At 40.6% G+C, this 51,609-nt stretch overlaps 1 protein-coding gene across 2 annotated transcripts; it reads right to left on the bottom strand.

The window, feature by feature from the left end:
* Positions 1-5,480: 5,480 nt before the first annotated feature.
* On the bottom strand, positions 5,481-42,514 carry ATP2A1 (ATPase sarcoplasmic/endoplasmic reticulum Ca2+ transporting 1). 2 transcript variants are annotated; one of them, XM_026712173.2, is made up of 23 exons: positions 42,177-42,514; positions 40,956-40,973; positions 40,110-40,192; positions 36,902-37,006; positions 35,745-35,883; positions 28,358-28,438; positions 27,782-27,867; positions 26,085-26,382; positions 24,419-24,585; positions 24,182-24,270; positions 22,791-22,893; positions 21,572-21,703; positions 20,171-20,296; positions 18,947-19,165; positions 16,904-17,239; positions 15,353-15,573; positions 14,929-15,131; positions 13,880-13,965; positions 13,051-13,184; positions 12,007-12,124; positions 10,759-10,876; positions 9,895-9,938; positions 5,481-6,076 (listed from the first exon to the last, which is right to left on the bottom strand). In XM_026712173.2, exons 1-22 carry the CDS (start codon positions 42,292-42,294, stop codon positions 9,934-9,936), a joined length of 2,985 nt encoding a protein of 994 aa, XP_026567958.1. In that variant the 5' UTR covers positions 42,295-42,514; the 3' UTR covers positions 5,481-6,076; positions 9,895-9,933. The 2 variants fall into 2 exon arrangements, with proteins under 2 accessions (XP_026567958.1, XP_026567957.1); XM_026712172.2 differs by lacking the exon at positions 9,895-9,938.
* Between the last annotated feature and the right edge of the window lie 9,095 nt (positions 42,515-51,609).

The following is a 51,609-nucleotide window of genomic DNA, read 5'->3' as shown; positions in this document are numbered from 1 at the left end:
AACAGAAATCTTTATTAAGGTTGTATACCATTACTGTATTTGGTGGGATAATTATTAATTATAGCATGTACTAATTTTTATTCTGAATGTTTGTCTTTTCAAATTGTCCATCCCCAAAATATTAGTTTCTCTGTTTTTAATAATGATAGTCATTGCTGCAATAGGAATTTTAGGGACATTCTAGGACAATATATACAAAAGGTAAATTACCAAGTTCAGAAAACACTTTTAAGACCAGGTAGAATCCATTTGATGTTATTTACCCTTCAAGGAAATCAGATACAGATGTGATAGATAGATGATAGATAGATAGATAGATAGATAGATAGATAGATAGATAGATAGATAGATAGATAGATAGACAGACAGACAGATAGATAGATAGGATGAGAGAGAGGGAGAGGGAGAGGGAAACAGGGAGAGAGAGAAAGAGAGAGAGAGGAGAGTGCAGTGATATGAGGGAATTGTGCAGAAATCCTTGTTACTGGTACGCATGAATATATGTGTGTTGTTGACTCATGTGGTATGGGTTGAATATTAAAAAGAGGAATATTAGGAAAACACCAGGATACTCCTAATTAATAACAATTTGTTAAAATGGACCCTAAACTTAACAGTATAAGATGATTGAGGTTTCCTCTGGCCCAGGGATTCCCAAGCGCTTTACCTCAGAGATCTCCATGAAGTTTCAGATTGTTCCTCAACCCCCAAACATTTACTATCTGAAATTAATGTAATAAATACTAGTTTAATTAATGGTACTATACATAATAATAACAACAACAATGGCTAGCCCCATCAGTCTGAGGGAGGGGGCAGCAGAGGTTGATATTGACCACTTTGGAGAATCTTGCTTTAGCCAATCATTTTGGGGAAGCCTGTAGAGATTCTCAGTCATCATTCATGGTTGTCCTGAAGATGCTTTTTTAGGAGGCAACTGGACTTTCTTTTCTTTTTTTTTCTTTTCACTGAGAAGACATTTCACTTCTCAGCCAAGAAGCTTCTTCCACTCTGACTAGATGGTGGGGAATGGAAGGATTTATACTCCTTGCAGACAGCTGGTCATTTGCATTCTTTTAGCAAGTCATTAAGGTCACCTGGAGGTTTATCTGTGTCATCAGGGTCGCCTGAATGGTGCAAATGGGTGTGGAGCCTTCTTGGAACTGTTGAAAGGACTGTATTGTAGATTGGAGATAGAATTTGAAGAAGGCTGCACACCCATTTGCACCACCCAGGTGACCCTGATGACACAGATAAACCTCCAAGTGACCTTAATGACTGGCTAAAAGAATGCAAATGACCAGCTATCTGTAAGGAATATAAATCCTTCCATTCCCCACCATCCAGTCAGAGCTGAAGAAGCTTCTTGGATGAGAAGTGAAACGTCTTCAAAGGAAAAACAATCAGTACAGTTGAAAAAGCACCTTTGGGATATGCAGATATTGGTAGGTGTTTCAGCCAATGGAAAAATAGCTTCCAGCATCCCAATTTGTAAAACAGCATTTTTGTCATTTTCTTTGAATTGTAGGATTTGCATTGCAACCAAAGACTCATGCCCAGAATCTCTTATTTCAGCCAACAGGCATGAATGGCTCCTCTGGCCCAGGAGATTCAGTGCATTTTTGCAGGCATGTTGCTAATGTTAAGCAGTCATCCCAGGATGATGGTTTGGGGAGGGGCTGCTGTGGTTTTCAAAAATGTTTTGCAGCTGGAGCCTATGATGTATGTGTGGGCAGAGCTCTAACAGCCAGCAACTGATGCTGAAATTAACCGTGACACAGGTCGTTTCAACCCAAGGTTTAGCTGAGCTGCAAAACAGACAGCCACATCAGGATGCTGCCAAGTAGGAAAACTAACAATCCTTTCCACATATAGGTATCATTCCTAACCATCATGTCACCCAAAAATGCTTTCTGATGTCACACACCAGCACCCCCATTTTATATTGTGTGAGATAGATGGCAAAACAAATATACTGTAAACAAACAAACATACTTGCATCATGTACTGCATATGTATACTGTGGAAGAATAAGTTTGCGTTGCAAGGTATGTTTCATCACAAGGCCTTCTACACACACACACACACACACACACACACACACAACTGATGCCTATGATTCCATAGGATGAACCTGCTTTCCTAAATCTCCCATCCTTATTTTAGCTGAGGCATAACAGAATAACAGATTTGAAAGAGACCTTGGAGGTTGTCTAGTCCAGCCCCTTGATCAAGCAGTAGATCCTGTATCATTTCACACAAATGTTTGCCTGATCTCTTCTTAAAAGCTTCCAGTGAGAGAGCATCCACAACTTCTAAAGGCAAACTATTCCACTAAGTGTTCTGCAGGAAATTTCTCCTTAGTTTCCATCCATTGAAGCACTCTCATCATGGTTCTGAGTAATGCTCCCAATCAATTCAAGATTCTGAGGCTTAGCTTCCTCAAAAATCCTGTTTATTGGGCACATCATATCAGCCTGATGTCAGGTCCCATAGATCCCTATCAGGACACTGCCACTCTTGTGGGGAGGGCCTGGATGAATTCCTCACATTATAACCTTTTTTTCCCCTATAGTATGCCTATCCTGGAAACGTAAGCGGGGAGGGAATGGATAGAGAGCCATCTGTTTTGTCTCAGCACCAGAGCCTCCAGCAAGCCAGCCCGGAACAACTTCTTATCATCTTCTCAGCCCTCAGTTCTCAAAACAACTTTGCACCTATGGATTGGCTTGCCCTGCTCCGGGCTGAGGGGAGGGCTTTCTATCTCTTATGCGATGGAATCCTCAGATTCTTCCATCTTTGTCTTGCTATCACTTTCTTTCAATAAAAGTTTCCTTTTGAAATAATGCCCATTTCAACAATTCTGCTTTCCTGAGTAGCAGAGGAGAGGCAAGTCCTTATGCATGGTCAGATGTGAAACCAACACTGAATAATTCCTGCATTTTTGGTATAATTAAAGAATAGATACTGCCCATCCCCCTTGTGTCACAGTTCACTGTTAGTCAAACAAGCCTTTGATAAACTTCTTAGCACTCCCTCCTGCTGTTGCTAGGGCACGTTGATCTGGCCTTGGTTCTCAGGAGCGTTATCATTGTTATGTCTAGCGCATTCTACATTCCATGTCTCACTCCTCCACCCCTATACGTATGGCAACTAAGAAACGAAGCAAAAAAATATGGCTTTAGCAAGAATTGTTTCAAGAGTTGACACTCTTTAGTATTGGAACAGTACCATCATGTCACTCCTAGTCCTTCTTTTCATTAGACATATCAAATTCCTGCAACCATTCTTCATATGTTTTAGCCTCTAATCCTCTTTGTTACTCTGAACTCTTTTCAGAGTCTTGACATCTTTTTTATATTGTGGAGACCAAAATTGGACACAATATTTTGAGTGTGGTCTTACCAAGAGTCGCTCCAGTCTTGTGCTTTTTAGACGAATTACAATCTGTGCTCAAGGATTACTTGGTTGATTTTGCAATTGTGTTGTCTATACTGCAGTGGCCCACCATAAGTATTCTGCATTATTATTATTCCAACTGTGATTCCATATGGCCTGCTTCCAAATGAGGCATGTATTGCATCTGTTCTTATTTGTACTTGAAAAACCTGTCACTATGACTTCCTGTTTTTGGAAGTCTTTCTTGAGTGATAATGCTAAGAATCTTGTATCTGAAATACCCATTTTGCTGCTGGCAGAGCAGATTTATTTTTGCCCGTACAGTGTGATTTGCATTTTCTAACTGAATATGATAGTTTCAATCTGTCTCATAAAAAAATAAGCAATTAACAGCTTTTTTTTTTTTCATGGGAGACCAATTTGGCAATGCCATCAGTTTCATTGCTCCAGAGAAATCTCTCTCTGCCTGGTCTAGTCAGGAGGAGGAATTATAAAGTGGCAACTTCTTTTCTCGTTATTTTCAAGATGTTTAATCAATTGTGGAGTGGTGGTTAAATGTTAAATTCCTTTCAAAATGAGAGTCAAACAAACCATAGTGAAAACAAGCACTTTCCTGACAACTGTGGCTGCAAATAAGGAAAATTCAGTACCTTTGTATATGAAGAAAACATTAAATTTCTGCACACTGTGCAATAAAAAAAAATGCAAATTGTTGTATGGAGGGAAAAATATACACTGCTTACTGTACTATAGTGCTGTGGGCTAATTCACCCAATATACTTTGTTATAACGTTGGGTTTTGATTATGATTTATGGCTTAGTGCTGCTATCTTCCCTGGGGACCATCTAGTTCAGAATTTTTCAACTAGTTCCTTATATTTGGACTTTAGTTTCAAGAATTTTCCATCCTGGATGGAACTTTGCCAATTAGACCATAATGGCTGTGTTTAACTAGAGAATTTATGAAATTGAGATACTTGGAGGGTTCTAAAGGGTGTGTGTGTGTTTGTCTGTGTGTCTGTGGGTGTGGGTGTGAGCGGGTGTGTCTGATAGAGTGCCACACAAGCCCATCCAATTATGATATATCCCATAGGTCATGTTAAATAAATTATTATTTACTTGAAATGTCATCCCAGCCCGTTTCAGATTAGTAGTTTCATATACAGGTAGTTCCTAGACTTACAATCATTTGTTATAAGTGACTTATGACCAGGGGTGGGATTCTGCAGGTTCACACCTATTCATTAGAACCAGTTGTTAACATTCTAAGCAGTTCAGAGAACTGGTTGTTAGAATAAATTGCTGGCCTAATCCTGTAAGGAAGGCAGGAAGGAAACATTCTGGTGTTGCTTACAGAAACTGCCTCTCCATTAACCCTTATTACATTCTTGGCAGGACTAGACTTCCTGTCTCAGGAAGAGTTTTTTCCCCTCCTTTGCTGGTACTTTGCTTGTGTGGAGTGACCATTTAAAGTTACAATGGCACTGAAAAAAGTGACTTATGACCATTTTTCACACTTACAACTGTTGCAGCATCCCCACAGTCATGAGAGGCCAGGCAAGGAGATGCGTGCCTCGATGTGAGTGATGTTGAGTTGGCTACACCCAGCCAATCACATTACCACCAAGACAAACCCACCAACTAAGCCACGCCCACAGAACCAGTTGTTTAAAAAAATTGAATCCCACCCCTGCTTATGACCATTTTTCACATTTACAACCGTTACATCATCCCTTGGTCATGTGATCAAAATTACAGAGGCTTGGCAACCAACTCATATTTATGACGGTCATAGTGTCCCAGGGTCATGTGACCCCTTTTTGCAACCTTCTGACAAGCAAAGTCAGTTGGGAAGCCAGATTCACTTAATAATCATGTTACTAATAGCTGCAGTGATTTACTTAACAACTGTGTCAAGAACGGTTGTCAAATGGGGCAAAATTCACTTAACAACTGTCTTACTTAGCAACAGAAATTTTGTGGTCATAAGTTGAGGACTACCTATGCATTGCATTAGAAGAATATCAGTCTCTCTGTCCATTCCCCTGTGAGGCACAACAATAAGAGAATAGTTCAAAATCTTTAATACAGTTAAGAGTTTATTCTTTAATATCAATAAATAAGCAGCTAGAAGAATCTCTTCATTTCCTCCAAGTTGAGGAGTTTCATTTGTTTGTTTTTCCTAACAAAATGTTTCCTTCTTTTTATGTGTGCATTAAAAAATCCAGTCCTGGGCTTGAGGTGGGTTCTAGTCATGAGAAGAAGGTGGGGACGGGGAAACAAACATAGTGTGGTCACTAATGCGGAAAGCACTTGGGACGGTATGTGTGCATATGTGCGTGTGTGAGCTTGCGTGTGCGAAGGCAAGGACAGGCAGGTGGTTCAAAATGTACAGAAACCGAGTCGCTGGTGAGGTTCGTGGGTTGGGTAGAGAAGCAGCTGGCAGGGAACATGGCATGGCAAATGCCAGCACTGTGGCCCACACTAGCAATCCCACTAGCAGAGAGGATAAAGAGGAAGAGTGACACTATTAAATAACAGAGGGACAGAGAAGCAGAGGCAGGGCTGAAGACAAGACATTGGGGTTTGGGAAATGGGCAGATCTTGACGATTGGGGGGAAACGATGTGGTTATTTCCATGACGACTCAAAGGTTCACTTCTTTCCTTCTAAATTCTCTGTAAAAAGGGAGGAAGAAAATAAAGAATAAAGTGCAGGGAATGAAGAACCCAAGACCCCCACCCCTCCTCACATCCATTGAAAGCAAGATAAATAACCTAGAACTACTTCCTGCAAAATTTGGTCTGTGATTGGGTTGGAGGCCTAATGGGATTCTCCTCACTTTTCCATTAGCAAGTGGCAGTCTAGCAAATAGCTATTATTGTTTCTGCTGCCTTTTTCTATCTCTATAAACCTTTGTGCCTTCAGCTGATTATCAGAGATATAATCTCATAATCTAATAGCCACATATTGGGGAAAGCCACTCTTTCTAATTGGAGAAGGCATGCCAAATCCCATGGGCCCATACTCCATTACTTGAGTATTACTTCCAATCATCACAATAAACCCTAGTAAGAATGTGTACTCCTTGCAATTTGTTGAGGGTAGTTTTTAAAGTGCATTGTCTCACTTTATGAATTTCTTTCTTCAAGTACTTTCTTTCCCTCCCAATCTTTTTGAGAAATGTTTATGCCTACTGTATATTTTTAATTCTCATTTCCTATATAATTTTTAAATGGTTCTTGGTATACTTAACATCTTCCATTTCTGATGATTGCTGTCATGGAATTTAGTGAATGGTTTAAATAAATATGTTGAAATACTACGGACATCTCACTAAGTTGGAGAAAACTGCCCCTTGTGTTTTCTTAATATGGGAATAAAATAAAATCTCTAATGCTGCGCCCAGTGTTATGCTTAGAAAATGAGACAAACTATAAAATAGCTTTCCCCTAGAGATGGACACTTCTCCTGACATAAATTATGTTTCAGATGTTAACAAAAATGAAGCTTTTCTGGGGATTTTTTTTACAGTTTAAAGGGGGTGCTGTTATCATGTGGATTAATATTTTTGTATGTTGTTCCAGCAGTAATGTTGATTTACTGTAAATTTTGCTAATTATTTATATAATGTTCTGGTATTTTATTACGGACTATGCTGGATATTGGTGAGCTCTTCTAATGATGGAGGTATGTGAGTGGATGAATGCATGGATGCATGAATGGAGTTAGATGGATGGATAGGTGGATGGATGGATGGATGGATGGATGGATGGATAGATAGATAGATAGATAGATAGATAGATAGATAGATAGATAGATAGATAGATAGATAGATAGATAGAATATATTACATTATAGACAGATAGAATATATTACATTATAATTAAGCCCCAAATAATTCTACCGACTAAGAACTAATTTTACACACTGAGTGGAACTTGCTTCCTATGAAGCATTTGTGGCCTTGGAGCTTTAGGGAGAAATCAACAGACCTGGGAATGTTCATTGCCCTAGTTTCATGCATGCTAACCCCAGCACAGAAAAGCTTACCCAACCCAGAACATCATTTTCTCCAAAGCTTTGCCCAAGCATCCTCACCCATTTCTTAAGAAGAAACTGACAACACCAAAAGCAGCAGGCCCACAGAAGGAGCATCATCCCCTATGCTGTCCAGCAAATGTATGGCCAAGCAATGACATTTGCCTAAGCATGACACAAGGGCAATAAAGGCACAGCTAGGCACTGGAAGGCTGTGGAAAGCAGAAAAGACTTTTGTGCGAACAAAGGTCAGTCTAAGACTATCCTCTCATTGAACCAAACACAATGAAGTCAGAAGCATCTTTAAAAGGGCGCCAAGGCCAAGAATGGCCAGGAAAGGTGGAATGTACGAAAAAGTCCGACTAACAGAAGTACAGTTTGGAATGTGGCAGTTAGAGTTCATAGAATCCAACAAATTAACATGTAAAATGGTTTGCACTGAAATTTATCCTGTCTTTTTCTTTTAAAAGATCCTATGAAATTATTCAGTGGTTTCAAAACTGAACTCTAAACTACCCTAGGATTTTTTAGAAATTTCTAAGATGTTCCTCAAAGGAAGGATCAATAAATCAGGCAAGTTTTCCTAAGAAGTAATTTGTTTCCCCGACTGAGCTTCCTCTGCAACACAGGAACTGCAGAAGTCATAAGAGGTGTTGATGACCATTCATATAGGAGTCAGTTTTAATGTAAAAATGTTCCAATTTCTCTTGCAGTGTTGTTATAGAAAGTAGGGAAAATAACATTGACAGAGATATGAATGATCCATTACTGGGGCAGAAAAGGATGAAACATATTTTAAGTTTACAAAAGACATAATATTCAGAATCAGACCCTCTCTAATTTATCGGTCTGTCATATAATAACTGTAGAGAGTATGGAAAATGTCCTTGATAGAAATACACAGGTTCCATCATCTGGATGATTGGGATGTGTGTGAAAAAGGTTTTAAGTTCACAACAGAAAAATACTGGAAAGGGTTCAGACACATTCTGTGTTTATAGCCAAACTTAGTAAAGGTATTCCACCCCCCACCCCAACCCCGCACTTTCTGTGGAGTTGACTTCTTGGATGGACTCTACCTTGTGGTGCTGATGTCAATCCTGCAAATCTGATTGTGTTGTATCTTCTTTTCTTACAGTTCAGTGAATTAAAGAAGGGTCTGTCTAGGCTGCTTCTGAATATTATGTCTTTGGTGAACATAAAATATGTTTCATCCCTTTTTGCCCTAATATATCTTTAGGGCTAATTTAACCCTAATTTATCTTTATTTTGCCATAATATACCTTGTATATCTCTGTCAAGGTTATTTTCCCTACTTTCTGTACCAACATTACAGATACACTGGTTCAGCAGTCTTCTAAGAAATGCTTGGCATTGTAATTTTGCTGATTTGAGTATCTTGGCACATGAACCAAACTACCATTTACATTTCAGTAGACTGAAATAGGAACCAATCAGCAAAACAGATTATTATTGTGCCTTTCCTCCTCCTTCTCTCTTTGTCACTAATTCCTTTATATTCAATATTATGTACATAGGCTTCACTGGGGATGAAGCAGAAGGTGAAGGAAGAGAAGGATGAGGATAAACTTTCTGGTTTTCCTATGTTCACATTACCTACGTCTACTCTAAGGTAGAGTCACTGAGGTTGGCTAGATCAGGCTCCAACCTATTTTGTGAAGATTAGTGGATTAGACATGGTGCTATATTCTCTGAAATATTTGGAGCTTTTAAAGTGGATATACAAAGATTCCTTGGCAGTCGTGTTAATCCCACCATCTTAAAAATGCTAAATTTGAACCCTACTTGGAAATTCAGCTTGCTCTGTGGGCATTCAAAACATAATATGTATAGTTGATGTTTGTTGAAGTTGCCATGACCGTTCCTGCATCCCAACAAGAAGTTGAATTTGTGCAACATGGAGATTACCACCATTAAAACATTTCATGAAGAAATGGTAATCTTAGAATAATTCTCTTTCAGGGAGAATTTAAGAGCTGTGGTGGCTCAGTGGTTAGAATGCAGTACTGCAGGCTACTTCTGCTGCCTGCTGGCTGCCTGCAATTTGGCAGTTCGAATCCCACCAGGCTCAAGGTTGACTCAGCCTTCCCTCTTTCTGAGGTGGGTAAAATGAGGACCCAAATTGTTGGAGGCAATAGGCTGACTCTGTAAACTGCTTAGAGAGGGCCGTAAAAGCACTGTGAAGTGCTATATAAGTGCTATTGTTATTTTCTCTCTCTTGTCCTATGAAGCAGGCTCTCTCCCCCTATGTAGCTGGGCCCTGATTTCCTGGACAATGTCAGTTGAAGCAAACAGACTGTCCAAGCAAAAAAGAAACATTTTTCCCAGCTCCGCACAGATATTGCCTATTTTTTTTGCATAGATCAACAGACAGATATAAAAGAATTGCCAGAGAACAAACAAGGCATGCAATTATGGTTGTACAGTAAGATACCTGGGAGGCAGGACACAGGAGAATAGAGGGGGAAGGAGCTTATGCTATAGGATGGAAAGGATAAAAGAAGCCAGAGTTAATAGAGATTAGGAAGGACATTCAGAAGAGGAGGAGAATATTATTAGTCTGGTGGAATGAATAAGTAAAACGAATGAATGAATGAATGATTAGCAACCCATAAATGAGGGAGAACTCTTTAGAATAAAAGATAGGCAAACAACTGTTTCTTCTCTCTTTTGTTATATCTTATTACGCAGAACTCCCAGAGGTGCTTTTTCAAAAGGTCCTGGACTTTATTTCTCATTGAAGACATTTTTCTTCCCACCCAAGAAGCTTCTTCGACATCGCCTTTGAAAAAGCACTTTTGGGACAACCATGACCTGGATAATTGAGAATCTCCACAGACAAACAGACAGTTTGCATCTATGTCAATGCTTCCCCTGGTCCACCAGACCTACATTATCTTCAGATCTAAAAAAGTGAAACCAAGGATCCAAAGGCAACTCCACAGCTTTATAAAAGGGACTTTGCCATTGCCTTTATCAGAACTGATACCAGATGCATCTGGATGTGCTCCATGGAGTTCCCTAGGAAGAAGCCCAAGGGACCAAGGACCAAATCCTATATTTAAAGGTGTGTTGTTGCACTGAATGACTGAAGATGGGAATTCTAGACTAATGAGGAAATATCAGAGGAAGGCAGGAAATAATTACAAAGAGAAAGATCAGAAGGGAGGGGACATCCCATTTCTTATCTTCTCCAACTTGATGATTTTGCTTTCATGGATTCCATCTGGGAAATCCACTTCCAGTAAGGAGGAAAAGGCAAAGGACTGGGAAGATAAGGTATGTTAGGGAGGCTTACGCTCCAGATAGTTCCGGGCAATGAATTTGAGACATTCATCCAGAAAGATGACGGGCAAGGATATCTTGAACACCATGAGCCAATGATGCAACTCCAAGTGTGTCAGTTTGAAGATCATCTGGAAAACACAAGAACAACAATGGAGAAATCAATAGAGAAATATGTATTTTCTTCTACCTTTCCACTCATAGTCAGGCTATGTACTAAAATGATAGGCTACATTAAATATAATTGTGGTGGAAACTAATCAAGGAGAGAAGCAACTCAGAACTAAGAAGAAATTTCTTGGCAGTTAGAACAATTAATCAGTGGACCAACTTGCCTCCAGAAATTGTAAATGCTCCAACACTGGAAGTTTTTAGAAAGATGTTGGATAACCATTTGTCTGAAGTGGTGTAGGATTTCCTGCCTAAACAGGGGGTTGGACTAGAGGACCTCCAAGGACCCTTCCGTTATTCTATTCTATTCTAATTGGCTGAATCCTGATTAAAAATTGGATTTAATATATGGGATTTATTATTCCAAGCAAGTAGGACTGTATAAATCCTTTGATGAAGGAATTCTGGAATGAATGGGAGAACACTTGAAGCATCTCTTTTCAAGCCATGAAAGAAGCTGTTTCTTCTAGATTGAGCGTGCTGCTTTCAGAAGCTACTCTTAGATGTTTCCATGTGAGTATACCTGCCTGCACAGCTGCTTCACTTGTTATTTTTCCCAGCAAGCAGAGGTGGCTGTGCATATTCACACATGAAGAAGCAGCCAGAAACAGTTTCTGGAACAGCTGTAGAAGCCTGGAAAAGACTTCTCCAGTTAGAAGCACAGTAGAACAACTATTTGAATGATTTGGGGTGGGTGGGAGGATTTTGCACACACTGCTGTGCATTCTGAAGTATTTTTTTTCGAAAGGATTTACATAATCTTGTTCTTGATTTCTATAGAATTCTGTAGAATTCAGCAAGAAGTGGGAGTGCAGCCTTCTAGCCATTTGGGTTATGCCATGCCTCAGATTTGAAGGCAAAATTTTGATATGCACCCATCTGCTATTCCCTAAAACAACTGGGTATGTTGGTCATGTAGCTGTCCTCTTTGCCACATGATCCTGGAAATGATACAGTGGCTTTAAAGAGCTGAAGAAAAGTCTTGCTTTATTTGTGTCTCTGCAGACTTCGTAGCCTCTTTTTACTTTTGAATCCTAAAGTAAAATCCCCCCAGCTCTCACTGATCAAAAATGTGGGCACCATTACTTACAGGCAGGGGGTCAATGTAAAGGATGACAAAATGCAGAGACATGGAGAGGCAGATAGATCCCAGAAGCCAGATGTTCACCCAGGGAGGCATCCGTACCAAGGACTGGTTCTCTGAAAGGCTATGTAGGAGAGAGAAACAGGAAATTGAATCAAAGTTATGATTTCCATCCTGTTTTTGAAACGAGAGCTTCCAGTCTTAAATAACCAGTCGGTGCAAATGTATAGCAACAAGTCCTCTAAAACAAAATTGAGATATATGAGAAATGAGCAACTTTCCTTTGAGCAAAAGGGTAAATAGATAGATCTCTTAACTCTGCTTGCAAGGTCCCAGCCCTGAGAATTAACAAATGGGTTCATTTGAGGATTGTGACAAATTAGAACACGGTATTGCAATTTGGATGCAAAATTCAATTAATCTCAGACTTCATTTTAAATCAATACTTTATGACTTTAAAACATTTGGTCAGAATGGGAAAGCTAGTGATTGGAGGCACTTGTTCTTTGCCCTCCCTCCTGAACAATAAAACATGAATTCATTATGCAAATAAGTAGATGTTTTAAATTAAGGGTACTTGTCTTTGGAGCATGGCAGTAGTTCTGCCGCAATAACTGGGAAAGCATGCTTTTGTGCTAATTAACCTTGGCATGCTTCAGCAGGCTGCCTTTCTTCCATGATAGATGAGATATAGGTGATTTACAATGTTATTTTTCAGATATTCTTTAGTTCCCTATATTGCTGCAAAAGTTATTTTGCCTTACATATTTGCAGCGGCTGGTGTTTTGCATGAAATGTAAGTTAACTTGTAATATACATTTTTGCACATTGTTAAAAAAGCTAAATTAAAACTAAATCTCCAATATTCATTTTTTGTTGGCATGACCTTTGAATTATCTTCACAGAGTTAATTTGTCCTTCCCCATCATCTTGCACAATTTGGAAAGCTGGAGAAAGCATAAGATTTACACAAAGTGGAAACAATGCATGGAGAAATATTAGTGAAAATGTGCAAGACAGTACCATGGCTTTCATCCTCCTCCACTTTACCTGTTGAGCGCATTGCACATCTCAATGGTGACCAAGACGGACAAAGCCATAGTCATGGGGACAGAGGACTCAAAGATGTCACAGTCCAAGCCATCAAAGGAAGGGTGGTCTTCTGTACATTGCATGAAATGGGACTAGGAGAGGAAAAGAAGAATGCGGGAAAGTGAGATTAAAACTGAACAGGGCTTTTCCGAATTAAGAAAATCCTCATTCAATACTTGTCTCCCATAACTTAGAACAGGGGTGTCAAACTCAAGGCCCAGGGGCAGGATCTGCCCCACAGGGTGCTTAAATCGGGCCCGCAGGGCCAACCTGGAAACTTCAAGGCTTGCCTGTGGTGCCTCTAGCAGCTAAAACGGGCCATGGGGGGGGGGGCTCGTTTTCACCCTCCATGGCCTCCTGCAGCATATTGCTGGTTGGAACTGGGCTGAAAGCCAGGCCAAAATGGGGCAAAAACGGCTGGAAAATGGGGCAAAAATGGGTCCAAAACAAGCCAAAAAACAGGCCAAAAATGCCCCCCAAATGGGCCAAAAATGGTTGAAAAACATGGCGAAAATGGGCCACGTTGCCCATTTTTGGCCAGCAGAGTGCTACAGGAGGCCATGAAGGGTAAAAATGAGGCACTTGGGGGCCATGTGCTGACCCTCGCACCCCATTTTGGCTGTCAGGGTGCCTCAGGAGGCATCTATCCTGCCCCCCCCTCCATCATCCCCCATGCCGCACCGTGCCTCACGCTGCCCCCCACGCCGCCAGCCTCAGAGGAGAATGCTGATCCAGGCCTCGTAGAAATCCAGTTGGACACCCCTGACTTAGAGCAATCAAAACTCACCAACTGATGGTAAGACACTCCAGGTCCATCCTCAGCATATAGGAACCACCAGGCAGCAGCCCCAACAGTGGCTGCTCCAACATACACTGTAGGCAAAACAAAAATGAAAAACTATTGTGAGCAAAGAAAAGGCCAGTGATAGCAGAAGGGGGTATCTCCTCAAGGATGATTGCTGAGAAACTGGGGTGAAAGGGTTTGGTTGGTTTCTTCCTTGAGCCATGATGGCATAGTAGTTAGAATGCAGTACTGAGGCTAATTCAGCTCACTGCCAGCAGTTCGATCCTCAATGATTCAAGGTTGATTCAGCCTTCCAAGGTTGGTAAAATGAGGAGCCAGATTGCTGTGGGCAATACGCTGATTCTATAAACCACTTAGAGAGGGTTGCAAAGCCCTGTGAAGCAGTATATGAATCTGCTATTGCTATTATTTATCTGGTGAATGCATATTTTGCCCTACAGTATCCTAACATTTGCAAACATATAATAATAAGTACAAATAACATGCAACTGACTGAAGAATAAACCAAAGATTGCCTAATTGTACCAGGTTGGGTCATGCAGAAGATTTGTACTTGCCTGGGGTTTTGGAGATGATACAGATTGCTGATCTGAGGTCGCATAAGACAAGGATGAAGGTACAGACTTGAATTCACAGTTATAATATAGGGCCAAAATCAGGGGTGGGATTCTGCCGGTTTGGACTGGTTCAGGTGAACCTCTGGCTCCAAAGATCAGCTAGGACAGAACTGGTTCGCTCCGGTGATCATGTGGGCCCGCCCACCCGCCTGCCCCTGTGCTGAACTGACCTTTATCATCCCAGCTGATCAGTGCGGAAAAGCGGGTTGCTGCCCCTCAGTTGTGTTACTTCCCCGAAGTAACATAGCAGGTAAGGATTTTTCTTTGCTGTTCATGCACATACAGCGCATGTCAGGTGTGTGCGCGCGATCACCGAACTGGTTGTTACACCAGCAGCATCCCACCCCTGGCCCAAATATATGATATAGGTCCAAAGCTAGACTAAGGCATCAGCTATGGGAGGAAAGCACTTACTTCCAATAGCCATGTAGCGGAAGAAGAGCCAACCGCTAATCAGGGGCTCCTTGGGGCTGCGGGGCGGCTTGTTCATGATGTCCAAATCAGGGGGGTTAAAACCCAAGGCGGTGGCTGGAAGCCCATCAGTCACCAGGTTCACCCACAGCAGCTGTACAGGGATCAAGGCTTCAGGGAGACCGAGGGCGGCTGTAAGGAAGATACTGGAATGGGGAGATACAGAAAAGAAAGACAAGCATGAGATCAAAGAAATCTCTGGAAGGCAGGAACATGTGATGTCATCATCATCATCATTTGGGGGGACAGATCTCCCCCACCATAGTTACTTGGGGTTGATTTGTTCCTCTGCAAAAGTGTTTTCCGGACAACCTGGTTTAGCTTTGAAGCTAAACCAGGCCAGATGACGGCATGCAAAGCCCCTTACCAGACAACCTCACCCACGTTAGAGGAGATGAGGTAGCGAATGAATTGTTTCATGTTGTTATAGATGGCCCGGCCTTCTTCTACTGCAGCCACAATAGTGGAGAAGTTATCATCAGCCAACACCATTTCAGAGGCAGTTTTGGCCACTGCAGTGCCAGAGCCCATGGCAATTCCAATTTCGGCTTTCTTCAGAGCTGGGGCATCATTGACACCATCACCAGTCTATCAGGAGACAAAAGGAGGCAGGAGGGGAGGAAGGAGATAGAGAGTTAACTGAGATATAAAGAAGTAAATATTGGAAAACCTCCAGGTTCCAAAACTGAACAACCCTCCTTGATGAGGGGCGTGAGGTGGTCCACCATTTCAGAAAAGAATGGAAAAGAAGCCGTTAAAAATATCCTAAATGATTAACTCCTAAAGTGAGTTCCTGAAATGTTCCCTAATGCTTCCTAATTACATCATGTCCCTTCAGAGCTCTGGTTCAAAGAAACAGGGTTCGGTTATCTTTATTATTTTAGCATTTATTTTAAATTTTATTTTAATTAAGTTTGATTTGATTCCTAATTCTTTGGAGTGTCCAGTGGTTTGCCTCTGTCTTTTAAAAGTTTGGTATAGGAATAAGACATGGTTCTCTTTTGTTAATTAATCCTCAGATCAAACGAGTGAAAAGGGAGAAACATAGAAAGGTCTCTTTCCTAATAGCTTAAATGAAAAGAGATGCTCCCTTGTTCACCAAACAGTAATAAATTTCTGCAGCATCCAATCTGAACAGCACACACTCTGCTAGAGAGAAGTTGCCTGAAGATGGGCTTTTATTCTTTTTAATGAACATCAAGCTACAAAAATGTAAACAATCCTATAACTTTTACAGGTTGTCCTCAATGTATAGCCAGTCTTTGGGCAACTATTTGAAGAAGCAACAGCACTGAAACTAGTGATTTACAACTGGTCTTCATACTTATGACCGTTGCAGCCTCCCATGGTCACATGCTCACAATTTGGGCATATATTTACAGTTGTGGCATTCTGCGGTCATACGATCACCATTTGCAACTTCCAACAAGCAAAATCAATGGGGGAAGCAGGATTTGCTTGATGACTATGTGATTCATTGAACAACCACAGAAATTCGCTTAACGACTACAGCAATAAAGGTTGTAAAATCAGGCGAAACTCACTTAACAACCACCTTAACAACATAAGTTTTGGACCCAATTGTGGTTTTAAGTCAAGGAAGTACCTCTATTGAATTTCTCCAGCGCCCATTCAGTCATCCAGAGCTAATGGTGGGGGTAGTTCCCTGCCCACATATCATCTTTTAACAACCCCATAGTCCATTGTGTAGTGGAATGGGAGTTAGTAGAGTATTTAATGGCCGGATGCCCTTCCTGTCACCAATGCAGAGTTTTGTTCAGCAGATACAGTCTGCTGAATATAGTCTCATTGTGCCCAGAGAGAGAAATATCTGCCTCCACTTGGGATCAGCCTCCTGATTGTGAGCTGGGCCACTGAACCACTCCTTCCCTGCCCACATATATTCCCATCTATTCACCATAGCAGTGATCTCATCGAAGCTCTGCAGGAACTCCACGATCTTTGATTTGTGCGTGGGCTCAACCCGTGCAAAGCAGCAAGCTCTTCGGCAGGCTTCTCGTTGCTCAGCAGAGGGCAAATCGTCAAACTCCCGGCCAGTGTAGGCCTTGCCAGACACTTCTTCATTTTCGCTGAAGATGCCGATGCGGCGACAGATGGCAATAGCGGTACCTTTGTTGTCACCGGTGATCATGATGACACGGATGCCAGCTTCACGGCACAGTTCAATGGATCCTGAAACTTCTTTGCGGGGAGGATCCAACATTCCTACGCAGCCCACAAAGGTCAGGTCAGTCTGCAAAGGTCAGAAAAAAGATTATGAGCTGCCTGTGGAATCTACTAACCAACCAATGGAACAGCTTTCCCTCAGAAGTTGTGGGAGCATCATCACTTGAGACTTTCAAGAAGAGATTGGACTGCCATTTGTCAGAAATGGTGTAGGGTCTCCTGCTTAGGCGGGGGGTTGGATTAGATGACCTACAAGGTCCCTTCCAACTCTGATTATCTGTTATCTGTTTACTAAATAACTCCCATCTGGTCTTTATATCGAGTTTTTACCATGCCAAAGGTGGGAATGTTTGCAATTAAGATAAATAAAGGCTCAAGCTGAATTCTCTGACCACCTTTTCAAAGAGCTATGAAAATGTGGCTTTTCAAAGAGGGGTCTGGGAATGCTTGAAGATTTTGTAACCCAACTGGTGACACATCATGACTTTGTTGTTTGTGTTACTGGGTTTTTTAATAATATAATTTATACTGTCATTTGTAAGCTATTGAGTTTCTTTGAATACGGAACAATTTAGAAGCTAAAGTAATGAATAAATAAAACTTTTCATTGAATAGATCTATTATAATATGGTGGCTTGAGGGGAGAATTGGATCAAAATCTCCACAGAGACAAAGTTCGCGATGATTAGAAGCTTCTCCCAGACTAACTAACTTAGAGCTCACTTATGCATATAGGAAGGAGAAATGTTTTATATGCTAACTCAAATTTCTTGAGAAGAAATAAATAAAATAAAATAGAGAAGAATTAATAGGAGATAAACTAAGAACAGAGAAAATTAAAAAGTGGCCGGTTCCCGCTTTATAACCCTAACTCTAACCCACTTTATTGTTCATATAATGTACTGAACCAAAATGTCAATGCCAATTTTTATTTTGGTGCCTTATATCACCTACTGTGACTTTAAAAACAGGATGTTCAGTGGCTTGCATGAACTAGGTAATAGTGATTTATTCAGTAATCCATGGTTAAACATACAGTGGATGAGCACATTGCTTTTATGTCCAATACCTGGCTTGTCTGTTGTCCTTCAGAGTTCTCAAGAAAGCAGAGATTGAGACGAAGGAATTGCTCTTATGTGACTAAACATAAAGCAATTGCCTTCCATTTTTGCCACCAGGACTTCAGTGTAACTTTAAAGATCATGGACACAGGCCATTCCCACACTCCATAATCAAGCTATATAGTATCTAAAGTCAATCAAGGGTGTTTCCCCCGCACCAGCCGCAAAGCATGTGTTTCCCTTTATACTTGCACATGTTAAAAATGTAATGATAATCCATACATTTGCTATATTGTCTTAACATGTATTTAATAAGCTTTATACTGTTGAATTCAGTTTCATCATTTCTTTCATGAGAGATCCCTGCCCCTAGAAGCTGACCTGGGAGTTTTTGCTATCTTTTGAAAACTCTCAGATCAACTTTCCAGGGCAGGGGTCTCTTACAAAAGAAAATAAATTAAACAGCATTTGAAATATAAAGCTCAGTAAATATATTTTAAGACAATATACTAATATAGGCTAAAATGCGTACATAATCTTCAAAATAAACTCTATTTAGAAAATCATAAAAATATCGTATACAACCTTGGTAACTTTAAAACTTGTGGACTTCAATTCTGGGAACTGAAATCCACAAGTCTTAAAGTTACCAAGGTTGGATAACCCAGCTCTATAGCTTTCAGTAATGATCTACCATTACTAGTAAGCTTTACCTCATAATCAGCAAATCTGGTGGAATCTTCTAAATTCATGTCTTCTCTTTTTGGTGGGGTGTCACGAGTGGCCAATGCCAAGCAACGGAGAGTATCCCGTCCTGTGCCCCACTCTTTGATGATTCCCAATATGTGGTCCTTAACCACGGCAGTGAGGGGAACACGTGTGGTACCCACACGGACATAGTTACAACGATCAATCACACCCTCAGGGGCACCCTACAAAGAAACAACAAATATAACAAGTATTGTCACTTGAGGAGAAAGTGGTTAGAATAGCGAGCAATGTGGCTACATAACTGTCTGAATCAGGTCCAGAGGTGGTATTCAGCAGGTTCTGACCAGTTCTGGAGAACTGGTAGAGGAAATTTTGAGTAGTTCAGAGAACTGGCAAATACCACCTTTGACTGGAGGTTTTACAGTATCCTTCCCTTGCCACACCCACCAAGCCATGTCCACAGAACCGGTAGTAAAAAAAATTGAATCCCATCACTGATCAGGTCATAAAACTTCAGCTTAAAAAGAATCTTTCCTTTATGTTGAAAAGTAAGTGGTAGATATAGTAATCTGAATGTCCATCACTGAACTGTATGACAGCTAAAGGAGGTTCAGATAATTGAAAGTCTATCCATTATTTTTTTCCAATAGGAGAAAATTTACAAATAAGAACAAAACTCCATATGTATAAAACTAACTACAAAAAAAGAAGAGAGAACCTGGTCTTCCCTCTGATATGATGGTCCATGGAAAGATTCCAGGTTAATTTGGATGCCAAGGTAGGTCCCACCTGAACAGTTACCATTTGTATATATCAGGTAGTCCTCAACAATTGAGTGCAAAATTTCTGTTGCTAAGCAAGACAGTTATTAAATAGGTTTTGCCCCTTTTTACAACCTTTCTTGACACCATTGTTCACCAAATGTCTGCAATCATTAAGTTAGTAACATGGTTAAGTGAATCTGGCTTCCCCATTGACTTTGCTTGTCAGAAGGTCGTAAAATGTGATCACACGACTGTGGGACACTGCAACTGTCATAAATATGAACCAGTTAAGTTCTGATCACATGACCAAGGACATACTGCAACAGTCAAAAGTATGACAACATTTGTAAGTCACTTTTTTCAGTGCCATTGTACCTTTGTCACTAAACTAATGATTGTAAGTCGAGGGCTACCTTTAGAAAAGTCAAACTGAGATGGGCCACACACAAGCATAATACCAACCTTGACAAACATCTTGTTACCAACAGCAGCCCTGGAAGCTTTGGCTGGAGAGCAATAGGCAGACATGGACTTCCTGTCACGGGAGAACTCCAGGGTGAATTCCTTCTTCATGAGTTGTTTGATTACCTGAACAAATGCAAAGCAGAGGGAGAAAAAGAGGGTTAAACCTTAACTTTGCTTCACAAAGAACCACAGCAAATGAATGAGATGAATCCAAACAATATACTAGGCTTGGTTTCCAATATTAGCCCAATGCAGAGGACATGGCCACCTCTGGAAAGTATGTAATGTGAGAATAATCATATTTGCTGAACCTCAGAAGAGACCCAAATATACCTGGAGAAGGCCATCAGAGGATGGCTCTTAAGACTGTAAGAAAACAAATAGATTTTTCAATACCACACAAGCAAAATAGATTATTTTAATTAAGTATCAGCTTTCAGGTGATGCTATGTAAGTTTACAGCAGCTAAAATAGCAAAAGGCTGTGGTAATAGTTAAGCCACCAATGATTTGGAATAATTTGGAATTTTAAGCCACCCAGAATTAACAGTTGAGGTGGATGGCTGTAGAACAGGGGTGTCCAACCTTGGCAATTTTAAGACTTGTGGACTTCAACTCCCAGAGTACCTCAGCCAGCAAAGCTGGCTGAGGAACCCTGGGAGTTGAAGTCCACAAGTCTTAAAGTTGCCAAGGTTGGACACCCCTGCTGTAGAGAATCAATCAATCAATAAAAAAACAAATAGATTTATTATAACATCATCTTTCATAAATTATAATTTAGTTCATCAAACCCACTCCTGTGATGTCTGTTATAAGGCAGAATTGGTAAATTACAAAAAAAAAAGTGTGTGGGGGGAGAGAAATGGTACTTGGATGAGTTATATCTCCAGAGAATCAACTCCCTTTTTCGCCCCACAACAAGCCCCTAACACAAACACATTTCTACTGTTGTGTTCCTCCTGTGCTCCACTAAACAGTGCCTCTGCATTCCAAGCCTGTTGCACAGCAGACCATGGGGGAAACTTGAGAACTTCAACATAAACAATGAACGTTGTGGCCTTGAAACACGTTGCATGCTCTTTACGGTGGAGGTGGACATGGCACAACTCAGTGACCGAGCAATATAGGACTTTATATGGTGGAATCTGGCACTAAATTTCAGGAGGAAGGAGTGAAGTCTATTGAATCATTGGTATGAAGAAAGAGATCAGAGAAGGGACCTTCCCTAAATCTTCACAGTATTTATCTGATAGTAATACGGAGTGTGCTTTAATCTGGCAAGATTCTACCTATACGTAAACAACAGCGAAACTACTTTGAGAAATTAATCATGGCAGTCTTGGTTCCCTGTGCCTGGCACTCTAATGAGAGTCGGTTCCTGGAAAAAGCAGGTACTTACTGAGTTGCAGGCATTGGCGCGGTCCACCTTGCTGAGATTTCGTACATCTGTGTTGAAGACATTCATCTTTTCAACCAAGCAGGTAAGGGCAGTTTCAGTGGCCTCACCAACCTTCTCATATACACCTTTGGACTGGGAAAATAAAGAATCAGAGTGATGGTTTTGGTGTGCCAAACTGTGATCATGAAATGCTTGGGGTGTATTACCGGTATCAAGATTCAACCTTGAAGAAGGGCAGTATGGTTGGAAGCAAGAATGATTAATTTAATGTAATTTGAAAAAACATCTCAGACTTGACCCAAATTCTCACACAGAAAAAGAGAGCATTGGGGAGAGAGTATTCAGACTTGCAATATTCTATTACTGTAACTATATAATAACAGAAATTAGCATTCATAACTTTGGTTTTCTAGTCTGGTCTACCTCAGAATACTAATTCTTATAATTCTCAGGGCTGTTCTGCTAGCTTATAACTACTCTCTAGTATTGTTGCTGTTGTTTGTGCCTTCAAATTAGTCTTTACCCCTGGCAATTATACAAATAAGTCCAGGCAGATATTTGAGGACTTTTTCAGAAGTGATTTCCTGTTGTTTTCTTCCTAAGGCAAAGCCTGGCCCCAAGTCACCCAGGTGACTTTGTATCTAAGGTTGGACTAGAATTCCTGGTTTCCTGGTTTTTAGGCCACTGCCTTTAAGCAATACACCAAACTGGTGCTCTGTCTCCAGTCTTAACTGCCTAAAATAATGATCACTAGTGCGTGTAGCACAATTTTATCAACCCTGTGAGAAAAGAAACTAGCAGTAATGAATTTTGTAAGTCCTTTGCCCTCAACACCTGACATATCTCCAGAAATACAAAAGGGAGGAGGATATTTGAACCTCCTTTTATTCCAGGCTTCCCTTCATCTAAGGTTTAACAGTCATTTTCTCAGCTCCAACAAACCTGCCAGTTCTAACTTAGAGAAGGAAATTAGAGGATTTTGGAATCTATTCCCGCTAGAATATTGTCCAGGACTATGTACGATTCCTCTGGATGCCAGGTTAAAATCTGTATATTGCTTTTTAAGAGTTTTTAGACTCCAAAGAATTTTTTTAAATCTCTTCATCTTTTTTGCCTCTGGCTTTAGTTTTATTTTGAGGTTTTGGTGAAAGGGGCCACAGATATCTCTTAATGAACAATTGCTGAGAAGTAGATGATGAAGCCAAAGAGAAGCATTCACCTCGTTATAATCCAGCGAAGAATCATTGCAAAGGGCACAAATTGTGGCCAGTTCAACGAGACCATCATATTGTCCAGTTTTGATTGGTTTGTCATTCTTAAATCTGCATGTGCAAAAAAGTTTTAAAATATCTTTGTTTTATTTATACAGCCCATGTATATGCCCCCCCCCATCTCACAAAAAAGTGACACTGGCAGTGTACAACAAAGAGATAAAGCAATAAACATGTTAGAAATGGTCATTATTTAAAAGTTTTTAAAGCATGAGGCACACAAGTTATTAAATTAGTAAAGGGATCCCCTGCAGAGAAAATGACCATAGCCAGGCCTTAAGAGACTTCTAAATTCAGTTCAGGGGTGAGAATGTTCTAGAAGATGGGTACCAAAGCAGAGAAGGCTTGGCTCCTCTTGTCCACCAACTATACCAGATGGGACTTACAGCATGCCTCTTCTGCCAGATCTTATGGGATGGGCGGATGTAATTGGGAAGTGGTGGTCCTTCAAATAACCCAGCTCTATGCAATGAAGGGCTTTAAAGGTCAAAAGCAGGACCTTGAATCAGACCCAGAAGCAAATTGGCAGCCTGTGAAGGACATCCTGTCCTAGAAACATATATCACTGCTGATGGAAAACCCATTTTAGTTAGCCAGTGCAACAGTACTACAGAAACCATGTTTCAAGTAATACAAAGTCCATCCTATGTGGCCCTCACTGCCCACATCGCTGCGTTTTGCACCAGTGGAAGCTTCTGGATAGTCTTCAAGGGCAGCCCCACTTAGAGTGCATTACAATACTCCAATTCGAAGGTGACTAGGGCATGAGTGACAGTGAGCAGTGCCCCACATAACCAGAAACAGACTCAAATGGCACATAGCACAAACCTGTGGAAATGCCTTCCTAGCCATGAATGCTACCTACTTTTTAAGCATAGGGTCTATCCAGGACAGTACATCATATCTAGCACCAAGGATGGCAAAGTCCTGGAACTGACAGGGCCCCAAACTCAAAGCTACTCGATCTTGCCAGAATTCAGCTGAACTTGTTGCTTCCCACCCTATCGCCTCCAGGTACTGGAATAGAATGGCCATGGCATTGCTTAATTCAGCAGGGGCTGAGATATATAATTGAAAGGGGCATAGATTGTTTCTGTGAATTATGGGAGAAGCAAAACAACATCTCAAAAATCAAAGCATCTGGAATTTCTGGAAGAATAAATACCACACTAAGGCAGAATAGGATTTATTTAGTTTTGAGTCAGTATTTTGTGTGAAACTAGCCATTATAATTTCAAACCATAATAACCAATAAATTATATTATTTAGCATAATGTAATTAAAAATTAGTGTATATATAAAATGTTTGGCTTTGTTTAGAGTTCACATTTGTACTTACACTTCTCCTTCAGGGGCGTAGGTGGAACCAGTGATACTGAATTCATTTAAGGCACAAAAATCTCCCTCTATTTTATCCACAATAAACATCTAGAGAAAGAGAGGAAGGAAGAAAGGAAGGAGGGAGGGAGGGAAGGAAGGAAGGAAGGAAGGAAGGAAAGAGATTTCAATAAGAATGAAGATGAGATGCCCAAAAGACTCTAGATGAGAAAAATGCTGGCATCCACCTTCAGCTCACCTTGCAAACCGACATTTGGTTGGTAGTCAGGGTGCCAGTTTTGTCGGAACAGATGACGGAGGTGCAACCCAAGGTCTCCACTGAGGGCAGGCTTCTGACAATGGCATTTTTCTTGGCCATACGGCGAGTCCCCAGGGCTAGACAGGTCGTGATGACAGCGGGAAGGCCTGAGGAGAAAGAAAAGGAAGGAGCAAAAAGATAAGCTTGGAGAATTCATGTCATGTTCAAACAAATCCACTTGGATGTCTCCTTTGAGCCTTATTGCCCATAATTATACTTCTTTTTCAGATATGATTGAGGAACTTGTATTATTAGATTCTAATTTGCAACAAAGAATACTAAGGCTTTAATGAGAAATGTAACAGTGTGTCATAGCCAAACAGTACAGAAAATACTGATCTGAACAGTCTCTAAAATCTCAGAGTGACAACATTATAGTAGAAGGACTGGAAAAAATGACCACCACACCCAAGACACTGCAACCATCATAAATTTGAATCAGTTGCCAAGCATCTGAATGTTGATCACATGACTATGGGGATGTTGCAATGGTTGTGTGAAAAGCAGTCATAAAACATTCTTTTCAGTGCTGTTGTAACTTTGAACAGTCATTAAACAAACTGTTGTAAGTTGAGAACTGCCTATATTAGACAGGTGGGCATCCTTCCAGACCTTGCATTGAGCTGTACTCGCTCCCTTCTTTATTGCCTCAAAAATGCCCCTTTGCTCTGTGCAATTCACAGGGCTTTCCTGGCATGAAAGAGGGTGCTATAGGATGCTACTTTTTTTGCAATCTGCTTGCTATTTTTCAGTTTAAAAAAAGATTAAATAAAATCAGGTGGGTCATAGGACATATGTAGCAGTGCAAAAAGTGACACATTTGGACCTGATGTTTTGAGCTCTTTTTGGTTTTGACTTAATGGGATTACAGGTAATCCTCATTTTACGACCACAATTGAGCCCAGCGTTTCTGTTGCTAAGTAAGACATTGGTTAAGTGAGTTTTGCCCCATTTTGCCACCATGCTTGTCACCGTTGTTGAGTGAATCATTGCAGACGTGAAGATAGTAACATGCTTAAGTGAATCTGGCTTCCCCATTGACTTTTCTGGTTGCCAAAGGTAATCACTTGACCCAGTGACATTGCAACCGTCGTAACTTAAGTATGAGTCAGTTGCCAAGCATCTGAATTTTGATCACGTGACCTTGGGGGTGCTTCATGAAAAATGGTCATAAGTCTCTTTTTTCAGTCCCGTTGTAACTTTGAACGATCATTAAGTAAACTGTTGTAAGTCAAGGACTACCTGTATATTATAAATTCAACCACCTAAACCAGTGTTTATAGCTTAGTATTATGTATAACTAGACTACAGCAGGGTTGGTTTTTTTTCAACAAACCAACATGCAACCATGAGAGTTTGCACAAAGTGTAAATCCGGTCATGGATCACTTAAGGCTTTGTGAGAATATGGGTTAATATCTAAAGGGCTGGGTTCCAACACCTTCAGACCCTTTCCAGAGTTCAGCACACCATATGTTCAGTGCAGAAGAAATTGAAAGCACAAAAACACGATGGCAGCAAAAGCTATTTAAAAAAAGAAAGAAATTTGCCGGCATTCATTAAGCCAGGACAGGTGCTTATGGGAACCTGGAATGGCCTCAGCTGACCTTCTGGGATGGCAGCCACAGCGAGGGCAACAGCAATCTTGAAGTAGTAGATGGCGCCGCGGATCCAGGAGCCGCCATGTATGGGGTCGTTGAAATGCCCAATGTTGATGAGCCAGACAGCCACACAGATGAGGGAAATGACTTTGGACAGCTGCTCGCCAAACTCATCCAGTTTCTGCTGTAATGGCGTCTTCTCTTGCTCTGTGGCTGCCATTTCATCGCGGATCTTACCGATTTCAGTGCTCACACCTGTGGCGATGACGATACCAACAGCTTTGCCGGCACCAATGTTGGTACCCTGGAATGGGTTTGAAGACGAAGAGGAATAGGAACAAGATGGATTAAAATCAACAAAGGAAAGTGGCACTCAATATATAATGGGTGGGCAAAGCTAACTATTTTAGATAAAGAAAACTATAAATACAGCTAAGTACAATCTTGCATAAGTACATTGTTTCCTTTCTTAAAAATCTAAGCTTTCTAGTTCTCATGGCAGTAAAGAACATGTCTGTGCTACATCTATAGCATGTTCATTCCCTATCTGCAAAAAAAATATACGGCTGGAATTATTGTTTAGGACGAGGATCCCCAACCCCCAGTCTATGGACCAGAACTGGGCCACATAAATAAGTGAAGCCCCATCTGCTGGATGCAAGCAGCACACAAAATCACTTTCCCTCTGGTCCACAGAAAAAACTCTCTCCACAGAACCGGTCCCTGGTGCCCGAAAGGTTGTGGGCCATTGGTTTTTGAAATTGCTGAAATTACTTTTGCTAGGGATCATGGCAGCCACAAAACTCCAATCTCATCACCCATTCCAAGAACCATGTGTATACCTTCTGGCGTGAGGTTTTAGCATGCTGCTAAATTCTTAATGAGAAAGCAAGAATAAGCAAATAACAGCACATTTGTTAACTTGCAGAATTAACTGTAGTTAAAGGATGACCAGCAGATTCAGGTACAGCAGAGATTACTGAATCGTTGGAGGACCTGAAGGACCAGTATGAGGACAGATCATCTTGGATAAAATCTTTTTGTGTGGTCAAAGTCAAAACTGATTGATGGCATATGGTCAATAATTTGATTATGTTACACTTTCCATGTCCCCCTAGTTGTGTCTGACTTGCAATCATATTCAGATTTTTGGCTGAATCGTATGCACTTTCTGACAGTCATATGCTGTTAATAGGAAGCCTACAATTATGGAAATGACAAGCTTGTCTTTTTGCCCCATCTCCCCAGTTACCTATAGATGAAATAAAAGTACAATGTAATATTAGCCAATTTGCATTGTTGCTTGAGCAGGGGAAAGCAAATAAAATGATGTCACCTGATTGCTCTAAAAATATTTTTTCAAAAGTCAATTGGATTTTGCTTTTTCCTTGAAGACGTTTTGCTTCTCATCCAAGAAACTTCTTCAGCTCTGAGCTGAATAAGCTTCTTGGGTGAGAAGCAAAACGTCTTCAGGGAGAAAATAAAGTCCAGTTATCTTTTTGAAAAAGCACTTTTGGGACAGCCATGAATTGGATGACTGAGAATCTCCATAGTCATGTCATCTGATTCTTTATCCCACTGTGTTACCAAATAAAGACAATTGGAATATGGTATTTAATGTCCCATTAGTATCCCTACCAAGTACTATTTGGATCAGGGACAAATAGATGCTTTATATCTTCAGCCCTGACTGTAATACTCACAGAAAACAACATGTTCTTCTTGTCCTGATTTACAGCCCGTGGATCTGGGACAGGTTCAGTGTGTTTGATCACAGAGACAGATTCACCTGGGTGGAGATATAAAGGGTCAGACCACTTGCTTCATACGAAACAGGATTAGTATGGCCTGGCTGAATGCAAGCATTATATATTGTACTCATTGCTGATTCAAGTGATGTAGACTTCAGTTCCAGGATTCCTCAGCCAGCAAGCTGGCTAGTGAATTCTGGGAGTTGAAGTCAATATATCTTTAATTAGCCAAGGTTGAATAACTCTGGCATAGATCATACCCAAATCTGCCTATACTAATGATTTTCCAAGGCATGTTTTCCCAACCACAGATTTATCCATAGAGTTTAGGATCTCTATATAGTCCCATACTTTCATTTTACAAAGTAGTTTAAAATATAGGTTCTTCTCAGGTCTTTGCTGATTGGCTGAGATTTAAAAACATAGCTTTTGTTGTTATTCCCTCCTTCTCCCTTTCATGTTACTTTTTTCCCCATTATCTTATGGGCAGAATTTATTTATTGCTAATATTGTGTATGAGTTCCTTACCTGTCAGAATAGACTGGTCCACACGCAGAGTGGTAGATTTGATGGAAATGATACGGATATCAGCTGGGACTTTGTCACCAACTGGGGAACAAAAAAAGAATAACCTCCAGTTTTAGCCATAGAACAGTCACTGTTTGATACAAAACAAAACAAAACACCTGCTACTGACTATATGCTAAAAGCCATGGCTAAGTAAACCACAGTTTTCTGAATTAATCCAATTTTCTGGGCTAGCTTAACTTAACCAGGTCAAATAAAAATCTAATGCCAACATAGACACAATATACTAAGCTTGGGTGATTTTTAGGTTGTTTCTTCAGATTTAGCATGTTGTGAAAAACCCAATCCATTCATTAATGTATAGAGTAAATATGCAGTATACTATGCAAACTCAAAAAATTAATTCTCTAATCAGATTTTGTATATAGTATATGTCCAATCACTGGGTCACAAAGTAACCCTACAGAGTTTGCACAATGAATTGATTTGTCTGTTTATGTGTTTTGTGAACCCAGCCACAACAAAAAACATTACCTGGACTCATATGTGTCCAATAGATGCTGCTATAATATCACTCACTTCATGATGTTATTGCACAAATGCCATATTTTGTGTCAGTCATATTATTGTGCAAAAGGTCTATAGTTTCTAAAGCTTGACAATTGTATGGTAATATCATGAAGTATGTGGTGTCAATTGCTCAACCTACAAGTGATTGCACTAGGAACTAAGATAAGGAAATTGTACAGGTTTACTCTCCATTGTGAACCAAGGCATGGGCAGCCCTTCCTGTAGGCAAAACAAAGTTTCAGGCCATGATGGATTCAGTTCCTTTCTGTCCAAGAAGAAGGTTTATTCCTTCCTACGTGTCTGCCTTAGTAGACAACTGTCCTCAAATGAAATTCAATTTCCAATCCAGATGGTCTCTAAAGCATGCAAGCTACCTTATCTTTTGCTTCAGGCAGCAGAATGTCTTGGGTCAGAGAGGCTAGAGGTCCATTGACCCAAGTTCTATATTAAGGAAAGAAAAGTGATGGCATCCACTGGAGGGCAGTAGAAGACAATGTCAAATCTGAAACACCTTTATGGACCATTAAACTACACAGTCAACCAGGATCATCAGAATGGGGTTTTTGCAGTATAGATCAGGGGTCGCCAACCTTTTGGACCTCAGGAACCACCAAACTCATAATTTTAAATCCTGCAGACCACTAATATGAATTTTGACTGACACGGGGGTGGTGGTGGAGGGAGAGAGATCCAATCTAACCTCGGAGGTCTGGCAGTGATGTTCTCTCTCTCTCTCTCTCTCTCTCTCTCTCTCTCTCTCTCACACACACACACACACACACACACACACACACACTCTCCAAGGCAGCCACATTCCTTTACTAACTTGCTTTTCAGCTCTGTTCTCAGGGGGAAAGAGAGAGAGAGAGAGAGAGAGAGAGAGAGAGAGAGAGAGAGAGTATCCTGCAATCCCAAATAAAGAATGATCAATCGATAGGAAAACAGGAGCGGGGATTTTCCTGCAGACTTTTTTGGGGGGTGGATTTTCTCAGGACCCTGGGAAAATCCCCAAAAACGTTTGCAGGAAAATTCCCCATCCCATTTTCCTACTGATCGATCATTCTTTAATTGGGGTCTCAGGATACTGTCTCCAGCTCCGTTCTCAGGGGGAGAGAGAAAGAGAGAGACTTTTGGCTTCATGCAAGGAAAGCAGCAGAAGTCTTTCTTTCTCTCCCCCAAACTGCCAGAAATGAGTCTTTGCAAGTGCAGCCTCTTGGAGCAGGATGTCTTGCAGGGTCCCAAAGACTCATTTCTGGTGGAGTTCGGGAGAGGGAAAGAAAGACCCTTGGTGCTTTCCTTGCATGCAGCCAAAAGCAGAAGAAGAAAGAAGCGGAAAGAAGCAGCCAGGTGGCCAGGCAAGACACGTGGGGCAAGTGGGACAAGTTCCCCCCCCTTTCCTCCCCCCCCTCACTACCTTGTGTTGTTCGCAATGCAAGCAACGCGGGCCATGTGGGTGACGCAGCCTTGTGTTCTCGCGCAGCCTGGATTAATTGCTTTGGGGGAGTGCTTTGGGGGTGACATTTCTCTGCAGACCACCAAAATTTTCTGTGGCCCGCCAGTTGGCAACCACTGGTCTAGATCAATGCTTCTCAACCTTTGTAGCTTTAAGATATGTGGACTCAACTCCCAGAATTTCCCAACCAGGAATTCTAGGAGTTAAAGTCCACGTCTTAAAATTGTTAAGGTTGAGAAACATTCGTTTAAAGAGAAAGAACATTATTTGTACAGAACTGAAGGTAGCTTGAATGAGAAAATTTTCTTACTGGGGTCAAATTCTGAAGCAGGAATTTCAGTGGATGAATATATAAATATCTCATTTTTTTCTGCACCACTACAATTCAGAAATAAATACACTACTATTTATCTCCTAGGAATTTTTTTCAACCAGGTTGTCCAAGGCAACAATGATAAAACAAACATCTGAATCATCCCGAGAAGGAAAGTCTTTTTTTAGCATTTTAAAAAGATTTTCTGCTCAGCCAATGGTAGGCTTTACTTTATACTGTAATGAAGATTTCATTTGATTTGGTTAAGCTTTGTTCACAGAAACGATAAATTAAGATGGCAAAACATTTAATTCTTGCCTTTTGTAAAAATGGAGCTTAAGAATTCTGGAGTCCTCCACTTTTTAAAAGCATATTGACCATGAATAACCAGGCAGCATAAAGAAGGATTTTAATAGCACAATTCTATATATGTCTGTTTGTAAATAAATGCCATAGAGTACTTTGAGATTACCCCCAAGTAAATGGCTTACGGTTAAGTAATTTAAATCTCTCATAATATGGTAGCTTTGCATTATGCATATAATATTATATGCATTATGCATATAATATTATATTATACAGTTTTAAGAACATATTCTTCCTTGCAGTTTGGACCTATTCTGCCGGACCTGCTTTTCCTGAGAAATATTTTTATTAATTCAGCAAGCAAATCCATCAGTTAAATTTCAAAATTATATTGCTAGAGGTAGCTGTAATTACATTAAAATCATTGATCAGTTTTTATTGGTATTTTTAATATCAGTTTTGGCTTATCTTCATTAATTGAGTAGAGATAGATGAATTCGTTAAAATCACACTGGTTTATTTATTGTGATATGGTTATCTTGCAGAAAATCTTTTTTCTTCAGGAAACATGCTTGAGGTACAATATAAGTGGCAGAAACAACATGCAATCAATTGAAGCAACTGAAATCAGAAGAGTGAACATTTTCATCTGCATTTGTGTAAATCTGTCCCCTTTAGCACTTAAATAGGATTTTTGAGGTTTAATTCCAGTGGTGATAAAATTGCTCCATTGAGAAAAATCAAATTTCTCCCTGCTCAATCAGAAATAATTTTGGGATTCTCCAGTTCCCTTGACCCAATATGTTCCCTAGTTTGCTTGTTTTTTAATTAAATCATTTGCCCACAGTTAGTTCAGGCAGGCTTCCTCGGTCTCTCACCTTACTATTCTCAGACAACCCCTCTCAGCAAAGCTATTTAACAAACATAAACCTATGCTATACTAAAACCATTTATGAGACTCAGTTACCAGTTACCAGATGTTCATACCCACTGCATATGGACCTTAAACTGATAATATTGCTCAAAAGCGCAGGGGAAAACCTTCAAAAATCGTTGCTTTCCTCAGAAGTGGGCGATCACCAAGGATATGCTTTGGGTATGTCAGGATTGAAAAATGTAGGATGCAGAGGGGATGGAAGTGGGGTTTTTTGTTGTTGTTTTTTGGCCTGCTTCTAAGGTAGTCAGGGGCAGCATCCCAGTGTGGGTTTCTCCTTTGCCTCTCCCCCTTTCATCCGACAAGGCATGGTAACCCTAGATGTCCCCATGCACCCCAGCTCGCTTTTCCACCAGCGCATTAAGTGTCTCTCTCTCTTTCCCTCCTTGCCTGCCTCATCACATTCCCGAGGCATCACCAAGCTGCCTGCCAGTGTCCATACAAGGTGAAGCTAGTTGCTGGGCACTATCCATTGCTCCATTGCCTTCTCTTCTTCAAGGAGATGGAGAGGTCACTGCTTCCCTAGGCAGGGAGGGGAACTCAAGGCCAGGCCAGACTAGGAGAAAGGTGGCAAAAATTATGTTCCTACATCCCAGAAGTGATGCTAAAGTTGCTTGTCCAGTAACATTTAAAAGAAAAAAAGAACATAAGCTATTCAGAGTTACTAATGAGCTGCAGAGGCTCCTTGGAATTATCTTTTGTTAAAAGTTTTCCTGCAGACATTCAAGGATTTTGACTTAACACACTTTCTCTGTCTCTTTTTAATACATAATATATATTACCAACTATTGAATCCCCCCAGCATATATATTGTAATGCCAATTAGCAGAGGTCAAATGCACACAGAATTGACTACAGGTCTGGTATATTTAAGAAGAAATTTGGGGAAATGAATCCTCCTTATACAATTCTTGAAGATACAAGAACATTACGTCCTTCCTTGCCATTTGGTCACAAAGGCACATGAAAGGAGGTGATAAAATTATGAATGAGAGTTGGGCCAGACAAGAGCTATTCAGTGTCCTAATTAAGAATGGGGCATCTATGTATAGAAAGTTTCTCCTTTTGAATAAATAGCATAAGAAATCAAAGCAGGGAAATTTCGTCACCTTCAAACCCTGCTTGTGAGATTCCCAGGGACCGCTGACTGGTAGCTGCTAGAGCTAGAGTGCTAGGCAAAGTGAATCTTTGTGTTCTTGACAATGCCACCAAATCTTCCGATGCGGAGATTTATTGATCAAAATATGTATTAGGAATTTTTTTTAATAAGCACACTTTTAAGGATGTGAGGATCAACACACAAAAAAGCATGACCAAGGAATTGGGATTTCAGTGTTAAAAAGAATGAGACATGGAGAGATCGAGAGTTTCTAGTCCTGCACTCTCTAGTAGAGGTAAACATTTACTAAGTTTTTGGAAGCTGACTTTGATGACAAATATATTTTGTGCATCCACATGCACACATGCATTATTTTATTGATATTTGAGCTGGAGTTTTAATTTCCCGTTGGATTTTTAAACTCTCCAGGACAAATTGGGGTGGGAGTGGTAACCAGGTGGGGCGGGGGGAGGTCCTATATTAAAGGGAATGGTCCAAATAGAAGGGCTTTATTTTCTAAAATGAGAGGGGAGAGGCTTGTAGAGAACTACTATCTGCTAGCAGCCAGCATATTGCCTGTTCAGTTGCAATGATAAGATGTCTTGCATTCTACTTAAATTAACAAATCCTTTCAAACTCAAAAGAGCAAAAACATTTTTTCCTTCACGCTTTGTCCTGCTAGCTCTACATAAGTGGGAGAATATGAATTTTATGTAAAGTCTGCCCTTTGGGGGGCAATGCAATGTTTCTCTTTTCTAGGCACACAGAAGAAACCACTCTGATCTCCTTAGTGTGAATGCGTGACAAAAAGGAAAGCAAGAAAAAGGCTACAAGACTTCATGAGGGAGACTGCTCCATCACATGGATGGATGGCTGAGTGGCTGCCCTTGATATTTTGGAAACACTTGTGCAACTGGCCCCAAGAGTAAATGATCTCTGAATTAAATTAATTTAGAAAGGAGGAGGGAATGATCTGGCTGCTGGCCCAGCTCTGAGGGCAGCTGTTATCTAGTAAGTGCAGCTGAAGGGGATTCCTCAGGGCTCTGCTTTCACTGCTCCACCTCCAGCCCTCACTCTCCATGGGGACTGTCTGTTCCCAAAACATCCCTCTCGCCTCTATTCCAGGGTCAAGACAGGGCAAGCCCAAGGAGTAAACAAGCCCCATGATGGAGGGGTCTTGTTCAGATTTTACTGAAGCAGCATCCCAGAACTTCCTGTGGATTTGAGGATGAAGGAAAACAGTAACTAACCCCAAAATAGTCACTCCTCTCCTGACTTGTGGGAAATGGCTTCTCCATTATGGCCCGATAGGGTACCTCCTGGAGTGGCAGGGAAAACGGGGAGAAATAGATTCTGGATTGGGATTCTCTGCCTTGCACAAAATGTCACCAGAAGGAGAGGCCTGCAAAAGCAGACCTCTAAGTGTATAGACAGACAGGAGGAGAAAACACTGGCTTTAAATAGGTTTGCAAGCAATATATTGTCACAGAGGAAAAACAATACCTTCACTCAATTAATTTGATAAATTCTGATTTTTTTCCCCTGAGAGAATTAGATTTCAATTTAATTTTTTCTCCTGTAATAAAGCATTTTTGCCTTCACTGAGGGCATTCTCCTGGGGCTGTTAAACTGGTCTCTACCATCCTTTAACTGCAGAAATAAACCACCATAAAATTGCTGCTCAATCCTGCCAAGCCTCAATCTGCCTGCACTGCCTCTGTTTCAAGTCACTGTGGTTACTTTATTTCCTTCCAAAACCAGACAGATTTGACCTACCTAGAAGCTAACTTTAGACAGCATTAGAATAAGAGTTAAATGCTACTTCAATGCCAGTATAACTCAGGATTACTTAAGCCTGTCTTCTTTGTGCATTGGGGACAAAATGACAGCCATATCATTAGGTACTAGCAGGTAAAGATATAAGCAGGATGTTTTGTGTCCTGGTTTGGTGCAAGTGAAAATTACTTTTATTTCTTTCAACTCACAGAGAATAATGCCTTCTTTGCCACATATTCCAACTATAATTCCCCTGCTTATTTAAGAATGGGTTGATCCCTGCTTGATCTAAATATCTTTGCAACTAAATTATTTAATAAATAACACTTCTTTAACACTATTCATTCTTTAGTCTAACCCTGTTCAAGTTGAGGCAACCTGTGCAATCAATATAATAGAGAAATGCTATGTCAGTGTCGACAATTGCTTCAGCATAACAAACGTGGAAGCATTTTTAAATCCTCAGGTGTAGATCGGAGACAGGAACCTTGGCAACTGCTCTTTAGAGAGGAGTATAGCTGTTGATGATTGTTACTAGAGAATCATACTGTCCTTATCTGTAGAATATATGGTATATCCTCTATAAAAGAAAGCAGTATGGAATAGTGGGATATCCCTTCAACTTAATTGACCTTGATCCTACTCTATCAAGGAGGAGGTATCAGGGCGAGAGGAGAATACTGTCTTCTAGAGCAAATGCTCTAGAAATATCTAAGCATTTTGAATGTCACTGCTAGTGGTATCTGTCATCTTCAGTCGCCTCATTTCTAATAGCTTAAGTTGGGAGCTTGAGCTACTTAGGGATTTAAAGATTACGGAAGAACACTTATGGTATTCAAACTGACTCTGGCACTCACTCTATGTTTAGTCTTCTTCGCCCTGGGGAATCCCTATGACCTTTAACGTTGTCCCCCCTGTCTCCCCCCTGGCACTTACCTGCCACCTCTGTAATGTCTCCAGGGACCATGTCTTTGGCCTTTATTCTCTGTACTGCCTTCCTGTCAGATCGATAGACCTTGCCCATTTCAGGTTCATACTCCTTTAGGGCCTCAATGGCATTCTCAGCATTTCGTTCCTGCAAGGAGGAGGGACCCACTCAGAGTTAAGATGCCCTATTGTTGCTTACAATTACCTCTTGGGGCCCCCTCAGCACAGGGAAGGGCTGTTCCTTTCCCCCAATGCAAGAAAGCAAGCTGAGCAAGCTGAGTCAGGCTCAGAGTAAGGATCCAAACTCCTAGTCCATTAGGCCTTGGTATTTTGACACCCTTCAATTTTCTGAAAGCACTTTCATGCTCTCGGAGATTGACTAGATTAGAGTACTCTATCTCCTCATGATAGCAGTCAGATAATGTTCATAAGATACACCTGAAGAACAAAATACATATTAAGCCACACTGTAGTATGTTTAGAGCATCATAGAGATACTTCACATACTAAAGAGGGCTTTGCACCTTATATTAAACAACAGTGTGATTTGCTTGGCTCTGGTTTGGTGTGGTTTGTGAACATACCCATTATGCTTTAAAGTTTGCAACTTTAAGATGGATGGATTTCATGTCCTTGTGAGTTGAAGTCCAAACCTCTTAAAGTTGCCAAGTTTGAAAAATACTGTTTTAAACCATGGTTTGCTTGCTTATTTATTGTGCTTATCAACCACCTTTCCTTCATAAGTCCAAACAGCCATGTACAGGGCTCCCTCCTAAATTTTCCCTAAGAACAACTTCCTGAGATAGGTCTAAAGTCCACAGAGAGCTTCTATAGTTGACTGGAGGACTAGATTCTCTTGATGCCTGTGCAACATCTGAACTAACCCCTAGGGATCTGGATCTGAAGAGACAAAGGCGATTTGGGGTGTAGAGGGTACTTATATTTTTCCCATTAGTAAGTTGCAAGGAAGAGGTACCTTTCCCTGGGCTCATGGTTTCCTGGATTTTTCCTATGCAATTCCAGCAGGAGAGGCATTTTATTTAAAGGCAGCTGACAGATATATGTGCATTCAAACATGCTTCAAATCACCTTTTCCTTTGGAGTCTGGACTACCTCACACACCTGCATCCACCAAACCATAATGAAACAAAACATGATTTGTTTACCTGCCACACTCCAACAATGGCATTGGCAATCAGGATCAATAGGATGACAAATGGTTCCACAAATGCAGTGACAGTCTCTTCGCCCTCTTCAAACCATGCCAGCACCTGTAAAAAAACAACAACAGCTATTCGTAGTTGTAGAGGAGAGGAGAGAGAATGTGGTTAATCTTCCACTTCTCTCTCACTCAGATATGGCCATTGTTCATTTTCCAGTCAGAAATCCTAAATTCCAGCCCCACCTCTCATTTCTCCTTCTGAAATCCCATTTACTTTTTAATTCTCCTTGAACATGCCATCTGAAAACAGCTGAAGCCAGCCTGCGTTTTGCATTGGCACAAAAATGAACTGTGTCAATCAATCTCCATGAAACTTGATAGCACCAGCATAAAAAGCTCCTGTTGCTGTGTGTGTGTGTGTGTGTGCATGTGCAAACACATGGGTGTTGCACAATTGTGCAGGCAGGGATAAGTGTGTAATTGCACACTTTAGGTGTGAAAGTATATGTTGCACACAATTGCAATGAAACATCTCTACAAGGTTGTACACTTCCCCCTGCTGGTGAGAGTTGTGTCTGACAGGATTTCTGTTGGAACAGAGCATTGTGCAAATACTGTACATATCTCATGCTGTTTGATATACTGTTGGGAGCGGGCATAATTTTTAGAAGGATTATAGTCGATTAACAGTACAAATGTGATTTGTAATGCTTGATTGTTTCCCAGAGTTATCTCCAAAGACTTTATCAGAGTTTTTTTCTCTTTGTTTGCAGATCCAAATTCAACACTTAAAATTCAAAATAAGCCTGTCTCTTACTGTCTTCATTCTAAATAACTGCAGTCCTGAAAATCAGAAGCACTATGAATTTTTCCAGGGTAGTTGCTATTTAATGAAGCTTCAGGAGTGAAAAAGCCTGAGAGACAGTGGAAAAGAGGTAGCAGTAAAAACATATTCTTTCATCAACTGCAGAAGACATAAGTGTAGGTGTGTGCCAAAGAGAAAATGTATCTTGTTGAACATCCACAGAAATGTGTTTTGCAATCATCCGCTGAGAGAGAATTCAATCAAACCACAGAAATTCTGAAACTTGTAGCCAAGTACACCTCAAAACCATGAAGAGAGTGCTATCTCCAATGTGATCTTAATTTTATTTATATTGCCTGTCCTATTTTTCAGTGATAATACAATCCCAAAGCAGATTGTTCTTTCCTATGTTCAGAAGGCCCATAATACTTTTGTCCTACAGAGCTCTGTAGGAGAAAGAAAATAAGGAAATGGATGGAACAGTTTGGTTGACTGGCTTCTTTTTGGTCAGGAAAAGGCCAATGTTCCTGGGCTGTCTGAGAATGAAACGTTGAACCACAGCGATATGAGAACCAAGTTGTAAATTATGACCTTTTCTGAGACCTCCCATTGCCAAGCCTAGCCCTGTGTTCTTGAAAGATATAGTATCACAATCTGAGGAGGTTGCATCTCAAGTGTCAAGAAACTGGCCAGAAGCACAACAGGCTATGATGAGCTTCTGGGTGCTGAAATAATGAAAACCTCAGCTTCTTGTGCTTGGGTTTGCTGTGTTATAGAAATTTATGGTTTCTATGAACCTGAGAGCATTCATTTTTATACAGGAACGTACAGGTCAGGTATAATCTTTTTCTAGATTGAATCAATGTATTCATTATAGTAGAAATACAATTATAATTTAAACTTATCAAAGAACTCTGTGATGGCCAAACTCACTTTTTTGATCAGAGAAAACACAATATTTATATGTATTGCTACCTGAAAATCCTTATGGACCTTTTGCACAAAAGAAGAAAAGTGAGCTTATGATAATGATTTTGATGATTAAATTAATTGATTATAGAAATAAGGTCATGTTGTAACCATAGACTAAAAGATAAATTTATAATTCTACTTATAATTGCTGTAAAGAAGCTACTTCCTTGCAGGCTTTCTTTCTTTTCTCTTTTTTTCCTTTCTTGCACTTTTAGGGTTTTTTTCTGATTTCTTTCTTTTTTCTTTTCTTCTTATTTTAGGTTAATTGGTATTAGTTTTTAGTCTATATTGGTTTTTAGCCTCCTTTTTAAAACTTTTATAAAATTATGTATTTTAAAAAGTGGGGGATCAGTACACATTTAGAAGGCAAACTGATGCCCATATTGTTTTCTGGGATTTTGCTCAGAAGGAAATGGTTTTGTGAAATATTTGAAAATGACCAGATAAAACATGGTGCCTGCTTTTAAGCAGGAAGGAGTCAAAATAGATTACTAAACAGATGTTAGCTCAGTATGCTTCCTGATTTGTTACACAAAAGGAAATCAGATTTTAGTTCTGAGAAAAAGAAAAAGAATGTCCTGATTGAATTAAACATCTACAAGCACCCCAAATGTTGAAAAATAATTTATGAGAAAAAAAATTGAAGATGTTCAGATGCAAAGTTTTTATTTACATGTATTACCTACTTTGCCAATGAAAATAATTTCAATTGTGTATCCTGACTCAAGCTTTCATTAATCCCTACCCTTGAGTGAACGGGAATTATTAAATATGGCATTACAGTTATTTCTGAAGGCCCTGGTGACCAACCCATCTTGGATCCTGCAACATTATCCTGGTATCCATGTATATTTGCTTTCATTTAAGAGTTGTTTCTTCCCATCCATCTAATTCACCAATTTGTTGACACTGATTACCAATAGAAAGTAGTATCTGTGACTCAGAGTTGAACTGTGGAGTCCTTGGTGCTCTCTGAGCTTGGTGGTTTGCTTATAGACATTTCATTACCCAACGAAGTAACATCAGCAGTTAGAGTGAGTGTGGGGTTTGCTCCCTGTTTATATACAGTAGCTTGCCCACACCAGTTATAAACAGGGAGCAAACCACACACTCACTCTCACTGATGATGTTGCCTTGTTGGGTAATGAAATGGCTACAAGCAAACTACCAAGCTCAGAGAGCACACAAGAATTCCACTCATTAATAAACAATCTAAAATCAATCCAATAACTCTGATCTTTCCATTCCAATGTCGTGGAGATTGGTATGTTCCTAACACAGGATGGCATCCCCAGAGAGTATGTTGGCAGTCATCACTTGCCCAGGATACAGCTTCTTTCCCATTCTGCCCCCCCCCGCCCAAATGGTTGCCTCTCCTCTTCAGTCCTATGTGGATTTTCTAAGTTTCCTCAGTTACAAGGCCAGTGTCACTTACGAAAGAGATGCAGGCTGCGAGCAGGAGAATTCGCACAAGCAAGTCTTCAAATTGTTCCACCACCAGCTCCCATATACTTTTGCCTGATAAGCAAGAAAGGGGGGGATGAAAGGCACAGAGACTATAGAGATGGGGTGGGGGAAATCAGCCTGCCTCCTCCCAATCAAGAAAGCAATGGGCTGCGAGGAAAGAGAGAAGGGATAGCGGGCCTTGCACACATCTATGATAAATCTTTCAAAAAGTTCCAGCAGTTATGCTTGGGGAAACTGTAGCTTCTTCTATGCAAGTCTAACTATGTGTTAACAGAAACTTCATAGCAACCGTTAACCAGGAGAAATGGCAAGGCATACAACCATATATTTTTTTCTCCTGCCTTTTCCCAATTGATCTATCTCCCAAAAAGATATCTTTGTTTCATCCCAAAAGGGTGGTGGTGGGGTTTCCTCCCAGTTAGCAAGCAGCCTCCATTATTTGGCCAATAACATTTCAAAGAACCAAGCTATGCCTCTTAAAAGCTTTGAATTAGTTCTAAGGCCCAAGAACGGGAAAATGGGTGCTGGGGTAGACTAAAGTAGAGTTTGATAGAGGAAGAATTTGGCATCTGATTGGTTAAAGGAAGAGCTCCATGCCTATGCATCATGATGGAATGTGGTGGACAAATCACCTGGCAATTCACAGCTTAACCTCAGATTTTATTTCTAAATAGAAAGTTTGAGGGCCCCATCTGGAGACTCAATAGCCATTGAATGAATGTTACAGTCTGTAGGAGTCATTTGGGCCATGCTAATTCAAGGTTGAGGTGTTTTTCCTTCCTAATGCTTATGCACAATATTTTTTAGGACTCACCTTCTTCAGCTGGGAGTTCTGGGGTTCCAAGACAATATGTTGAGAGAGGAAAAGAAAGGGAAAAAGAGAAAGAAAAGCTGGTTAGGATTATTGCTAGTATGACTTTTGCTGAGTGGTCAAGCAAAGGTAGCAACAGAGAAGAGATATAGGTAAAACTATTCTGGATTTACAGAGAAGTTGGTTCTTCCCATGGAGTTTAGGGTTAATTTTCATTGTCATAACTCAACAGTTAGAAAGGGTTATATGATCATGCTTAGGTTTAGGGAGTAATTGTGAGTTGCATATGGACATATCTGCAGAAATGAGTAAGCTTTTTACTGACTTCAATTTGTAAACCATGGGCCTAAGTGATTGCAAAATTGGTTTGAGCATAGGAAATCCTTGGAGGTAGGACTTCACAATCCCCTCCGATCAAATTTTTATTATAATCCCACCAAGGAATCCAGAACTTTTGACTTTACCCCATGTATTTGAGGGACATTATAAAATTAGGAAATCAGGCTATCCTCTCATTCATCCACATCTTTGGCAGCATGATATGCCCTACTCCTTACAAAACAAACTTCTCCAGATCCACCCGCTCACGCAGCATCACAACCAACAAACAATTACATTTTGCTTTTCAAAGACATCTCTTCTCAAATCCACTCAGCATCTAACTAGCTCACTTTGCTGGCTGTGTAATATCTCTTCTCTTTTGTTTCGACCTCCCGGCTGCTCCTACAAGTTGCCCATCTGCAATTTTGATATCTCGTTCATACCAAAGGGAATTTACTGAGTTATTCTTAGCAAAGTAGCAGCAGCTGCCCTGTCCCCAGCATGACTATCTCCCCCCACCCTCGCCACTTTGCAATAGTCAGTTTTCCCTCTTGTGCTTTGCTTCTATGTTTGTTCTTATTCTCCTTCCATGGCCAACTCTAGACTCTGCTAGAACATCTCTATCACTTCCTTCCCACTTTCCAATAATTATGTGACCGTTTTTCTTGGGTAATAGTTGGTTTCTCTTCTTTCGCCTCTACTTATTGCTTCTGTCCTTTCTTACATTTTAGAATTCATGTCCATCACTGTGCATCTCTGGTTGGATTGCTTTCTTTGCTTCTCATATCTATGTCACTCTGCACATCCTTTCAGCTCTCTGGCTCTCCATTTCCCCTGCCTTCTTGTGTCCTGGCATCTGGCCAAGTGGGTACCAAAAGGGCTGTTATTTTAGAAAGCACTCACCGTTGGGTCCATATTTTTCCAGATTCCTCTTCACCTGCTCAGGAGAGAGGCCTGTATGCTCACTTACTCCAAAGTAAGCCAGGCATTCTTCTCCTGTTTTGGCATGGGCGTTTTCCATTTTTGCCCTACCGCACCTCTCCCCTTGTTGTGTTTAAAGCTGCTTCCCACTTCTTCTGGCTTGGCCTGCTTCTGCTGTTCCCCTGCTGTATGTTTGATGGAGTGTCACTCGTGCCCCTGCGGAGTTCCTCCTCTTTCTCAGCAGACCATGGCCCTTGGAGCACTGTATCCAACGATGGAGGGAAAGCCCTCTGACCCTTCCTTGCACAGAAGCCTTCGCCAAACTCTGAGGCTGGCACACGTCCTTATGAGGCAGCCTGGGGACCAGATCCTTGGACATTCTCCGTGGGCCCCCATTGGGTGACCAGTGCTGACATCACTTCATCCACCAACTCACATATGGCCTTCTGCGGAGAGAAATTATTTTTGCTGACTTGAAGGGAGGATGGTTGGCTTGGGATGGGGGGAGGAGGAGAGAGGAGGCCGAGTGTCCACAGACCCATGTGTCACTCAAATGCTTGCCTGTTCCTTTCAAGAGATCTCACCCTAGCCTCCCCCTCCCGCCTCCTACAGATTTAGGGTTTATTTCTGTCACTTGTCGTATGTAATGAAGATACACAGAGAAGTGGGCTGCCCTCATTCCCATATATGCAATTAAATAAATCTGTTTGCCTTGTCTCTCTCATTTGCATTTACATAGGTATTATATGTATAGAATTTTAGGAGTTTGTTTCTCCCTCTTTTTTTTCACTCTGTTAATTTTTTCTTTGTTGGACCTATCATTCCTCTCTCCCAGTTTGCAATCTCTGACAGCAATCAAATAGATGACCAAGAGAGATTCACAAGCTGAAGAGGTCCTGTCAATTGTCTTTGGTATCTACTTCTAGCTTTAAGAGTATCTTTTGCACTTTAGCTATCATGGCTTATGGCCACAATTCCTTAACCAATTACTGCTTTTATGAGACCTTTAATGCACATTCTATTGTAATTTCTTGCAGCAATTGATTCTTTGGTGGTGATGTTTTTATTAAACATTGTATAAACATTAATATAGTTATTTGACTTTAAAAACAAACATAGGGTGAGGGTTTTTTGGTTGTGTAGAATAACAAAGCAAGACATCCAATAAACCCAAATTATGTGTTCCACTACTTCAAATGCAGAGGTGTGCATGCAAGTATTTAACAAGAGTGGGCTGCTGGCGATTTGCAGGGGTTCAGAAGATCCTCTAGTTAAGATTCTACACAGTTTGGAGAACCCCCAAATCCCACTGTTGTCTGGCCCCGCCCACCCTTCCCCACCCCTCCCAGAGTCCCCACACAGCCCATTTTGGATGCAGGTAAGTGCACGCGTGGAGGCTCAGGGAGGGTGAAAAACAGGCCTCCTGGAAGTTCAGGAAGGCCAGAAACACGCCCATTTCTGGCTTCCAGAGAGCCTCCGGAGCAGTGGTGGGATTCAAATATTTTTACTACCGGTTCTGTGGCATGGCTTGGTATGCGTGGCAGGGGAAGGATACAGTAAAATCTGCCGGTTCTCCGAATTTCCGCTACCATTCTCCAGAATTGGTCAGAACCTGCTGAATACCACCTCTGCTCTGGAGCCCAGGGAGGCCATTTTTGCCATCCTGGAGGCTTGAGGAAAACCTCTGGAGCCTGGGGAGGGCAAACAGCTCCCCTCCACTGTGGTGCAGGAGGTCGGGTAGGCCACGCCCACCATGGCCATGCCCACCCAGCAACTGGGCAGAGAACCAGTTGCTAAAATTTTTGAAGCCCACCCCTGGTACTTAAACAGTACACATTTTCTTCATAACAATAAATGTTGTTTTTGCTTTTATTGACTGCAGTCACAAGGAAGATCATATTTAAAGTAGGCCCATAAAAATTAAAATACAAAGACCAATTTATACTAACGTAAATCCCATAAAAATTGATCCACTTTTGTGTGTGTGTGTATTTGTGTATGTCCCACACACAGTGCAAGGTTATAGATATTAATCCATTAATACACTGCATTCAGAAAGTATTCAGACCCACACCTTCACTTTTGTCAATTTCATTATGCTACGGCCTGATTCTACAGTCACTGAAATTCATTTTGTTTCTCATTAATCTGCACTCAGTAGCCCATAATGATAAAGTGAAAACAGAATTTTAGAAATGTCAGTAAATTTATTTTAAAAAACTGAAATATCTCATTGGCATAAGTATTCAGACCCTTCTTGTTGAAGCACCTCTGGCAGCAATTACAGCCTTGAGACTTTTTGGATATAATATGACAAGCTTTGTACACCTAGATTGGTGGATTTTCTGCCATTCTTCCTTGTAAATCCTCTCAAGCTCAATGAAGTTGGATGGCAACTGTTGGTGGACAGCCATTTTCAGGTCCCTCCAAAGATGTTCAATAGGGGCTCGGGCCCTGGCTGGGCCACTTTAGGAAATTCAGAACTGTTCCTAAGCCACTTCTGTGTTGTCTTGGCTGTGTGTGTGCTTAGGATTGTTGTCATGTTGGAAAATGAACCTGCGGCCCAGCCTGAGGTCCTGAGCTCTGTGGAACAGTTTTCACTGAGGATATCCCTGTACTTTGCTCCATTCAGCTTTCCCTCAACCTGACCAGTCCCTTCTGCTGAAAAACACCCCCGCAGCATGATGCTGCCACCCTAGTGCTTCATTGTTGGGATGATACTGGGCAGGGGATGAGAGGTGCCTGGTTTCCTCCAGACATAATGTTTAGAATTGAAACCAAACAGTACAATCTTGGTTTCATCAGACCAGAGAATTGTGTTCCTCTCATGATCTGAGAGTCTTTTGGTGCTTTTTTGCAAAGTGGAAGTGGCTTTCATGTGTTCTGCACTGAGGAGAAGCTTCCATCTAGCCATAAAGCCCAGATACCCGGTGGAGGTTGCAGTGATGTTTGTCCTTCTGGAACTGTCTGTCCCATCTCCACACAGGATTTCTGGAACTCAGTCAGAGCGGCCATCAGGTTCTCAATCACCTCTCTTACTAAGGTCCTAACACCCCCCACCACCCCCGATTGCTCAGTTAGACCAGGCCACCAGCTCTTGGAAGAGTCCTGCTTGTGCCAAACTTCTTCCATTTGAGAATTATGGAGGCCACCATGTTCTTAGGAACCTTCAGTGCAGCAGAAATTTTACTGTAGCCTTCTCTAGATGTGTACCTTGCAATAATCCTGTCTCTGAGCTCTACAGGCAGTTCCTTTGACCCCGTGGCTTTTGCCCTGCTACAGTATGCATTGTTAGCTGCGAGGTTTTCTATAGAGAGGTGTATGCCTTTCCAAATCATATCCAATTAATTTAATTAATCACAGATCAGCTCCAATCAAGGTGAAGAAATATGCCAGCAATGATCAAGAGAAATGGAGGGTACCGGGCCTAAATTTCAAGAGTTGTTGCAAAGGGTCTGAATACTTATGCCTATGTGATATTTCAGGGTTTTTTTAAAAAAATAAATTTATAGAAACTTCTAAACTTCTGTTTCTAAACTTCTGTTTTCACTTTGCCATTATGGGCTACTGGATGTAGATTAATGAGAAAAAAAGTGAATTTCAACAATTAAGAAATCAGGCTGCAGCATGACAAAATTGACAGAAGTGAACGGGGTGTGAATACTTTCTGAATGCACTGTAAATCTCTTTTGTTTCAAGGAAATATATTACTCAAAATTAACAGAAAATTGCAATCATAATTGATTAGGCATGATAAATTACAGCTTGATCAAAATGGACAGATTTTATTTACTTCAGACTATATTTGGGATCCAAACTTTTTCAATATCAGTATGAATATTTATAAGATATCCAAAATACTACATCCACAATATGGATAATACTCTGCTGAAATACTAAGCTATTGGGAGTGGTAGTGAAGAGAAATCTTTTTTTCCATCATTTTTATTCTGAAGCTTTTTACAGAGATGTTGTTCTTTGCTTCTCTTGAGATTCTCTTCTTTTAAGTAATTTTATTAAGAATTATATTAAATTGATAAAATGGATTTAAAAAATAAAAAAATATAGAAGGTGCTGAATGCCCATTAAAAAAAAATACAAAAAATGAGGGAAAAATGCTTCATCACCAGCAAGTATATTCAACATTAACAAGTTATCACTGTCTCTTAAAATAAAAACCCAATTAGATCTTCATTCCATACCTCCCATCATGTCCTTGCATATAATGAATTGTCATCTTTAGTTGTGTTCATAAGAAATTGTTTGAATTGACAATAGATAATATGTGGATGGTTACAGAATCTCAAGCGAGACATTAAACATGGTAAACAGATTAAATGAATGTAATGATAAAAATTAACGCATTTTGAGTTCCTTTGACTTTTCCAGGGATTTTTCCTAAATGCATAGCTTTCTTCCCACTAGGAAAGAAAGTCAAGACCTAGTTTCTCTATATAGTATTTGGATACCACTGGACAGCCATCTTCTAAGAAACATGAAAATTCCACCATTTTTTGAAATGCAGAGGTTATGAAAAGAAGTTTGCAGTGAAATGTTGTGGTTTATAACGAGTTCAGGATTGGGAATAGAAGGGCAACCATGTATTGTCCTTTACAGAGAGCAGTTCTCAATTTAACCTTCTCTTTTATCTGAAATTTTCTACTTCTAATCTAAAAGCATTAGAAAAGAAAATTGCACTGACCTCATACTGAGACAACACCATCCAAAGTATGATTCAGGCTGGGATTCAAACATTTCTACCACCAGTTCAGTGGGTGTGGTTTGGTGGGTGTGGTATGGTTTGGTGGGTGTAGCTTGGTAGAGGAAGGATACTGTAAAATCTCCATTCCCTTCCCATTCCTGTGGGCAGATTAGTGCAAAATCCCATTCCCTCCTCACCCCACTAACCTGCTTTCCAGTTCCGTTCTCCTGTTCAGGGCAACAAAAGAAGACCAAGCCAATCAGCTGGGACTCGAGAGGCAAAGAATAGATGGGGATGGGGCTAGTCAGAGGTGGTATTTGCCGGTCCTCCAAACTACTCAAAATTTTCACTACCAGTTCTCCAGAGCTAGTCAGAACCTGCTGAATACCACCCCTGGGGAGGAATGGTTAATAAAGATAAAAGGAACTTGCAGAGATGGCGACATTGATTTTTTTTTTCTCTGAGTAAAGACAACTACATCTGTTAATGACTGGAAACCAGGGGTGGGATTCTACCAGTTCGCACCTACTTGCTACAACTGGTTGTTAACATTCTAAGCAGTTCAGAAAACCGATTGTTAGAAGAAATTACTGGCCTAATCCTGTAAGGAAGGCAGGAAGGAAACATTCTGGTGTTGCTTACAGAAACTGCCTCTCCGTTAATCCTTATTACATTCTTGGCAGGACTAGACTTCCTGTCTCAGGAACTTCTCTGGAGTTTTTTCCTCCTCCTTTGCTGGTACTTTGCTTGTGTGGAGTGACCATTCAAAGTTACAATGGCACTGAAAAAAGTGACTTATGTTTTTCACACAACTTTGCAGCATCCCCACAGTCATGAGAGGCCGGGCGAGGAGATGAGTGCCTTGATGTGAGTGATATTGAGTTGGCCATGCCCAGCCAATAACATGACCACCAAACCACACCCACCAATTGAGTCACAACCAAAGAACCGGTTGTTACAAAATTTGAATCCGACCTCTGCTGGAAACCCTTTATGGACTTTTGGATGAAAACGGGTGGGGGGGGGAATGAACCTGTGATTTATGGATTTGACGATTAAAAAAGGTAGAATATAGGAAGAAGTGAGCCATGATATAACTACAGAGATGATAAAATATAAATGTTAAGATTTGAAATGCATTTTTGCAGTTGCAACCATTATCGCTTCTCAGGTTTCCAGTGAACAAAGGGGGAGGGAAGGGGGAGATGGAATGTAGGCTCCAAACATCAAGAAAACAAGCGTGAGAGCCAAGGACACTTCAGCAGGTGTTTGCTAAAGCTAAAGACTTGTCTCATAACAATACAATGAGACTGAGTTGAATAATGTGACCTGCACTAATGGGGAGGGGGGAAGGAAAAATCTATACTTTGATTATGTGGGTTTGCAGGGGAATTAGCCAAATGTTTTGCTTTCACCAGTGCAAAAATGATGTACTCAATAAAGTTTTGCATTAAGAGATTGGATAGTCTTGATTGTGCCTGCTTTGGTTGGGTTTGTCAGTCAAAATATTGACAATAAATCTGTAAGTGTTATAAAGAAAGATAGGAGCTGCTTCTTTATATCTGTCTTGTTTTCTTTTTTCTTTATTTATCACTTTTTTTTCCTTTCCTTTTCTTTAAAAAAATATTTATTGTTTTTACTCTGTAAAAAAAGTTATCCAAGAAAATTATTTTTTAAAAAAATACAACTCAAGCTCTACAATGCTCAATTTGTTCAATAGTATTTGTCTTCACACCTCCCAGTTGGTAGACATCTGGTTTTAATAGGGGTGGTGGGGACGGTTGTCACAGGTTTACTTAATGGCAGGAGCCTTCTGTCACAGCTTTTGAAAGACTCTGTTTCAAGATAAGATACCGGAAGAAGAAGGGAAAGCAAAGGACTTGAAGTGCCTATCAACAGCTAATGCTTAGAATGAGCCTTTCCAGGGATTCTAATTCTTCTCAATAGAGTTAAACATGTCATTGTTGTTTTAATTCTAGTAATTATTTATAAATTTGCCTATAAATGATCATATGCAAATTTTATGTAGGCATACATCCCAGTTTGTCCCATGAAGGTACATTTCTCTTACTAGCAGTCAAGCCAAAACTAGGCTTAAATGCCTCAAAAATTTGGTAGGAGTCTATTTTTCCACAGTGTCTTTACTGTGGTAATGGAATATGGGGAAAAGGGAACTCCTGTTTTTCTTCTTTCTCCTTCTCCTTCTTTTATAACAAACACAACAACAACTTCCAGTCCTTTAGCCAATATTGTTTTTCATTCACATCGACTTCATCCCAAAATATTGGGATGTTGTAATTTGTCAGTATAGTATATGTGCCAGTCCAAACACTGTTGCCTTTTTGTAATTGACAGATGGAAATTTTTGTCAATGTGCAGATTTTCTAAGCATCGCCCAAGATTTTTTACTATGGCACCCAGTATGCTGATAATCATTGGGACTACCACTTCCATTTATTATTATTATTATTTAAAATAGTAATATATTAATAGTTATTAATTGTAACTATATGTATTATGGTTCATTGCACAATGAGTGTTTAGGCTGGATTTGGCATTTTTATCTACCTCTCAAGTCCTTCCAAAAGATGTGGCATAGGCAGACTGTGGTATTAAAGGTATCGTCACAGGATGTAAGCTGTTCCAGATAAAGCTGTAATTGACTGGTGGTGATTTTGTCAATGCTGCTGATGTTCGAAAGACATTACAGATGTTTGGTTGCACCTATTACTATTGTATTATTATGATTAAAAAAAGAGTCCCTGCATTTGATATTTATAAAGAAGTCATGTGTTTTTGCCAAGAAACAACCCAAGTGTGATAGAGCTCCCTCCACTCATCAAATAAAGAGGTGTTAAATGTGTCTGGGTAGAATATCTATGGGCTTGATGGGGGAGGAGGAGGAGAGGAGGAACAAGAAAGGGTCTTTCATTCTGAAAGGCTTTCCAATCTGGCAAGAAGTGGGGAGAATAAGAGCATCTGGAACCATCATAAAACAGTAAGGTGGGTTGATATCTTCCAAGGGGAATATCCCCCTTAAAATCTGACATAGTTTCTGCATGATAGAGAGCTGATCATGATCTGTGGAAATCATCTCCAGGGATACCCCTGAAAGTCAAGAATGGGAACCACTGAATGGAACACTGTTTCATTGCAACGGTAAGTGACACATGGCAGTTTCCCTAAATCCAACTTAACCGGTGAACGGGGTGCCTGGCTTCACCTTATCTGCATGTATACTTCTTAGCCATCCCACTGTCTGCCAGTTAATTGGAATTGCTCTTCGTAGCAAAGGGCAAATTAAGGTTAATTTTTTTAAAAAAAACCTGGGGAAGTTCTAATTTCAGTTCCCCAGCATTGAATCGTGTGTAAATGTGAAGAACTGTAATCTCTTTAGACTTCCCACAATTGTCCTATACTTACCAGTTCCTAGATGGCCCTCTCTACCCTTTGCACCAGATCAACCCCTGCTTTAAAAACCTGGATCAGCCTGAACAGCTACTCACTATGGGGACAGTCAGGGAGGGGGTCATAACACCATAGAGGAGGAAAGAGTCAGGTTTGCCTCTGCTCTTCCCACATCTCTGGTGTTCAGGTTGTTTATGAACATGGCTTTGAGGCTCTCGTGGAACAGCATTACACTTCCGTTCAAAAGGAGCTTGCTAATCTTTTGTTTGGCACAAGTGTTTTGTGTGGGCGCATTCTCAGAGAGCCCGGTGGTCAGCTGATATTTCAACTAACTGCAGCACAAAACATTCCCTGGCCACATTTGTTTCTTCTGATGTGTGCTCATGGTGCAGCCTTCATTCATCTTTAAGTTTGAACTAGTGTTAAAGAAATATATTCCTCCCTTAATCCAAATGTCCAAAGTCATTCCCTAGGTGGGCAAAATGTGAGGTTGAGAGACTGAATAGCTAAATATTACGGGTCTTTGGTGCTCTCTGAGCTTCATTGTTTTCTTGCAGTCAGAGTGATTATTTCAACCCTGAGCTACAAATATTCTCCTTTATTGGAAGCTAAATATTCCTCTATGGAAGAGATCTCTGAAAGTTTTTTTTTTAAAGCAAAAAAGAAAGTTATTTAGTTATATGGCAAAAGGAGAAAGTAATTTGGAACAACAGTCTTGTCTCCCTGGCAAGATGTGTGGGCATAAGTTTCCAATACATACATACAGATATATAAGCACAGACATATATTCCAGTGAATATTTACATGGGAAAGGATACAAGTCTACGCCCAGAATTCTTGCCATTTGCTAAGGCAACGTCACCCCAAAAGGTATGCAATTGAGATTCTCCTTTTCCCTTTAGAACCAGTACTATGATCACTGATAGCCAACCACTATCTGAATTTACTTCTTATATTCTTGAACATTTGAACTGAATATCCCCAGTACTAATGATTGCATGATTGCTGCTGATGAATCAGGCATCCTACTCAAGAATATCTATGTGCCCCGAACTCAACTTGGCACCTGGTAGACTGGAACAATGGAATCCCGTTGGTCAATAAAGCCTCTGCCCCTTTTTGCTGGGCATCTGAAAGTAGCCATTGCTGCCTCGCACCCAGATGCTATGTGATTCCTCAGAACATTCAATCCTTTGACCTATGAACACCAAATCCTTATCTGTGTATGATATGGGCTAGTAACAGAGAAGGTAGGGTTACTTGGTGGGTGCTTCAGTAATATGCTTTGCTTTGACCTTATGTTGA

The sequence above is a fragment of the Pseudonaja textilis genome, chromosome Z (genome assembly GCF_049901715.1).
Source record: "Pseudonaja textilis isolate UNSWEBS1 chromosome Z, rPseTex1.2, whole genome shotgun sequence".
Taxonomy (NCBI): domain Eukaryota; kingdom Metazoa; phylum Chordata; class Lepidosauria; order Squamata; family Elapidae; genus Pseudonaja; species Pseudonaja textilis.
The sequence above is the reverse complement of the archived record's forward strand: the minus strand, read 5'-3'. Positions and strand labels throughout refer to the sequence as shown.

Excerpts from the sequence above, each read along its gene's own strand:
- ATP2A1 (XM_026712172.2), bottom strand. The coding sequence starts at position 42,294 with ATGGAAAACGCCCATGCCAAAACAGGAGAAGAATGCCTGGCTTACTTT. Across the intron at positions 28,439-35,744 it reads AGACATTACAGAGGTGGCAG|TTGGTGACAAAGTCCCAGCT; the intron begins GTAAGTGCCAGG and ends TTTGTTCCCCAG. Across the intron at positions 26,383-27,781 it reads AGAAGAACATGTTGTTTTCT|GGTACCAACATTGGTGCCGG; the intron begins GTGAGTATTACA and ends AACCCATTCCAG.